Source organism: Piliocolobus tephrosceles, chromosome 15, assembly GCF_002776525.5.
Source record: "Piliocolobus tephrosceles isolate RC106 chromosome 15, ASM277652v3, whole genome shotgun sequence".
In the NCBI taxonomy this organism is placed as follows: Eukaryota; Metazoa; Chordata; class Mammalia; order Primates; family Cercopithecidae; genus Piliocolobus; species Piliocolobus tephrosceles.
The window spans coordinates 20,143,955-20,213,769 of record NC_045448.1 but is presented as its reverse complement, the minus strand read 5'-3'; the positions used below and the strand labels follow the sequence as shown (position 1 = coordinate 20,213,769).

At 53.7% G+C, this 69,815-nt stretch overlaps 1 protein-coding gene and 1 non-coding gene across 2 annotated transcripts; one reads left to right on the top strand and one right to left on the bottom strand.

Annotated features, from left to right (window-relative positions):
* Positions 1–15,284: 15,284 nt before the first annotated feature.
* SDC1 (syndecan 1) lies at positions 15,285–39,540 on the top strand. The gene is made up of 5 exons (XM_023230034.2): positions 15,285–15,651; positions 34,864–34,945; positions 36,006–36,484; positions 37,062–37,197; positions 37,349–39,540. The coding sequence occupies exons 1-5, from the start codon at positions 15,586–15,588 to the stop codon at positions 37,516–37,518; spliced, it is 933 nt and encodes a 310-aa protein (XP_023085802.1). The 5' UTR covers positions 15,285–15,585; the 3' UTR covers positions 37,519–39,540.
* A 26,136-nt stretch (positions 39,541–65,676) lies between these two features.
* On the bottom strand, positions 65,677–65,780 carry LOC111554520. Its single transcript, XR_002735266.1, has one exon. It is a non-coding gene; the product is annotated as a U6 spliceosomal RNA (small nuclear RNA).
* Positions 65,781–69,815: the final 4,035 nt, after the last annotated feature.

The following is a 69,815-nucleotide window of genomic DNA, read 5'->3' as shown; positions in this document are numbered from 1 at the left end:
CCAAGTAGCTAGGACCACAGGTGTGCCCCACCACACCCAGCTAATTTTTAGTATTTTTTTGTAGAGATGAGTTTTCACCACATTGCCTAGGGTGGTCTCAAATCTCTGAGCTCAAGCGATCCTCCTGCCTCTGCCTTTGAAAGTGCTGGGATTACAGATGTAAGCCTCTGCACCCAATCCAAAATAAATAATTTTCTAGGGAAATATATAGTTCCAAAATTGATTCAAGAAGACTGGAAAACTTGACTGGATCAATAACCATTAAAGAAATTAAGGAAGTAATAAACAAACAAACAAAACCAGAGGTATCATGTTTCCTGATTTCAAAACTTATTAGAAAACTACAGTATCCCAGCACTTTGGGAGGCCGAGACGGGCGGATCACGAGGTCAGGAGATCAAGACCATCCTGGCTAGCATGGTGAAACCCCGTCTCTACTAAAAAATACAAAAAACTAGCCGGGCGAGGTGGCGGGCGCCTGTAGTCCCAGAATGGCATGAACCCGGGAGGCGGAGCTTGCAGTGAGCTGAGATCCGGCCACTGCACTCCAGCCTGGGCGATAGAGCGAGACTCCATCTCAAAAAAAAAAAAGAAAACTACAGTAATCCAAACAGTGTGGTACTGGCATAAAGACAGACATACAAACCGAAGGAAGAGAATAGACAGCCCAGGGATAAACCCTCGCATATATGGTCAAGTGATCTTCCACAAGGGTGCCAAGACCGTCTGATGAGGAAACAACAGTCGTTGCAACAAATGATGCAAAAGTTGGTCCCTTACCTTATATCATATACCAAAGTAACTAAAAATGGATGAAGATCTAAATGTAAGACTGAAAACCATGAAACTCTATAAGAAAATGTAGGGGGAAAGCTACATGATGCTGGATTTGGCAGTGATTTTTGGCTACGACAGCAAAAACACATGCAAAAGCAAAACTAAATAAATGAGACTACATCAAACTTTAAAATGTCTGTGCACCAAAGGAAACAATCAACAAAGTGGAAAGGCAATCTATAGACTGGGAGAAAATATTTGCAAATATGTAAATAATAAAGGGTTAATATTCAGAATCCATAGACCCCAACAACTCAACAACAAAAAAATGGACAAAGGACCTAAATAGACATTTCTCCAAAGATGATATATAAATGGCCAAGAAGAATGTGAAAAGATGCTCAATGTCATCATTCATCATCACGGAAATGCAAATCAAAACCACAATGAGATATCATTTCACACCCATTGAGACAGCTACTAAAAGAAAAAAAAAAAAAAAAACAGAAAATAACAAATGTTGGTGAAGCCTCTGTGGAAGAAACAGTATGGTGCATCCTTGAAAAATTAAAAATAGAATTACCATGTGATTCAGCAATCCCACTTCTTGAAATACATCCAAAGGAATTGAAAGCAGGATCATATTAAAATAGTCAATAGCTAGTGGTGTGTGTTTACAGACAATGAAATTTTAATCAGCCTTGATAAGAAAGGGTACATGCCACAGCATGGAGGAAACTTGAGGACATTGCACTAAATGAAGTAAGCCAGCCACAAAAAGACAAATACTGTATTTCCCCAAATGAGTTGAAAACTATGTCCATAAAGAAATTGTGTAAGAATGTTTATATCAGCTTTATTCATAATTGTTAAACATTCAGAACAAACCAAGATATCCTTCACAAATAGATGAACTGGCACATCCATGCAACACAATATTGTTCAGCAAGAAAAAGGAATGTGCTATCAAGCCATGAAAAGACCTGGAGGAACCCTAACTCCACCTTACTAGGTGAAAGAAGGCTACATACTGTGTGTTTGCAGCTGTTTGACACTCTGGAAAAGGCAAAACTATAAAGACAGTAAAAAGATCAGTGGTTGCCAGGGGTTGAGGAGGGAGGAATGAGTAGGAGGAGCACAAGGAATGTTTTGGGCTGTGAAAAAGACTCTGTAGGCTACTGTAATGGTGGAGACATATCATTATGCATTTGTCAAAACCCACAGAGTGTACACCATCAAGAGTGAAGTCTGATGTGAACGAGGGACCTTAGTGAATGACAGTATGTCAGTACTGGTTTGTCAGTTGTAACAGATGTAGCACATCAATGCAACAGGTTAACCACAGGAGGAACCCTGTGTGGCGAGGTCAATGGGAACTCCCTGTACTTATGACTCAATTTTTCTGTAAAACTAAAATTGCTCTTTAAAAAAAGTCTGTGAATTTAGGAAAGAAGGAGGGAGGGAAGGAAAGAAGTAAGAAAGGAAGGGAGGAAGGGAGGGAGGGAGGAAAGAGAGAAAGAAGAAAGGAAGAAAGGAAGAGGGAGCCCCTCCTTACACAGGGCCTGGCTCCTGGTGGGCTCTTGCCAGGTGTGAATCCCCACCCAGCCTCCATCCCGGACACTGGTCCTTTCTCCCCTCCAGCCTATGGCTCACTTCCTCAGGTGTGTCATCAGGCCTCTCGCTTGCCTCGGGCAACATTCCCACTCCTTAGCTTGGCAGTTGAGGCCTTCACTGGCTGCCCCAGCTTCCGGTCAGCCCCACCCACTGCCACTCCCTTCAGCCCCTGCCCTGAGCATTTAGGGAACACCATTACTCAGCGGTGCACAGATGGCCCTGGCCCTTTCAGGGCCTCAGCTGGCCAAGTCCTCCTCTAGCTGGAGCAGCCCTTCCCACTTGCTCCTCTGACTGACAAACTGCTACTCAGCAGGCAGGTTTCTGCCTGGACATCAACTCCTCCAGGAAGCCTTCCCTGAACTCCTCCCTGCAACCCAGGACTGGGGCCCCTGGCTCCTAAACTATCTAGTCATGGGACTCAAAGATTGCAGTTGCCCCAGGGCAGGGCCCTGCCTTGGACACCATGCACTCCCAGGCCCTGGCTGCGGGTGGGCGCTCGCTGCAATTTAAGAGCATCCAAAGGACCACGGAAACACAGCGTTTGGGGAGAGCAGTGTAGCAGCAGTCTCAGAATCTCCTCCAAGGCAGCCAGGCCACTTCTGTCCTAAGAAAGGTTTGTCAGCTGTGGGACGGAGTCCACGTGAGGATGTTCAACAGTGTTGTTTGTGACAGCAAAGCCTTTAAAAGTGGCACCCATCAGAAGGGGAATGCTTAAATAAATCAAAGTATAGCCAAACCAGAGAATCCCAAGCAGCCACTAACAAGATTGAGTCTTATCTATAGATACTGACATTTCTTTTTTTTCCTTTTTTTTCTTTTCTTCTTCTTCTTTTTTTTTTTTTTTTGAGACGGAGTCTCGCTCTGTCACCCAGGCTGGAGTGCTGTGGCCGGATCTCAGCTCACTGCAAGCTCCGCCTCCTGGGTTTACGCCATTCTCCTGCCTCAGCCTCCCGGGTAGCTGGGACTACAGGCGCCGCCACCTCGCCCGGCTAGTTTTTTGTAGTTTTTAGCGGAGACGGGGTTTCACCGTGTTAGCCAGGATGGTCTCGATCTCCTGACCTCGTGATCTGCCCGTCTCGGCCTCCCAAAGTGCTGAGATTACAGTCTTGAGCCAACATGCCCAGCCTCTTTTTCTTCTTTTTTTGAGATAGAGTCTCGCTCCATTGCCTAGGCTGGAGTGCAATGGCATGATCTCAGCTCACTGCAACCTCCGCTTCCTAGGTTCAAGCAATTCTCCTGCCTCAGCCTTCTGAGTAGCTGGGATGACAGGCATGTGCCACCACATCTGGCTAATATTTTTTTGAGACAGGGTCTCTCTCTGTCACCCAGGATGGAGTGCGTGGTGCAATCTCAGCTCACGGCAATCTCCGCCTCCTGGTTCAAGTGATTCTCATGCCTCAGCCTCCCAAGTAGCTGGGATTTCAGGTGCCTGCCATGATGCCTGGCTATTTTTGTATTTTTAGTAGAGACAGGGTTTCACCATATTGGTCAGGCTGGTCTCGAACTCCTGACCTCAAGTGATCCACCCACCTTGGCCTCCCAAAGTGCTGGGATTACAGGCATGAGCCACTGTGTCCAGCCGATTTTTTATATTTTCAGTAGAGGCAGGGTCTCACCATTTGGGTCAGGCTGGTCTTGAACTCCTGACCTCAGGTGATCCACCAACCTCAGCCTCCCAAAGTGCTGGGATTATAGGCATGAGCCACCAGATACTGACATTTCTAAGATATATTGTTAGGTCAAAAGGCAAGTGGCAGAAAATTCTAAACAACACATACACACACTAGTGTACCTGTATAAGTATCATTTATTCATGCAAATGCATAGGAAAAGTTCTGAATACACCCACACCAAACTGTGGAGAGGAGTGGAGAGGAAAATAAGGAGAAGAGAAGTGGGAGGGGTTACTTTCTCCTCCATATGCCTCTGTATTGTTAAATTTTTATAGCCTGAATGTGTTCATGTATTTGTTGTATTTTTTTTAAATGAGATAAATCTGCATATGTTGATTTGGAAATATACCCAATATACATTGTTAACATAAATGTTAACACACATGCAATTGTGTATACATGGAAAACAATCTGGAAGAATCTGTAACAAAATTTTAACAGGGGTTACTCCTGAGGAGCAGGGAAGGGACAGGAACTTTCAAGATTTATGTTACATGCTTTGGTGCTGTTTGGATTTGTTATGACAAGCAAATACTAATTTTTTTTTTTTTTTTTTGAGATGGAGTCTCGCACTGTCACTGGGCTGGAGTGCAGTGGCGAGATCTTGGCTCACTGCAACCTCTGCCTGCTGGGTTCAAGCGATTCTCCTGCCTCAGCCTCCCCAGTAGCTGGGATTACAGGTGCCCGCCACCACACCCGGCTAATTTTTTGTATTTTTAGTAGAGATGGGGTTTCACTATGTTGGCCAGGCTCGTCTCAAACCCCTGACCTCAGGTGATCCACCCTCCTCGGCCTCCCAAAATGCTGGGATTACAGGCATGAGACACCATGCCTGGCCTAATTTTATTCTTAAAACAACAATAAAACCTATTTTTTAAGGAAAGTTTGAATGAATGAATAAATGGATAGCTGAATGGATGAATGAGATGAGGAAATTAGGAGACTCTCCGGCGGGCAGCTCAGGCTTTCACTCCTAGCTTGTCTCCTCAGCAAAGAGGGCTTGTGCAGAGGAAATGACAGTGGCCCAGGCCCTCCTGGCCAGAACAGGAAAAGCGCAGGAAAGGTGCCTTCTTATTAGAGAGGGCCCCCGTCACCCATGGGTGCAGGACCCCCACCCAGTGCTAGCGTTCCCAGCCTTCCAGGACCCTACTCATCCGACCTTCCCAACATAAGCCCCAAGACTGGTTCCCAGTAAAACATGGCACTTTCCAGCCTCTCCTGCCTTGTCCACGCTATGTGCCCTCTGCTGGGGGGCACCCTTCCATTTCTTCTACGTGGATAAGCCATGCTTGTCCTCAGAGGCATCTGCCTTCTCAGGTGCCCTCCCCTGAACTCACCTGGCTCCTCTAGCGCTCAGTCTCTTGAATGAGGGTCTGTCTTCCATCTCAGACAGGAAGTGGAATCCTTAGTGCAAAGGTCACCTTACCCAGCATTCCCGTTGAAAGAGCTTCCTTTTCAGCTCTACCAACACTTCACACTATGGGATTTCAGAAGAAAGATGGGAAATCCGGTACTCCATGGCAGCTCACAGGGCTCTGTGTCAACAAGTGTTTTTCCCAATGAGGGAACAGTGTGTGTGCCAGGGGACTGGTGGCCAGCATGCAGACACACAGGAACACTGAGGTCCCAGGAGAGAGCTCCAGGTACCACAGGGTGGTCTCCAGAGATGATCAGATGGCAAGGTGAGGTCTGGGGAAAACGAGCTGTGTCCATTAAAGAAGGTCCCTTCCAATCTCTGTAGAGGTTGGCTACGGTCTTGAAACTGGGGGCTGATTCCAGAAGCAGTAATAGCAGCAATAGCTGAAAATTTATGAAATACTGAGTGCCAGGCACTAATAAGCCCTTTACACGTTGTCACATTTCACCCCGTAACAACTGTGTGAGGAATGTACTGAGATTATACCTATTTTACAGGTAAAGAAACTGAGGCATGGCTGGGAGCGGTGGCTCACACCTGTAATCCCAGCACTTTGGGAAGCCGAGGCGAGCGGATCGCCTGAGGTCAGGAGGTCAAGACCAGCCTGACCAACATGGTGAAACCCCATCTCTACTAAAAGCACAAAAATTAGCCAGGCGTGGTGGCAGGTGCCTGTAATTCCAGCTACTCAGGAGGCTGAGGCAGGAGAATTGCTTGAACCTGGGAGGTAGAGGTTGCAGTGAGCTGAGCTCATGCCATTGCTCTCCAATGGAGAGAGGGAGAGAGAGAGAGGAAGGAACGAACTGAGGCTTCGAGAGGTTGTATGACTTGTCCAGAGTTCAAATCCAAATCCAGATGGTTTGATGTTAAAGTGGACACACTCAGCCGCTGTGCTAGGGCTCTGGAACTCAGATCCCTGCAGGGCCCAGCAAGCAGTGGACGAGCTAGAAACATACACACTGTGACCGTGGCTTCCGCTGGTCTTTGCTTTGACTGGATGTAGGTCCAGCATATACCAGCTCTTCTGATTCAGCTAGAAAAGTCAGAAATCTTTTTTTTTTTTTTTTTGAGATGGAGTTTCGCTCTTGTCGCCCACGCTGGCGTGCAATGGTGCAATCTCGGCTCACTGCAACCTCCGCCTCCTGGGTTCAGGTGGTTCTCCTGCCTCAGCCTCCCAGGTAGTTGGGATTACAATCTCCTGCCACTACGCCTGGCTAATTTTTGCATTTTTAGTAGAGACGGGGTTTCACCATGTTGGCTAGGCTGGTGTCAAACTTTTGACCTTAGGTGATCCATCTGCCTTGACCTCCCAAAGTGGTGGGATTACAGGCGTGAGCCAACGTGCCTGGCCGAAAAGTCAGAAATCTTTATTCTTACATGCAGTTCTCCAATGGAAATCTCCTTTTTAAAATAGTGTAGGCTGGGTGCCAGCACTTTAGGAGGCCAAGGCAGGCAGATCACGTGAGGTTAGGAGTTCAAGACTAGCCTGGCCAACATGATAAAACCCCATCTCTACAAAAATACAAAAATTACCCAGGTGTGATGGCGGGTACCTGTAATCCCAGCTACTCGGGAGGCTGAGGCGGGAGAATCACTTGAACCCAGGAGGCAGAGGTTGCAGTGAGCTGAGATTGTGCCACTGCACTCCAGTCTCGCTCTGACAGAGTGAGACTCAGTCTCAAAAAAAAAAAAAAAAAAAAATAGCATAAGGGGAAAACAAAAACAAAATAGTTTAAAGGCAAAACACTTCTACAGGCCAAATGTAGCTCAAGGGGCCATCCGTTTGCAACCTCTGTCCCATTCTTAGGGAATGCAAAGTCACCGTCTTACCTTCTGTTGAGGGAACTGAGTTACTCATCTGTTACGTGAATTTGCATATGCATCCTGGGGCTGGAGGTGAGGCACACCTGTGTGTGTGAAGGTGCGTGCACATGTGCTACACACAGGTATGAGCGCTGACATAACACTATGACTTATACATCCTGGCTGCAGTGAGCTCAGGAATCTCTTCGGAGCCCAGCCCAGATTCTCCCCTGGTGGCTTTAGAATCTCCAACCTCTCTATGATTTCTAGGGTCCTGCCTTGGGCCAGGTAAAGTGCTAAGTGTTTTATATGTATTATGTCAGAATGCTTAGGAACTTGCCTAAAATGAGTCTATCTGCCTCTCCCAGTGAATTCCACTGTGGGCATCCACAGCATCACTAGCATGCAGGGGGCACTTACACGTGTGTGCCGGGCCCTATGGAGGCCTTAGCCTATTCAATCCTTAGGACTCTGAGGTAGGTACTGGTATTTCTCCAGTTCATAGAGGAACAAATTAAAGAGCAAAGAGGTTACTGCTTGCCTGAAGTCACACAGCTAAAGTAGCTCAAAGAATGTGTAGAAGGACTGCCTGGGCAACATGACAAAACCCCATCTCTACAAAAGATACCAAAATTAGCCAGGCATGGTGGTGTGTGCCTATGGAGTCTGAGGGGGGAGGATCGCTTGAGCCCAGGAGGCAGAGGTTGCAATGAGCTGTGATTAGGTACGTCACTGCACTACTCCAGCATGGGTGACAGAGTGAGACCCTGTCTCAAAAAAATCCAAACAACAACAACAACCCCCCCGCCCCCGCCGCACCCTCCCGCTGCCCTCACTCCCAAACACAAACAGCATATTGCATACAGCAATTAGCAGGGGCTTTGTAGAGTCTGTCCCTGGGCGGCTGAGGCGGGTAGATCACCGGAGGTCAGGAGTTCAAGAGCAGCCTGGCCAACCAGCTGAAACCCCAACTCTACTAAAAATACAAAAATTAGCTGGGTGTGGTGGCGGGCGCCTGTAATCCCATCTACCCAGGAGGCTGAGGCAGGAGAATCGCTTGAACCTGGGTGGCGAAGGTTGCAGTGAGCCGAGATCATGCCACTGCACTCCAGTCTGGGTGACAGAGCAAGACTCCATCTCAAAAAAAAAAAAAAGAAAAAAAGTCTGTCCCTCACTGAGCAGGTGGGGTGGGACAGGCAGGACCTACGTCTCTGCTCCAGCCGGAAGAACACCAGCACGGGCTCCGCTTCCCCACGGGGGCTGAGTCACAGGGAACCTGGTGCTGCTCAGACTGCAGATCCTTGATGATGCCCTGCAGGGCAGGGGCTAGTGTGAGCCAGTGGCCAGTGGCCTCACCCCAGGAAACGGCTCAGGGTGACTTGGCCTAGCTGCACCTGGGAGGGTGTGGCTGGCGTTGGCACTCCTCCCTGCTGGAGAGCTTCCTGCCCAAGCCTCCAACAAAGGCAACAAAGTCTAGTCCTTGAGGCAATCTAGAACTGAGTCACGTGCCCCGGGGTGGCATCTACTTTAGGGCTTCAGCACCCAGGGCTGCCCCAGCCCAGGCAGCCACTTTACACACTGATTCAGCCCCTCTGATGCTAGCTGTTTACATAAATCAGGTGGAAATGTGCCCTCACCAAGGATTTTCCATATTGCACTGTTCCTCTCCTTTATCCATCTCCAAGCCTCATCGCATCCTGCCTCCTCCATATTATTCAATCCTGGCTCCCCACATTGTACCTTCGTGGCCCCTGCATATGGTGTCCCAGCCCACAGTCTCCCTCCCTGTAGCCTGCCCTTCGCACAGTGGCCAGAAGATCTTTCCAAAATGCAAACCTGATCCACTGGCTCCCCCAGCCTAGGCACAGCCTGTTACTGGCACAGGCTGCTCAGGCTCTCCCGGCCTGACCCAGCCCTTGCCAGAGGTCCTGTGCCCCAGCCAGTCCGGCCCACCTCAGACTCCTTCCAGTTCCTGAACATCCTGTCTTGCTTCTTTCCCTGCTCTTTGCTGGGTTTCCTGTTCGGAATGTCCTTTCCCTGCTCTATCTGCCTGTGGTAGGCTGAATAATTATCCTTAAAAGATAGCTACATCCCAGCCCCTGGAGCCTGTGAATGTTAACTTATAGAACAACAACCAATATGAGGTGGTGGTGGTGGATCTTCGCAGATGTGCAGATGTGATTAAATGAAGAATTTTGAGATGCGGGTGATTATTGGGAATTATTCCAGCGGGCCCTGCATGCAGTCCTGTATTCTTACAAGAGATAGGCAGAGGGAGATTTCACCATACACAGAGAAGGCGGCAATGTGAAGATGGAGAAGAGAGAGCTTTGAAGATGCCAGCTTTGATGACTGGAGTGACGGGACCACAAGTCAATGAATACCAGTAGCCACCAGACACTGAAAGGGGCAAGAGATGAATTCTCCCTAGAGCCTCGGGAGGGAGCACAAACCTGCCCGCACCTTGATTTCAGCCCAGTGAAACTGATTTTGGACTTCTGGCTTCCAGAACTGTAAAAGAATAAGTGAGTGAGTATTTATTTACTTAGAGACAGGGTCTTGCTCTGTTGCCCAGGCTGGGGTGCAGTAGCATGATCTTGGCTCACTGCAGCCTTAACCTCCCAGGCTCAAGCAATCCTTTCACCTTAGCCTCCCAAGTAGCTGGGACTACAGGCGCATGCCACCACACCCAGCTAATTTTTTTGTTTATTTTTTTGCAGAGATGATTTTATATTGCCCAGTATTGCTCATTATATTGCCCAGCCTGGTCTCAAACTCCTGAGCTCGAGAAATTCACCCACCTTGGCATCCCAAAGTGCTAGGATTACAGGTATGAGCCACCTCGCCCAGCCTAAGTGGGTGCTATTTTAAGCCACCAAATTTGTAGAAATTTATTACAGCAGCCACAGGAATCTAATACACTGCCCAAATCCTGTTTCTTGATCCAAGGACAGATTCTAATGGCTTCCCACCCACCCTCAACCTTCCCTCATCATTGAAACCTTTGGAAACTTTATCTCTGCATCCGGAATCCATCATTTCCTTACTGCTGCTGATGAACAGGTTAGTATTGCACACACTTCTTTGTTTTATAATGATTGTTTAGTTCAGTTTTTCCCCAAAGACTGTGAACTCTCAGAAAATGAAAACCTTATGTTTTCACTTTGGTATCTCCGGCACTCATCCCCGGGCCTGGCTCCCAGTAGGGTCTCTGTAGCATAGCACTGCTGCATTGCACGACAACTCCACGGGCACCATTCATGCCCGATGCTATGGACTGCGAATCCCTAGAGCACAATTCCATGGGACCCACCCTTCCTTCCTTCTCTCTCTCCCTCCCTCCCTTCCTTCCTTCTTTCCTTCCTTCCCTCTCTTTTTCTCTTTCTTCCTTCCCTTTTTCTTTCTTTCCCTTTTCTTTTCTTTTTCTCTTGTGCTTTCTTTTTCTTTTCTTTCCTTCTTTTTCTTTCTTTCTTTCCCTTCCTTCTTCCTTTCCTTTTCCTTTTCTTTCTCTTTCCTTCTCTTTCTCTTTCCCTCCCTCCCTCCCTCCCTTCCTTCTTTCTCTCGTTCTCTCTTTCCTTCCCTTCCTTCCTTTCTCTCTCTCTTTCTCTCTCTTTGTCTCTTTCTCTCTTTCCCTCGAGTGCAGTGGTGCAATCTCGGCTAACTACAACCTCTGTCTCCCAGGTTCAAGCGAGTCTTGTGGCTCACCCTCCCGAGTAGCTGGGATTATGGGTATGTGCCACCACGCCAGGCTAATTTTGTACTTTTAGTAGAGGCAGGGTTTCACCATGTTGGCCAGGCTGGTCTCGAACTCCTGGCCTCAAGTGATCCATCCACTTCGGCTTCCCAAAGTGCTGGGATTACAGGCATGAGCCACTGCACCTGGCCAGGATACCATTTTCATGGAAGACACTGAATCATGCTTCCTGGAACTGGGTGACGCTCCATCTCTAGACATATTTATCAAATAAATAAACTATACTCCACTCTCCTCCTCCAAAAAAAAAAAAAAAAAAAAAAAAAAGTTATTCCAATAGACAAAGGGTTCCTAGGCCTCCCTAGGATGATGGGCACCATGAGGTGATAAAGGTGGTCCCTTGAGGGGATCGCTTTGGGGAGGTAGATACTCTGATTTGGACGTGTAAATTTGAATGATATCTACAAAAGGTGTATTATTCTCTCTCTTTCCTGCTACCAAATATTAGAGGCAACTTAGAAGGCAAGGGAGATTATAAGTTAGAAAGGGAGAGTCAGCACAGGGGTGAGGCAGGTTTGAAGTTGAGAGCAGAGAAGCAGGACATAAAGTCCAATCCACTTGCTGCACATCAAATCCCCAGATGATTTGGAGCTACCCAAGCAAGAAAGTGCAGACACGCTTGGTTACATATTTCTCAATATCTAAGAATGAACATATGGCCAGGCACCGTGGCTCACGCCGGTAATCCCAGCACTTTTGGAAGCAGAGGAGGGTGGGTCACCTGAAGTCAGGAGTTCGAGACCAGCCTGGCCAACTCGGTGAAACCCGTCTCCACTGAAAATACAGAAGTTAGCCAGGCGTGGTGGCAGGTGCCTGTAATCCCAGCTACTTGGGAGGCTGAGGCAGGAGGTGGAGGTTACAGTGAGCTGAGATCGTGCCACTGCACTCCAACCTGGGGTACAGAGTGAGACTCCATCACACACATACAAAAATAATAATAATAATGAACACATTCGTTCCTTAGAAGAAACCAAAACTTTCCACTGCCTCTAGGTCTTCATGTCTCACAACAGACTCAAGGACAGCTCTGCAGTAGTGGTGGGTGAGGGGCTTCCTCTGGAGGCCCCCGATGGCACTCAGGGTCGTGCCTGTGCACTGGGACCCAAAGAGCCATCCCACGGTGCATCAGAGGAGACATACACTGGTGTGGCCTTCAGACAGTTCTCTGAAAACACCTCTCCAACACGGCTCCTTCTAGCCTACACCTCTTTTTGGGCAGGAATTGTCCCCAGACTTAACATACAGTGTGGGGCTAGGAAACCGGCTGGGGTGCCTCCCAGAGGCTCTTTGTAGCAGCATCTTCAAAGCTATTCCACTCACCCTCCTCCTCAGTCACCTCTTCCTCCCTTTTCCAGTTATCCTCCCCATACTCTCTTGGGATGATCCACTTAGTCCTATACAGAAGAATGAATTCAACAGTGTATTTTTAGGCTTAGAATTGCTGGCAAGTGAGAGAAAATTCAGAAAAACACTGTCCTAAACAAACAAAGACATTTTTCCATAATGTATAAGTCTGCGTGGGCAGTCCAGGGACGACGCTATACTGCATGGGGCAGGGACCCATGCTTCCTTTAACTCGTTCCTCTGCTGTGGATGGCTTCTGTTTCCATGTTCACTTCATGGTGCAAGAAGGCTGCTCCAGAGGCAGCCATCAGATCTGTATTCCAGCCAGGAGAAAACAGAAAAGGGAAGGAAAGCATGCCCCCTTCTCTTCACACCTTTCTGAAAGTGCACGTACCACTTCTGCTCATGTGCCACTGGCAAAACCCTAATCATGTGGCTACACACTGGCTGTAAGGGAGGCGGGGAAAGGTAATCTTTATTTTAAATAGCCATAAGCCCAAATGAAATTTAAGAAATCTCTTACTGAGAAAGAGGAAAACAGATGTGATAAGTAAACAGAAGTGTCTGCCCAGTCGGCAACTAAAGGCTTCAGCAAAACATTTCCTAATGGGAGGGATGTTCAAAATCAAACAGCAATAAGATATACTTTTACTTGCATCGCCTGGCAAAATATAAAAGGTCCAACAACACCAAGTCATAGGAGGATGTAGAAAAATGGAAATGCTCTTAACTGCTGTTGGGAGTGTAAATTACTATAAGCCCTTTAGAGAACAATTTGCTTAGAGCAATTGCTTACAACAATTCCTGAGAAAGTTGAAGACATTCATACCTATAATCCAGAGCTCTACTTCTAGAGAAAGCCTCACACATACACTCAAGAAGACAAGTATAAGGGCCAGGCGCGGTGGCTCACGCCTGTAATCCCAGCGCTTTGGGAGGCTGAGGCGGGTGGATCACCTGAGGTTGGGAGTTCAAGACCAGCCTGACCTATATGGTGAAACCTCGTCTCTACTAAAAATACAAAATAAATAAATAAATAGCCGGCCTGTGGTGGCGTGCGACTGTAATCCCAGCTACTTAGGAGGCTGAGGCGGGAGAATCGCTTGATTCCGAAAGGTCGAGGCGATTCTCCCTGCCTCAGCCTCCCGAGTAGCTGGGATTATAGGCACCCGCCACCATGTCCGGCTAATTTTTGTATTTTTAGTAGAGATGGGGTTTCAGCATGTTGGTCAGCTGGTTGCGAACTCCTGACCTCAGGTGATCTGCCCGCCTCGTCCCCCCAAAGTGCTGGAGTTACAGGCGTGAGCCATCGCGCCTGGCCATGAGTGTTTTAAAAAATGAAAAGACTCCATCAAATCCTCCCTGACCCCAGTTTTCTCTGTTTTGAGCAGTCGAGAAAGGTAAGATTCCAAAATTCCTATTTTTCCACCATACTGGGTTGAAGGGACCTGTGGAGCCACCCTCTGGTAGAGGCAGGCAGAGCCTTTGAAAAGGGCGTTTTTAATCCACGGGGACTCCTCGAGCTTGGCTGGACCTCCGTGGTGGCGTGCGGTGAGACCATCTATCACTCAGGCACTCAGAGAGCCCACATTGGCCCCCAAGAACCCTGATGAAGGTTTTCCTGCCCCATAGACAGACTTCGGGAGACGGAGACCCCAAAAGCGAGAGCTCCTTGAGGTCAAATAGGTGTTCAGGAGCAGGGACACAAGCAGGCCATCATCTTTTGGTGCTGTGAGGTGGAGTGGGGGGATGAGATGGGGACGCAGGAGGCTGCTCGGCTCCAGAGCCTGCTCCATGGTGGAAGGTGGAGGAGAGTCCAGGGTCCCATGGTCAGTCCCTGCATGGCCCAGGAAGGCTTAATTCTTTTAAAGAAAAACACTGGACACTACCCGATATTTTCTTGGTCCCCAGTTCTTGCCTTCCGCCGACCCAAGTTCTTGCCTTCCGCCTCGGGAAGACAGGTGAGGAGGACGCCATCTTTGGTCTCCGGGCCCAGGTGCGAAGGTCGTTTGGCACCATCTCTCCTGCCTGCCAGATGTGGGCAGGGGCCGTCCGGTTCTTCCCCTTTGCCCTCTCGGCCTTTTCCCCTCCACCCGCAGGCCTTCCATAGCTTTTTGGACTGAGGCCCAGGGCCTCGCAGGGAATCACGAAGGAGCAGAAACTGCACGGTGTCTTCAGATCCGCATGCCCGAGGTCACCAGGGAACAAAGAAGTTACTTATTTTTCCTTTTAGCTCAGCTGAAGAGAGAGGGCGTTGTCTTCCACAGAAAGACGCTGCGAACTCCGCCCCCGTCCCCCGTTTTCTTACAGCCCTTCCGAGCGGGTGCAGCTGTTTAAGGCCCCGAGTCTCCAGCACTTTGTGGAGTGCTGGAAGAACGTGAGCGTACGGGACAATCTGGGCTGAGGGGGCGCAGCGAGCCCCATCGCAACTGGAGGAGACCCGGGGTGTGTCTGTGTGTGTTTGCCCGTCGGTTGAAGGCCCCATCGCCCCCGGGCCGCCGTCCTGCCCCAGAAAGCGTTCCCCAAGAGAGCTGGGAGTCCTGCGCACCTGGAGCGCGCTCCGCGTCCACGCCCAGAGGGCGCTGCAAACTCGCGCTCGAGGACTGACTGCCGCCCCTTCAGTCCCTCTCCCGGGCAGCGCCTCCGCACCCAGGGCCCGGGCAGAAGGGGGTGCGCCTCGGCCCCACCACCCAGGGATCACCCGAGCTGAAAGGCCGGGAACCACGGCTTGCGGGAACCACAGCTCCCGAATGCGACGTTCGGCCACCGGAGGAGCAGGAGCCGGGCGGGCAAAGACCCTAGTGGGCGGGCCGGGGGCGGGGCTAGGGCCGGGGGTGGGTGGTTCCGAAGGGGCCGAGAGGGGTGGCTCAGGGGGCGGGGTCCTGGGGGGTGTGGACTGGGGCTGGCCGGGAGACCTGGCGGAGCTGGGGGTGGGGGGCTAGTTTTTGCAACGGCTAAGGAAGGGCCTGTGGGTTTATTATAAGGCGGAGCTCGGCGGGAGAGGTGCGGGCCGAATCCAAGCCGAGCAGAGAGGAATCCGGCAGTAGGGAGCGGACTCCAGCCGGCGGACCCTGCAGCCCTCGCCTGGGACAGTGGCGCGCTGAGCAGGCGCCCAAGAGAGCATCGAGCAGCGCAACCCGGGAAGCCGGCCCGTAGCCGCGACCCGCGCAGCCTGCCGCGCTCTCGCCGCCGGTCCGGGCAGCATGAGGCGCGCGGCGCTCTGGCTCTGGCTGTGCGCGCTGGCGCTGAGCCTGCAGCCGGCCATGCCGGTGAGTGCGGCCGGCGGCCAGGCAGGGAGGCGGCGGGAAGCCGGGACCGGTCACCCGCTGATGCCGGCGGGTGCACGTGGAGGGGGAGGGGGAGCGGGGACTTCCCTTCTTCCCGCGCTAGCCCAGCGGGTCCCGGGACGGTGAGCCTCGAGACGAGGGCTCCAGCCCTAATTTCCTCCGCTGTCGGTGGGCGCCTCACCGGTCCCGCGCTGGGGAGGGTGGGGGGCCGGGGCCCCGCGCTCAATTTTGTAAAACGTCTCCACATGCGTCGGAGCCCGCCAGCCCACAGCGGCGCCCGGGGTCGACCGCTCCCAGCCCCCTCACCCCGGCCACCGCGGCGGGTGGGTCCCCGTCGGTGGCCTGGGGAGATGCAGTGACCGCGGCCACAACGCCCCTCCCGCAGGCCCTAATTCAAGCCAGACCCGCGGGCTTGCGCCCCAGCACCGCCGAGCCCGGGCGCCCGGCCCCTTGCGCCGGGGCAAGTTTGGGCGCAGCGCAGCCGGCGCGGGAGCGGGCGGGCGGGCGGGCGGCCGCGTTGACCCGGGGAGCCGGGCCAGGGCTGCGTGGGGGGCGCGGGCGAGCGTCTGCAGGGCCCTCAGGCTTGTGTTGGGCGGCTCGAGGTGAGTCGAGCCGGCCCGGCAGCGGGAGGTTCCGGGAAGTTGGCCTCGGAACGCTGGAGACCTGGAGGAGCCCAACTTCTGGGCTGCTGAAGTTGAGCTGGCCCGGGAGGGCGCGTTCCCGTGCCGGGCACGGCCGAGGCGCGGGCGCCTTCCACGCGAGGGGACCCGGGAATGGCCTCCCGCTTCCCGGCTCGGCTTTGTGCTGAAGTCGCGCGGAGGCAAGGCGGGTCCCTTGGCCCGCCCAGTGCAGCTGGCGGAAAAGAGGGGCAGATGTGGATCTCGAGGCTGGAAGAGGCCTTTGGGTGGGATGCAGCATCCACCTTTAGTGGGGCTGAGGCTCCACCAAAGAGGGACGTGACCGACAAAGAGCAGCCTGAGGGTCCCCAGAAAGTGGCTCTCCCGTCCTGGCCGCCGGCCGCTAGCCCGCCTTCCCCAATGGGGTCGCTTTGTTCTCGGCCCCTGTAACCCTTTCCTGGGAACCGCCCCGTAACGCCGGCCTTGACGGGGGCTGGGACCTGGGCCGCAGCCAGGTGTCAGCGCGGGCCGCCCGGTGCCCGAGTCCGCCACCCAAGTCCGCCTCCCCAGTCCCCGCGCCCGGTGCTGGCGTCCCGGGGTCCCTCCTGCGGGCCGGCTCGGCCATCCCCCGGGATGCAGAGGGGAGGTGCGGAGCCAGGGGCACTTCCCCTTCCGGAAGTGGCGGTCCACCACATCTGGACAGCTCGACTTCCCCAGCTCTGGCAAAGGGAGGCACGTGGGCAGGCAAGGGGCGGGGGCGGGGTGGGCACTCGGGTCCTCCCCTGCTAATGTGACATCTGGATAAGTCTCAGCAGCGCTGACCCTCTGTAAGCGTTTCCTCTTGTAATAGCTGCCAGTTATTGAGCGCTTTGGTTTTTTTTTTTTTTTTTTTTTTTAGAGTCTGTCTCATGGGAGATGAGGTGGGACAGTCGTTTTTGAGGCTGATGTGTAAAGCGCCTTCCCTGCTTCCCAGGTGACTCGTGCTTCCAAACATTTTCCGGTCCAGGAGAGGTCCCTGTGCCTATTGAACTGTGAATGGGCTGGACTGTAAGGGGTATTTGGGAGCAAGAGGAGAGCCGTGATTTCCGAGCTGGGTCTCATGTACTCCTGGCTTTCAGGTCCAAGAAGCTGCTCTCTAGGGTGGTGGTTTCTGTGGAACTGAGACTGTGCTTGGAGTCTTTGCTCCGACTTTGGAGAAGAGAATGGAGCTGCGTAGCTCACCTCCCTGGACCGCCGGGCATCACCTCACTGCCCCATTCTCGCACATGATGGGGCCTCAGCAGGGGCGGCTGAAGTTGGGTCCTCCACCTATTTCCGGCTGGATTTAGGAGGGCTGTTGGTTTCCTTGCCTGCCTGGTGTAAAGCAGACATTCCAGAACCCTGGGATCCCACCGCACCCGTTAACGCTGGGGAGGCAGGTGGTGTTTGGGATTCCCTGTGGACTACCTTTCCTGGAGTTTTCTGTGGGCTGGGGCAGATGCTGCAGTGTGAGGCATTATTTCTTGCCCAGAAACTTGGACATCGGGCCTAGTAGGCAGGAGAGCCTCAAAAGGGGAAGGGAGGGAGACTCCCTGGAGCTACAGGGAAGGAGGGCTTCCTGGAGGAGGAGCTCCGGCTGAGCCTGAAAGCCCCACCCAAGCTTTGGGGTCAGACTCTGGCTTGAAGCTTAGGTATTCTTTTTGCTTTTTCTGATCTTACAAAGTTTAGTTTGTTTTCTCTTTCCCAGTTCTGCCTTCTCCCTCTTACAGTGAGTGTCCATGTTAGGTTAAAGGTGGGGACATGCAGTGCCTTCCCAGAGCTCTGATACCCCTTTGCTAAAATAAATCAGGCAGCTGGGATTTGCTTAAGATGGGAGAAGATATCCGCAAGTGGCAGAGATCTGACCCTCTCTGAAAGTTAACTGTGGCCCCAGTGGGAAGCAGGTCAGAAACCCCCTGGGGACCAGGAAGGCAGGGAGTGACGGAATGGGTGAGGGGAGGCTGCTAGGAGAGGAGGTTGCTCAAAACCACTCCCAAGAGACTAAAACAGGTTTGTCTAAAAAGAGTTCTCTCTCTCTCTTCCTCGCGCGCTCTCTCTGTCTCTCTCTCTGTGCCTCTGTGTGTGTGTGTGTTTCCTATGGTCTTTTGTTTCTGCCGTGTAAGAAAGTGGCTTGTTCTGGAATAGTTATTTGCTGTTTTTCTTTCTTTCTGTCTTCTCTTTCTTGAAAGGCATAAAATTCCTTTTGCCCTAATTACGGGGCCTAGCAGAGGCATTTTCCCATAGCCTGGCAGAGAGGGTATGGGGGGAGGCACGAGCTGCCTCCGCTCAGGCTCAGAGCTTTCTAGAAGTGATGTCACCCCTGGCTTCAGCTCCACAGGGAGGGTGGAGCCTGTTTAAGTCTCTACCTGTGGCTCCTGATGGGTTCCAGTAAAACCTCATTAACACACATTGGTAGGGAGACAGTAAGAAAGGAGAGAGCCTGGAAAGAATTAATGAAAAGCTTGACTTCTACAGTTTTTTAGAGGAATCTTTTCTGTTGCAGCAAAATTTTGGATTCCTGAAATCCCTTGGGAATGAGGTGTCCTGTGTATTCGTGTTTTTTCATCAAGCTAAGAATCCCTGTTACCCTCAAGTATTCTTACTCTGGGCAGGACTCTCTGAAATATTTATTTCCCTTCCTTTATCAACCAAAAAATGCTAGGCATGATTTAATCTCTGCATGCCAGGGTCGTCGTCCTCATCATTGTGCTGGGTTAGGACATTGTCTCCTGGATTTACTGTGCTCTGAAGAGCACTTTGCCCCTCTGCCTGGTGCCCCAGGTTGCTCTGTTTTGAATTCTGGTCTTTCTTCTTTTTCCAGAGAACAGCCAGCAGTGACATTTATGTGCCTGAGTGTTGCCAGCAGCCTTTCTGATCGGTTCTAATTTGTTACTTTTCTCCAGTGGCACTAAGAAACTAATCAGATGGGTTAGGCTTATTTCCAAGCTGAGAGTTTCAGGCTCTGGGTAAGGGCCTTGTCTGTGAGTGAGACTGATGATCTATGATACGTGGATTTTGTGCCATTTATGAACTTCAGCTGGGACCTGTTGCAGTCTCCCTTCTACCTCCTTGCACCCCACCTAGAGTAACAAAGAGGTGCTGCCCAGGTGAGGCCTTTAGCGGCTTCTCTCAGTGGAGAAAAGTGAGTCATCTCTTGGGGGGAAGTGCTTGCTGACCGCCATGTTTCAAGTTCCTCGACCTGGTTTTACATGTAAGTGACTTGCTGGTCACAGGTAGCTGGACTGACCAGCTGAGGGCCATTATTGTTTAGCCTTGACTGCTACTCTCAGCCTTGGTCATGGCCCCATCTCTTTACCACATTTGATTTGGATTTTGGTTCCTGTTTCTATATAATCTGCATCCATACTGTGTGACAGGCCAGAAGTGGCTTTGAATTAAGTAGAGCCCCAGGACTAAGTCTCAGCTCTGCCACTAATTTACTCCGTAATCTGGGGTGAGTCACTTTCCTTCCAAGTCTTGTTGTCCTCATCTGTAAAGCGGACATCACGATACCTGTTCTCCCTGTCCTCATTCTGTCATTTGCGTATTCATTTCATAATGGATATGTGAAAGTACTCTGTGATGAAACTGCCTGAAGAAAGTAAGCTGTCGATACAATTAAGATTACCTTTTTTTTGAGCACCTGCTGTTCAGTGCTCAGTACTTTTCCTCCATTCTTATTTGAACTTTACCCCAAACCTTTACAATACATATCATTGCCCCATTTTGTGGATGAGGAAGCTGAGGCCTAGGGTGGCGGGCCTCTCCAATGGCTGAGCCAGGATTTGTGTGTGTGTGTGTGTGTGTGCAGTGTGTGTGTATGGATATGGTGTGAATACATCGCAAGGCTGTCAAGTCTCCCCTGAGAAGCCTGGCATTTGGGGGCTGGCTGAACCCTGCAAGGCTCTGCTGGGCATTTGCTGGTCCGTCCTGAAGAATCATGGGTGTGAGCGTTTTGGGCGGAGGGGCCCAGGCCGGGCTGAGCTGGCCTGAACAGTGCCATCAGGCAAACTGAGCACCGGGTAACATTCAGGAGTTGTGTTGGGTTCAACTGATAGCCGCTCAGGGACAGGCGAGAGCTCCTCGCAGGAAGTAAACGGGGACCTGAGAGAGCAGGGTGGGAACCGTGTGGACTGGGTGTGGAGGGGCCTGTTTGGATGATGCCCTCAGGCCGGACCCCAGGTGATGCCCAGCTTGCACCATCTTTTTACCTTGGGCTCTGGGGAAACATTCGTGGAATTAGCAGATTCTTTTGTAAGCCTGGGAGGTGGGCAGCATGACGCAGGTGGTGGCCAGAACCCAGGACTCGTAGCTCTGGTGCCACAGTCAGTCACCTCCTGGTCCCCTTCAGCAGCAGGTCCCGCTGGGGGCAGGGACAGCCGGTGAGGAAATGGTCATTAAGTGACTGCTATGCTTCGACTCTTGCCCGATTGCCTTCTTTTCACCAACCAGTTTTGGAGTCTTGGGTTGAAAGGGGCCCTGCGGCCCTGCCTAAGTGTGTCTAGAGAAGAATGGGATTCAGGGAGTTTGTGGAAAGAGGGCTTTTGGTGCCGGGATCCTGTACCCTGTCACTTCTCTCTCAGCTGTTCCAGCAGAGGTTGGGTTTTGGATGGGAGCATGCATTCTGGAACCTTCCACTGAGTGGGACATGAGTACCCTGACAGGCTCCACGGGAGGGCTGATAGGTGTGTGCCCCTCACCACAAAGAGGTATGTTTGGGGTGCAGGTTGTAGAGGTGAGACCGCAGAGGCGAGACCCTGGGTTTGGGGCGACTTCAGCACCTGTCATGTCCAGCTGCGGGTTGGTGTTACTGCTTCTGCCCGCCCTCGGGAAGCTTTCATTTGGATGGAAAGACTGTATGAGAAGGTCCGTGGCATTCCTGAGACAGGTGCACTGGGTCAGCTTGCCTGTGGTCAGAACTGTGGGGATCTCTGGGAGGGGTGGTCTGAGCCTCCCCTGGAAAGTGTCCTGCTTTTTGGCAGGGCCTGTAAGGGTGGGGGCAAGCTTATGGGGCAAGGGGGGCGTGCCATGGGAAATCTTGGGTCTTGGGGCCATTGAGTCAGGAGAGCAGAACAGGCGGTTGGCTGGACTTGCCCAGCGACCTCTCCTGCTGCGCTTGAGGCTTCCCGAGGCTGCCACCGGTTCCGCTCCCCACTGGGAGCCCCTCAAGGGTCTCTGACCTCCTGGCTTTTATAGCTTCGTGGCTGCCTAAGTCTATGTAGAGGATGTGCCTCCTCTGGCCATCAGCCCTGGGAAAAACTCTCTGCGTAGTGATTGAACTGAGGGTTGCAGCCCTGTGAGATGCCGTGTGTGTATGTGTGTCTGCGTGTCTCCATGTGTACATGTGTGTGTCCATGTGTCTGTGTGTGTGTCTCTGTCCACGTCCATGTGTCTGCATATGTCCCTCTGTGTGTGTGTGTGTGTGTGTGCGTCGTGTGTTTGTGTCTGTCCGTGTGTGTGTCCGTGTGTATGGGTGTCTCTGTGTGTGTCTGTGTCCGGGTATATGTGTGTCTGTGTGTGTGTGTTTGTGTGTGTGTGTGTGTCCGTGTGTGTGGGGGGGTACCTACTGCACAGCTTGCCACTGCATTTGGGCCTTGCCTGGGCACTCTTCACTTGCCTTCCCTGTCAGGCTGCAATCTCAGTTTTGGGGGCCCTGTCACTACCTGGCTGCAGCTTCCTTTTCAGACACCAGCTTCCTTTCTGCCTCCCACCTCTGCTGGTGGCCTTTTTTCTTTTTCACTGTGGCTCTGACATTCATCATGGCCTTGGCCTTGGAAGTCTGTGGAAGTTATTCCTACAGAGACAGGCAGTCAGGTCACCTGGCCTTCCTGGTTCAGCTGAGCCCCGACTGTGTGGCTGTGGCAGGCCGTTGCCCCTCTGGGCCTCAGTTTCCTCCTCTGCCAAAGGGTCCTTTTTCCCGTCCTCAGTTCTGAGAGCCACGTGGTTACAGAGACACCTTATCCTGGGAAGGGCGGAGGTGACACTGAAGGACTTGTTGGGGGCTCACCTTCCTCTGCCAGTATTCCTTCTGGGGACTCGAAGGAGAGTTGGTTGCCCAAGGGTTCAATGGTGGGATGGGCTGGGCCAGTGGAGGGCAGGGCAGGGCAGGCTGCTTGAGGGGTGGATTCGAGCTCCTTGTGGGAGCTGGAGTGGACAGAGGCGCCTGGGTGAGGTTGGGCCAGGGCTGGGGCTGCATGATGTTCTCTGCACACACACCCAAGAGTCCTGGCATCTGCCGAGGTCCGCTCAGCAGCAGGAATGAAAGCCATGGCGGGCAGGTTGGGGCAGTGGGGAAGGCGGGCATGTTGATCAGTCCACTCATCAGCTGAGTCATGGTGCCAGGCCCACGGGTCCTCCCCTGAGACTCACCCAACCAACCTTGATCCACTGCAAGCCCTCTGGGGGCCGGGACGAGGCGGGGAGTACAGCAAGACACAGGCTGGAGCTCAGGGGCCTGGCTTTCTGTCCTGGCCCTGCCTCCTTACTCTCGAGTGGCTGTGTCCAGAGGCCTCTCTTGGCCTCAGTGAACCCATCTGTGACATGGGGGGAAGGGGCTGAGAAGCAGAGGTGAGGCAATGCTTTTGGGTGTGCGTGGCCTCTTGTGACTGTCGTGTGACTGGTGGGTATCTGGGGGCCTGCCTGTGCTCTGCTGCCTCAAGTTCTGAGGGCTTCATGAGCCCTATCTGGCTTGACCAGATCTAAAGCCCAGAGTCTGGGCACCTGCTGTGTGCGTAGTCCGGTGCAGTGGTGAGAGTTCCATATCTGGTCCAGGGGATTCCTGTAAGACAGGGTGGCTGCTACTGGAACCAGATGAGAGAGGTGGTCTCTGCAGTGACAATGAACGGGGTTCGCAATTCAGCACCTGTCACGTCTGCCCACAGGAAGGGTTTTGTCCCAGAGTCCCATGATACAGTAGTATCGAACTAGGAGTCTGGGCGGTAAGGCAGGATATTTTATGGAGCTCCAAACCTGCGGGGCTGCCTTCTGGCCATGGGAAGTGTCAGGGCAGGGGGTCTCCCTGAGGGACCTGCAGAGTCTGTCAGTCCTGCTCCAGGACCACTCATGTGCACCATGGATCTCCAAAGGTATTTAGGGAACTTCCCCACAGTGGCGTGAACTTGAGTTCATAGTCATTTCCACGTGGGGCTGCCTGGCTCTCTCTCTGGATCTCCTGTGCTACTCAGCAGGCTGGGAGACAGAACTCTGGCTCCTGGCCTGGGATGCGTATGGTGAGGATTGCATGTCTGCCAGGGTGGGATGTGGGGAAGTTAGAGGAACTTCTGGAGGGCCAAGGAGCTCATGGCCACCTATGGCATTTGTCACAAGCTGGGTCCCAGAAAGCCCTTTAGGACTTGGGCCCTGACCCTGCTCTTCCCATGCTACCAATACCAGTGGTGGCCACTGATGCTCCAGGGGCCTTACCTGGCTGAGGACTTGATTGTGTCAGAGTGGCATTGACTCTGCCTCCAGTAGCTTCCTGTCATCCCTGCTGCCCAGGAAACTGTCCGAGGCCTTGGAGGGCCCATGTCTCTGGAGTGTTCCAGACGAATATGGTGGTCAGGTTTGGGCTTGCAGGGCCCGAGGCTGTAGGACGTTTCAGGAGCCTCTGAGACCTTCCTAGAGGCTGACGTCACTCTAGCTTCTCCCAGAGAAAACCACAGGGTACAGTGCTGCTGTGGTGGTGCCCATATCTCTTCCAGGATGGGGTGTGGGGGAGGGTCTGGGCAGCAAGACCTCAAGGCTGGCCAGGGCCTGCGGGACTGAGGGCCAGGCTAGAAGCATGTGCCCCGCTTGGGCTGCATGAGATCTTCAGGCCCTGCCCCCCACCTCCCTCCCTGAAAGGGACCTGGGGCCTGGGGAAAGAGCACAGCAGGAGTTTCCCTGGGGTCAGGCCTGGAAAGTCCAGGAAGCTCACCCCTGAGTCTCCTTGGGTGAATGTGCAGCAGTGACTGGTTGTCTTGGGCTCAGGGAATTGTAGGAAGGACATAGAGCCCCCTGCCTTCCAGGAGGAAGGTGAATGAGGTTCATTCTTACAGATCTTGCGGAGGCTGGGCGTGCAGTGGCCACTCTGGCCTGCCTGTCTTCCCTGTGTAAGGCAGTCACCTGAGCCTGAAGGCCTGGGCCTTCCTACCTTTGGGGGGCCCAATATTGAGTCCTGAGACCTTGGGGCTTGACAGGCGAGGTGGGACCGAGAACTAGCTGGCTTGGTTAGTCCCGGCTCGGGCTGGAGCAGAGAGGTGTTGTGGAGGCCAGGAGGAGCGCAGGACACAAGTCTAGCCCACCTGGATCACATCCGGACTTCATCGCTTTCTCCCTGTGTCATCGTGAGCACGATTCGTCACCTACCCCCACCTCAGTTTCCTCGTCTGTAAAATGGAGTTTCTCATATCCTGCCCCAGAGGGCTTTTGCAGAGATTCCATGAAATACCATATGTGATATGATTGGGGCCCCTTCCTTGCCTGGAGCACAGAGAAGCAAGTCTAGGGGAGCACTGAGGCTGACCTGTGGGAAGGGGTGCAGTCTGACCCAGCCTAAGCCTGGAGTCACTCTGTGTGAATGGCCTGCTGGTCTGACCCCAGTGCTGCTGACGTTAACAGGGCCTGCAAACACGGCTTTTGCCCTTCTCAGAAACACGAGCCTTCACTAGCAGGCCAGACTTTGCTCTCTTCCACCGGAGCCTCTGCCAGGGGCTGCCTCCTGACCTGAGAAGGTACGGGCTGAGCTGGCAGGTGGGAGAGGAGGCCAGGCAAAGCCAGACATTGGGGCACCCTCGTAGGGGCTCAGGCCTGCTGGGCAGGGCCCCCAGCAGTGGGGCACAGTGGCCTGTCCCCAGAACTTCAGACTGGTGGCTGTCCTGGAGAGGGAGCTGGGTTCTCTACGGAGGCCGACAATGCTGGGCCAGATTGCAGGGTGCTGCCGGTGGAGACGATGGCTGTTGTCTTCCTGAGAGTGAGAGAGTGGGCGTCACTGTGATGGCTGCTTCATGGCACGCCTGCCAGAGCAAGACTGCTGGCTTCAGTGGCTGTGTGCCTCGGGACAGATGACATAGCTCCTTTGCCTCAGTTTTCTCATCTGTAAAATGTGCATGGTACTAGAACCTAAGGTGATTGTGAAGATCAGGTTAATTAATTCAGATTTAAAAAACTGATTGCCAGCTCCTCTGGCTCAGAGGACTCAATAAACATCAGCTGTGATCACTTTTTCCCCCCAGAGCCTAATTCAGTTGTTCCTATTCTTCAAGTAATCTCCAGCCCAGGTCACAGGCTTAGCCTCTTTTTCTACCACACGCCCTACCCCCGACCCCCCTGGTGGTCCCTGAGCTCTGGGCAAGGCATATGGCTACTTCCCTTTCCCAGGGTCACGCTGAGCTTTTCAGACTGGAGCTGTATTCACAGCCTCCCTTTCAGCCATCTAAGCACTCGCCGTGTGCAGAAGCTGCGAGGGCTAGGAGCTCTGTGCTGGGGGTTCAAGCCTTTGCAGATCTGCCGCCCATCAGAGGGAGGGCAAGCCACTTGACCTGGGGACTCACCAGTAATCTGGAGGATCTACCTAGCCTCTTCAGAGAGAGCCTCACAGAAAACTCTGTCTTCATCACCCAAACCAGAAGGTACCAGCCCCACCCTCTCCCGGGACTCCTTCAAGGACACTGTGCCTTCCCGTGTCTCTGGGCTTCCCAGCAGCCTCAGTGCCTACTCAGTCTGAATTGTTCTTTATCTGAGAGGCAGGTTCCCAGGCTAGCCCATTGTTCTGTACACGGGAGGAGAAACCGTGTACATCTGTGACTCCAGGAAGAGCAAAGAGAATTTCTTCCTCCTTTCCTGGGTATGGCGTTGCTGGCATGCACATTTTGACAAAGGTTAAAAAATTTGCCCTTGACATCTTCCAGCCGCTCTTTTGTAATCCTGTTCTGTCTCCCAGAGCTCCAATCTACCCTCAGTGCCCTAGTTCCAGAGTTAGCCCCCCCCCAACCTGGAAGTGATTTATGCTGTAGTGTGAGTGCTGGCACCCTTTAGCCCTCCCAGAGGACTTGTTTTCAAGGGGATATTGTGCAATGACAGGGACACTGATAAGAGATTTTGGTAATACCTTGGAGCTTGTTCCCCTCCCCCACCTTCACACACAGCTGGAGCCCTGGCTGGCTGCAGCTGTGTCAAAAGCACAGTTTCTGCCTCTGTGAAACTTGAGGATACTTTATTTAGCAAGTACAAGGGGAGGATGTTCCTAGAAGTCCATATGGCAGAGGTGCCCTGGTCCCCAGGTCTGGTGGATACCCGTTCCAGGGGACCCCGTTGGGACTGACAGGGCTGGGCTTCTCAGTAGGGGCCGACTGGGGAAATCTTGGCTGAGATTCTGGCCTTAGTGGGCTCTTTAGGGCAGCCAGGGCTGGGGGAGGGACAGCGCTTTGGAGGCTTGGCTGCCCCCTCTGTCCCCGTAGGGTGGCAGTTGCCCCACAGTCACCTTGAGTTAGGATATCTCTGGCATCCTGCCTAAGCCATGACTCCCCTTGGGAAGCTGAGGGTGATGATCTCAAGTCAGTGTGATCAAGTGTCCTTGTGGGTCCCTAAGTGGGGGGTGCTTGGCGAGTCTTGGGAGACATCCCTTGTCTGGCTCCCGGAGCAGTACCAGGCACTGAGGCTGCAGGGCCTGGGCTGGGCTGCTTTGCTCCACGCCTGCCTGGGTGAAACCTTGCCCTGCCTGGCCTGGCCTGGGTTTTGCCAGGTGGGGAAAAGCAGAGGAACTGGTCTTCCAGCTCCGAGGCTCCACACCCACCCCTCAGCTGAGCCTGTTCTGAGACCAGTCCTGGCATGTGAGCTGCCGAGGCAGGCGCCAGCTCTGTGAAAGGGTAGGTATGGGGGTGCTGGGGGCAGCACTGGCTTGGCTTGGGCATCGGAGCTGGGATGAGGTTGCCAAGATCCCTCCTCTTTCAATAAACGCCCCCGGTGTACTGTGAGCAGGCAATGCGGTGCAGGGCAAAGGGCCCAGGGCTGGGAGGCTCGGCTCTGTGACCTTGACCTCAGGCTTCCCATCTGTAAAGCCGTGACCTCACACTAAATGGAAAATATTACCCAAAAGTGGTCTTGAAGGCCAAGTGTGAATGCCGTCCCTCCACCCTGGCCCTGCCCTGAAGCCCCCAGGACAGTGAGGGGTCCGTCTCGAGTGGCAGGGTGGGGCTGTGTGTGGGGGTGCTGTCCAGAGTGTCCCCGAAATGCGCCCCTCCCCTCGGAAGTGCTGCTGGGGACAGCCTCCTCTCCCTGCCCATTTCTGTCTCCCTCCTGCCCTGGACCGGGCCCGTCACTCCCCGCCTGTCATACCCTCAGCAGGCCCCGGCTTGCCTTGTTCTTAGTAGAGAGCCAGTGAGCTGATAAATGGCTGTGCCTGTCACCGGAAATGCCCGTGCTCCCTTGAGGCACCGGTGAGGCCCCGCCTCCTGGGAATGGCTTCAGTAGGGGAGGTTTCGGGTCTGGAGGCCCAGACCCCATCTGCGGCCTCAGCCTGCCTCCCGGGCGGGCTGTGTTTTCCCGGCTCCTGAGTTTGGAAAGCAGCCTTAGGAGAGGAGTGATGTGTCGAGCACTTCCTCCACGACCCTGAGGCTGGGGGAGCCCAGTGTCTCCTGGCCTGTGGCCCTGCCCTGCTGCCTACTCCCACGAGTCCCGCCGTTTTGGCCAAACCCCCATTGTACAGACGGGCAACCTGAGGCAAGGTATTTCTAGCACCACCCAGTAATTTAGGGACAGAGGCCAGACTATCACCAGACTGTCCCCATGTTGGACCTGGTCATTTTCCCTGGGCCACCCTCTGGTGGTCAGTGCTGTGGGTCCCTGAGGAGGGGGCCTTTGGAGAGTCTTAGGAGACAGAACCCCTGTCTCGTTCCCAGAGCAGCACCAGGCGCTAAAGCCGGCAGGGCCAGCCTGTCAGCCATAAGGCACTTTAGCATTATCCACCAAGCCCCTTCTGGCGTCTAGGTGGGGAACAGGTCTAGAGAGAGGCTGAAAGCTGCCTAGGTCCCCAGCATGGGAGCCGCGTGGTGGATTCCAACCCTTTCCCAGAGACCCTTGCTCCTGGGTGCTCGGGTCTGACCTGCCTGCTCAGTGCTTAGGCCATTTCAGTCCAGGCTGAAGGAGAGGGTCACAGGGCTCCCCACAGAGGGAAGGCAGCTGCACATCCACTCTGCAGGCCACTGAGGCATTCGGAAGGCGGTGGGACTGGGAGAGGGTGTTGCAGGTTTTTCTCCCCCGCCCTCCCAGTGGTACTCCTGGAAGAGCAGGACCAGGCCCTGCAGCCTGTGCTGCCCTCCAGGCCCAGCCTTCGTCCCTGGGGCCCACCTGCCTCTCAGCTCCAGCAGCTGTCTTCTGCTCATCCCTGCTGGGTCCAGCCAAGCTGGCTGGTAGGAAGCCAGTGGGCTCAGCCCTAGGCACAGAGGAGCCTCAGCCCAGCTTCAAGTAGACACTTTCCCAGTCATGTAGGTGCTTCCGGATGTTCAGAGGGTCTTCAGCCCCTGGGGGAGGGAGGCTGGGCCGCCACCATGGTGTGCTATCTGTGCGAGTGGACGTATCGGAAAGGTATAGGACATTGCTGAGCTTTCCCTGGTCCCTTTGCCACTAGAACTTGTTCACAGGGCTCTGTTGCTACTCAGTGCCTTGACTTTGAACACCGGACTCAAGTGAAGCGAGCTCTTGCCTCCTCCAGGCTGGGCCACTCTGGGGGATGCCTTTTCCTCTCCTCATTGTTTTCAAAGTGCAGTCTGAAGACCCCCTACAGGACCTGGGGCTTGTGAATGACAGAGTCAGCCTCTGGACGGGGAGCTCGGAAGACTTCATTTGTAGTGGTCTCCTGGTGATTCTTGGGGACCCTGAGGCTGAGAGTCCCCAGTCTGGATGCAGGTGATGGTTTGGATATCACTCTCAGCCAGTATGGTGTCTTGATGCAGAGGTGGGGGTAAAGGCTGGGGCTCTGCAGCTCAGAGACCTCAGCCCTCAAGAGTCCTGAAGTCTAGGGAAGGCGAGGGTCAGCCTATTTTTACACCTTGTAAACAGCCTGTTTTTTACTCCTTGTAAAAAAGATTTCCAAGACAACTATGACCCAATTTCAAGCCTCCCGAGGACATATGCCGTTGCGTGGAATCCCGGGATGGGGAGGGTGGGTGTCCAGCCTGCCATGACCATGGACCCTCCTGCCTCTTGACCTTGCAACCTGGACTCCTAGAACAGGTCTGGGTCTCTCCTGTCCACTGGCCCCAGAACCAGCACCATGGCCCCTGGTCCAGGCTGCTTGAGAAAGGCAATGACCTAGCTCCTTTGATAAGGGGCAGTTCTTTATCCCTGGTTTGTTGGGGCTTGTTGATTCAGTGACTCGGCTCCCACAGAAGCCGGGGATTTCGTGGCCACACGGGGCAGGTACAGCTGACAGATCAGCTTCCCTTTCCTGCTCCACCACGGATGACTGCGAATCAGAGGCCCCCTGCGCTGCCCAAGTTAGTGCCTGGGGTGAGCATTGTCTTATCCTCTCCTGGGTTGGGTTGGGGGCTTCAAGGCCTGGCCCTAGTAGTCCCCTTAGGGCAGCCCTCTGTACTCCAGCCTCTGAAGCTCCCCCTTTTTAAGTCCCCCTGGAGCCGGACACCTGGCCATACGTTCTGGGGGGCTGGGAGCTCTGCCGGGCCAGGACCAGACTATTTCTTCCCTCTTCTTCCAAAGCTCCTGGCGTGATTTTGGCTCACTGCAACCTCCACCTCCTGGGTTCAAGTGATTCTCCTGCCTCAGCCTCCCAAGTAGCTGGGAGTATAGGCGCACACCACCATGCCAGCTAATTTTATATTTTTAGTAGAGACGGGGTTTCACCATGTTGGTCAGGCTGGTTTTGAATTCCTGACCTCAGGTGATCCGCCTACCTCGGCCTCCCGAAGCGCTGGGATTACAGGCCTGAGCCACTGCGCCCGGCTGTCAGTGATGATTTTTAAGGGGTTTGTGTTTTACCCATCACTCACTTCAAGCAGCAGGTGACCAATGTCAGTGATTCAGGGTGCGGGCTGGAAACCAAAGGCCTTCTGACCTGATGTCCTCAGGCTGATGGGGTAGGGTTAGATGGGCAACCTCTCAGGTTAGCGACTGGGCCCGCCGCCCTCCCTCAAACCTGAGATGCCCACTGGACATCCTGGCTTCTGAGGCAGCCAAGGCACTTTTGAGCTGTCTTGTAGAGGAGCTGCAGCACAGCTGCCCCTTAGCCCCAGGGCTGGCCAGGGCCCGGGCTCTGCTGAGACAGAGGTTGCCAAGGAGAGTGGCCCTCTTTACCTCTGGTATGGGAACAAAAGCTGGCAGTTGGCTTGAGGCTGCCTTCTGGAAGCTTCTCTGCCAGCTCTCTGCCCACAGACTTCAGATGTGCTCTGTAGTGGCTGGCAGCAGGTGATGATGACTCCCCATCCCTCATGGCATAGGTCCCCTTCCGGTCCACGCCATTTCCTCTCCACCTCTCAAATGTGGGCTGGTCCCTGGGTAGCTTCACTGCTGGGGCAAGCTCAGCAATTCCAACTCAGTGAGACTCTGTCCCATTGAGGAGCCTTAGACAGGTTTTCCTTAAAACTGATGGGCTCAGCTGGTGGGGCTGGGGAGAGAGAAGGGGATGGCAGGTGAGGAGAGCAGTGCTGCTGCACAGGAAGTTGTAGTGTCTGGGCGGCCTTGGGCAAGTCCCTTGCCTTTTAGAGGCTCTAGTCCTTATCTGCTCGAGAGAGGGGTCCTTCTCAGCCCTGCTGCCTCATCTGCAGGGGAGTTGTAGGGGTGAAAGAGGAATGGGTGGAAAGTGTTTGCAGCCTTAGAGAAGGCCACACTCCTTCACACCCTCTTTCTTGCTGGGTCAGAGCCCTGACCCCAGGATTCTCTCCAGGGTCCCCAGGGTATGGCCAGGAGACCAGCATGGCTGAGACGGAGATGGGCTGACCTGACCATTACTCCGTAATTCCCTGTCCCCAGACTCCTGGCAGCTGCCTCTTGATCCCCCAGGCCCCAGGCGAGCCAAACCATGGGCTTTCTCTTCAGTGAGCTTCTGGGGTCTGCACTGTGGGTGGGGAAGGGGCAAGGCATCCCTTGCTTTGAACAAACAGAATGAGTGGAAGCCTAGATCTTACCTAGCACAAAGTTGTTGATTCGTTCTATGAATAGTTGGTTTCCTGGGACTTACAGAGGTTAAAGACTGGTTGGCCTGTTGCCTTCCTGGGCAGGGCATGAGGTGGGCTCCAAGCTGAGGCGACCTGTTCCTCAGCAGCCTTGAACAGTGGCCAAGCAGCCTCGGAAGCACCCAGGTTGGAGATGATGCTGAGGAGAGCTGCCCAGGAGGCCTGGAGGGAGTGTGCTGCAGGCCGTCAGCACAGCAGGCCTGCTAAAGGAAATCGGAAGTCTCACCGGAAACTCCTTTCCGGGAGTCGGCTGGCACCTTGGTAATCCAGGTTCAAACTCAGCAGTTTCTGCTAATTTCCTCCCCAGAGGGCTGAAATCTCACCACCTCCTCATTTGAGGGGCTGTCACAGAAGGTTGAAGCTGGAGGAGATTTGGGAGGTCTCTCTAGCCCATCCCCTTAGGCCCAGGGAGGGGAGAGGCCCCCGGAGGGCAGGGAGCTGGTTTCAGTGGAGAAAACATTTGCTTAAGAGCTTGTTGTGTAAACAAGATTGCAGAGGGATAAACCAGCAGAGCTGAGGGAACAAATTGTTTTAGGGACCGGGCAGACTGAAATGCCTATCTAGTCAGGAGGAAAGCCCTGCTCTTGGGAAACTACTAACCTGCTGGGGCCTCCCTGGCATTCCTGGGTCTCACTGGGCGGTGCCTCCCAGGCTGTACATGGGCCCCAGTGTGTGTCTTTCCTGTGGGCTTTGGTTGCCTCCTCTGTGGAGTGGAGCATGGATCTAATGGCTCTGGCTTCTGCTGAAAGATTCGGTACTCTACAATGCAGTGGGGTCGAAGTGTCAATGCCTTGCTCTGTCCTTGCCCCATCTCGAGCTTTCTCTTGAGGGAGGCAGTGCAGCAGGAGAGGGCAGGGCAGAGTCCTTGGGTGAGAATGAAGCCATGATTTCAGGGAGTATGGGTGGGGGTGCGCACTCCGTGCCCCCCGGTGGGCAGTATTCTTTGTTGGTGAAGGGGACAGGCTTGAGGGAGGCCAGGGCAGCTTGAGGGAGGCCAGGGCAGCTTCAGAGCGCTGTGGAGGCAGCACAGGTGTTTGAAGCACCACATAGAGATGTGTAGATCAGATGTGGCCTTGTTGGAGGCAGGGGGAGCATGAACTATGACTGTTGGTTTTTATTGATTGATTGCTTGAGACGGAGTCTTGCTGTGTCACCCAGGCTCCCTGGAGTGCAGTGGTGCAATCTTGGCTCACTGCAACGTCTGCCTCCCGGATTCCAGGGATTCTCCTGCCTCAGCCTCCCAAGTAGCTGGGACTATAGGCGTGTGCAGCCATACCTGGCTAATTTTTGTGTTTTTAGTAGAGATGGGGGTTTCACCATGTTGGCCAGGCTGGTCTCGAACTCCTGAGCTCAAGTGATCCTCCCACAGTGCTGGGATTACAGGCGTGAGCCACTGCGCCAGCCAATGGCTGTTGATTTTTGTAGATGGGCCATGGTGGACAGTGACCGTTCACTGTAGGTGAGCCTTGGTGGAATGTGACTGTTTACTGTAGATGGGCTGTGAATGGCCCTTTTAGGGTCAAAACCTTTCTCTTGGGGGAAGGAAGGTACAGTTCTGCTTTTGTACTTTCAAAGGAAGTTCAGTGTTATTTCTGACCTTGTGGTTTCTACACGTGTCTGATGCTTTCCTCTAACCCAGGCCCCTGGATGTAGAGCCTCCACCTGGTCCGGCTCTGCCCCAGGGCTGCCTCAGGAGACGGGAGGTGTTGTCTGTCCCTCTCTGCTTTGCACTACCCAGGAGTGAGGCCCATGGGCCTATAGCCAGGGCCTGACAAGGCCTCTTGGGCTGAGGAGGCCCTTTCCCTTTGGAGCCCAGCCTCAGGTGGGTGACAAGTCAGTGCAGAGGCTTCTGGTGAACTGACTTCTTCCTGTCCCCCTCTTCTCATGAAACTTTATCTGCCTCCCTTTTACCCTCTTTCTAGACAGGCCTGCTGGCATTTGAGGCTCCCCTAGTTAGACAATGGCCACTGTTTGTGGGTGCCCACTGCATGCCAGGCTGTGTTAGGCATAGCTTCATTGAATTTTGGTAACAGTCCTGGAATGTAGATGTTATTATTTCCCCATTTTACAGATGGAGAGACTGAAGCCATAAGCGGTTTAATGATATCCCAGGACCGCACATCTAGTGAGGGGCAGGGTCTGGAGTTCCTAAAGCTAGTGCACTGGACTGTGCTGTTCTGCATACTTTCTCATTCTTTGTTCTGGCCCCAGACATTGGGGCCCTCTCAAGATACACTGTGTAGTGAGTGGGGTCCTTGGGTCTAAGCCTCGAAGCTGAATAGGGCTCTCAAAGCCACACTTCTTGCCACCTGGCTGCTGGGTTCTTCCTTCTTTACCTGAGGTCCTGGGGCCAGTGTGAAGGGCAACGGCAGTCCTGACTTTCTGCCCTCCCTGCCGACCAGGGTTCTGCACAGTCCTGCTCACTGTGTGTGGTGTGAGCCTGCCTCCCCGCCCCCGCCCCCGGTCCTGCCGGTCCGCCCCGGCCTCAGGAACTGGAGAGATGTGTATACGTTTGCCCTCTGGCCCCTTTGCCTTTTGGAGCTGGGCAGGCGGGCAGCATTCCTGGGGCTGCTGTTTGCCAGCAGGGCCCGTCCCAGGTCCACAGCCCACTTCCTGGAGCCTTCTCAGTGCAGGGCCCCTTCCAGATTAGCCTTATATGTCCCCAGCCCGATGGGCACCCTGTCCTTCCTTCCCCAAGGAGGACGATACTCTGACCAGAGGGCCTGAACCCAGTCTTCACTGTAGATGGGAACTGGGCCGAGTGTGGGAAGGTGTGTCGGGGCCAGGCCTGGGGTTGCCCTGCGTGGGCAGACCTGCCTCAGAACAGACAGTTCCCTGTGCCCAGCGCTGCCCCTGCCCCTTGTGCCGCCCTTGGTGTCCACACCTGGGGGCCAGCATGCCTGGAAGCTGCCTCTGCATCCCAGTTGTCCTGAGATTGCTCTTGGGGGTTTTCGAAAGCCCCTCAGTGGGGCTGGGTCGGCAATCTTTGGCCCCAAAGCTCCCTGGCTGATGGCCCCCAAGAGTAGGGTAGGGTGGGCTGATGGGGTCCCATGGGGGCCACAGCCTATGTTCCCAATAGCAACTCCCTGTCTGCCCTTCTAAGAGGTCTGGAGCTCCCTCACCAGACTGAGCTTCTCAGGGTGAGGGTCCTGCCCACTCTCTTATGCCCCTGTGCCCTGTGCCCGGCACCAGGCTGTGTTGTAGCATCAGGGGTTGGGGCATGGGAACCAAAGTGCTGCCCAGAGCTGAGGGGCCTGGAGCCACACGAGAGGCGTCTCCCTGTGTACCTGTGCAGCACAGGGTAGGGCGAGTCCACTCAGCTGTCTAGGAGAGGACCAGGAGCAGCAGAGCCCCAGCCAAGCCTCTACTCATACCATATTCTGATCCTTTTCCAGCAAATTGTGGCTACTAATTTGCCCCCTGAAGATCAAGATGGCTCTGGGGATGACTCTGACAACTTCTCCGGCTCAGGTGCAGGTGAGGTTGTCATGGGGGGCCCCCCACCCAAGACGGCAACAGGTCATGCGTGGGGGCAGTGGTGAGACAGTCTCCTGTGTTTATTGAGCATGTACTGAGTGCACCCTGCCCGCCCCATCTCCACCCAGCTGGCTCCAAAGGGCAATGCTGAGCAGAGGAATGGGGTCCGTGAGCTGCCTGGTTAAGGAGAGCTCATGCTCGGAGGTGAGGTGAAGGCTGTGAGCTCCAGAAGCTGGGCTGCCTGCTGCACCTAGGCTCCTACTCACTAGGAATACCTTTACTCACTAGGAAACCTCTGGAACCCCCTTCAGAAAGTTATTTGACCCCTGAGCCTCTATTTTCTCATGTGTAAAATGGGAATAATACCTTGACCTGATAAGCTTGTGGAGCTGTAAGGCAGCACAGAGCCTGCTGGGGTGTAGCTCTTCCATCCAAGCTCCCTTCCCTACTTCCCCTTTCCCTGGGGGAGAGAAGTCCCTGAGCTGGAGGTGGTCAGGGAGGCTTCTCAGAGGAGGTGGCTCTTGAGTGGACCTCAGAAGAGGGGTGAGAGCTAAGGAAGGAGGCTGAGGTCATCCCTGAGGAAGTGACCTAGCAGGGGCCTGAGAGCTGCAAGGTAGGATATCTGTAGTTGGAAGTATCTGCTGTTGGAAGCGGGGGCCTTCAGGGAGGGTGGGGCCAGAGAGGTGTGTACCCTGGGATAGGTAGGGTAACTGAAGTAGTTATGGCCCTAAGGGATGCCCACCCCACCCCTGTGGTCACAGGAAAGCTTTCCCAGGTGGCCTAGGCACCTGTCTCATGGCTCCAGAGACCAGGCTGCCCCTGGACACACACACTGAGAAGGGACAGCTCTCCTTGTCCATTTTCCAAGGAGCTTAGCCTCAGCTGCCTTGCCCAGGCACTAGCCTCCCTCACAGCCTGAGCTTGGCCAGCCCAGGTGCTCTGGGGCCTCCCCCGACCCACCCAGCACACTGCTTCAGGTCCTCCCCCGTCAACCCAGCACACTCTGCTTCTGATGCTCCCTCCCCACCCTCCCCAACACACTCTGCTTCTGGTCCTGTAGGTGCTTTGCAAGATATCACCTTGTCACAGCAGACCCCCTCCACTTGGAAGGACACGTGGCTCCTGACGGCTACTCCCACGTCTCCGGAACCCACTGGCCTGGAGGCTACAGCTGCCTCCACCTCCACCCTGCCGGCTGGAGAGGGGCCCAAGGAGGGAGAGGCTGTAGTCCTGTTAGAAGTGAAGCCTGGCCTCACCGCCCGGGAGCAGGAGGCCACCCCCCAACCCACGGAGACCACACAGCTCCCAACCACTCATCAGGCCCCAACCGCCAGAGCCACCACGGCCCAGGAGCCCGCCACGTCCCACCCCCACAGGGACATGCAGCCTGGCCACCATGAGACCTCAGCCCCTGCAGGACCCGGCCAAGTTGACCTTCACACTCCCCGCACAGGGGATGGAGGTCCTTCTGCCACCGAGAGGGCTGCTGAGGATGGAGCCTCCAGTCAGCTCCCAGCAGCAGAGGGCTCTGGGGAGCAGGTGAGTGGCCTCTGCATTCCGTGGGACATTGGGTGGGTTAACCCTAATGCCTGGCACCCGGCACGCCCTACGCCTGTGCCCTGCGGATGTCTCGTATTCCTCACCAGGAAGACAGGGCCAGGGGCCCACCTTCCCCTACCCCCAGGGCCTCGCCCAGAGCAGGACCGACTAATTATGAGATCAGAGCAAAAGCGCCCTTAAAGATCACCCAAGAGAGGGCTCCCCAAACTTACAATCCAAACTTGCAGCCCCTGCTGCAAGAGTGAACGTTATACCAAGTCCTATTTTTTATCTTGCAGCTTCGTGGGAATTTTACGCTTTACACTAAAATAAGCCTGCTCATTTCCATACAGAAATGTATGCTTTGTATCACTTTTTGTGATATCCATGCCATGGTCCAGCCAGGGTCCAGAGTTGATGTGGCAAGAAGGCCTGGCTTTCGGGCCCCGTGTGATCCTGGTTTGGGTGCATCTGAGTGGGTGGTGGCAAAGATCAGGGAGGCAGGAGCTGCTTCTGGAGCTGGCTGCTGCTGCTGGCAGTGACCTAGCCAACCCAATCTGCCCCTGCCCTCCCATAGGACTTCACCTTTGAAACCTCTGGGGAGAACACAGCTATAGTGGCTGTGGAGCCCGACCACCGGAACCAGTCCCCAGTGGATCCGGGGGCCACAGGGGCCTCGCAGGGTCTCCTGGACAGGAAGGAGGTGCTGGGAGGTGAGTTTTCTCTCAGGGGGGTAGTTCGGGGTGAATTGCTGCTGTGGGGTCGGGGTGGGGCTGGCCACAGCCAAGGCCACCACTTTGGGGAGGGTCTGCAGTGGAGCCCAGGGGGCCGCTGAACTGAGCTGGCCCCGTCTACCTGCCCTAGGGATCATTGCTGGAGGCCTCGTGGGACTCATCTTTGCTGTGTGCCTGGTGGGTTTCATGCTGTACCGCATGAAGAAGAAGGACGAAGGCAGCTACTCCTTGGAGGAACCGAAACAAGCCAATGGGGGGGCCTACCAGAAGCCCACCAAACAGGAGGAATTCTATGCCTGACGCGGGAGCCATGCGCCCCCTCCGCCCTGCCACTCACTAGGCCCCCACTTGCCTCTTCCTTGAAGAACTGCAGGCCCTGGCCTCCCCTGCCACCAGGCCACCTCCCCAGTACTCCAGCCCCTCTGGCCGCTCCTGCCCACGGAGTCCTGGGGCGTGCCGGGAGCTCCACTCTGCTTCTCTGACTTCTTCCTAGAGACTTGGGGCACCAGGGTTTTCTCACATAGGACCTTTCCACCACAGTCAGCACCTGGCGTCGCACCATTCTGACTCAGTTTCTCCAAATTGAAGCAGCCTCTCCCCAGGCCCAGCTCTGGAGGGGAGGGGGGATCTGACTGCTTTGGACCTAAGTGGCCTCATGTGACTGGAAGATTCTGCGGGTGGGGCTTGGGGCTCACACATCTATAGCACTTACTGGTAGGACCAAGCATCTTGGGGGCGTGGCCGCTGCGTGGCAGGGGACAGGGGTCCACTTTGTTTCGTGGGGAGGTCTGATCTAGATATCGACTTGTTTTTGCACATGTTTCCTCTAGTTCTTTGTTCATAGCCCAGTAGACCTTGTTACTTCTGAGGTAAGTTAAGTAAGTTGATTCGGTATTCCCCATCTTGCTTCCCTAATCTATGGTCAGGAGACAGCATCAGGGTTAAGACTTTTTTTTTTTTTTTTTTTTAAACTAGGAGAACCAAATCTGGAAGCCAAAATGTAGGCTTAGTTTGTGTGTTGTCTCTGAGTTTGTCGCTCATGTGTGCAACAGGGTATGGACGATCTGTCTGGTAGGCCCCGTTTCTGGTGGTCTGTTGGCGGGCTGGCCAGTCCCGGCTGCCGTGGGGCCACCGCCTCTTTCAAGCAGTTGTGCCTGTGTCCATGAGCTCAGGGCTTTGCTGAGGCCTGGGCCACTGCCACATTGGAGAAGCCCATGTGAGAAGTGAATGCTGGCGGCTCAGCCTTCAGACTGAGAGAGGACTGTAGGGAGGGCAGCAGGGGCCTGGAGATCCTCCTGCAGACCACGCCTGTCCTGCCTGTGGGGCCCTCTCCGGGGGCTGCTTCCTCCTGGAAATTGACAAGGGGCGTCTTCCTCCTGGAAACTGACAAGGGGCGTCTTCCTCCTGGAAATTGACAAGGGGCGTCTTGGGCAGAGCTGGCTCTGAGCGCCTCCATCCAAGGCCAGGTTCTCCGTTAGCTCCTGCGGCCCCGCCCTGGGCCCTGGGCTGGAATCAGGAATATTTTCCAAAGAGTGATAGTCTTTTGCTTTTGGCAAAACTGTACTTAATCCAATGGGTTTTTCCCTGTACAGTAGATTTTCCAAATGTAATAAACTTTAATATAAAGTAGTCCTGTGAATGCCACTGCCTTCGCTTTTTGCCTCTGTGCTGTGTGTGACGTGACCGGACTTTTCTGCAAATACCAACATGTTGGGAAACTTGGCTCAAATCTCTGTGCCTTTGTCTTTCCCATGGGGAGGGATTCTGGTTCCAGGGTCCCTCTGTGTGTTTGCTTTTTTGTTTTGGCTGAAATTCTTCTGGAGGTCGACAGGTTCAGCCAAAGTTTTATAAGGCTGATGTCAATTTCTGTGTTGCCAAGTTCCAAGCCCCATCTTCTAAATGGCAAAGGAAGGTGGATGGCCCCAGCACAGCTTGACCTGAGGCTGTGGTCCCAGCGGACGTGTGGAGCCGAGGCCTGCCCCACAGACACCTAGAACATCCTCCTCCCACCTGGTTGCAGAGGCCAGAGGCCTCCAGCCCAGGGGTCCTGCACTTGCTTATTTGACAACGTTTCAGTGGCTCTGTTGGCCACTCTGAAAGGTGGGCCAGTCTGTGAATCAGAGACGCACCGCCAAGCCAAGGGAACCTGTGCCCGGTATTCGATACTGACTTTCTGCCTGGAGTGTATGACTGCACGTGACTCGGGGGTGGGGAAAGGGGCCAGCTGATCATGTTTGTCTGCTGGTCCGTGGGACAGTGCCCAAGCCAGAGGCTGGGTCCATTTGTGTAACAGCAATAAACGGTACTTCTCATTTCGGGCAACAGCTGCTGTGGTGGTGGTTGAGTCTCTTCTTGGCCTGGCGATGTCCTGCCGTGTCACCTACTAGGGGTGGGAGCCTGGTTCTGGGCAATGCTCTGGCTTGGTACAGAACAGCAGAATTGATGCTGGTCCCTCCTGTTGCGGAAGACAGAGTCCATCTCTGCCCTCCTTCCCCAAACCCCTGTGCAGGCATTCAGTATCTCGCCTGCCTTCTCCTGGGGCTCTCGGTCCTCCTCCTGCCCAGCACTCCTTGTTCCTTAAGGCTCCAACTGGATCATTTCCTTCCTCAAGGACATGATGGGCTCCCTACTGAGTCTCAAAGCTTGCTATTTATCGTTTGCTCACTGTGATTTCTGTACACTTACTAGCAACAGTCTTAAGTGCCAGAGGTCTAAACAAATCATGTGCAGAGTAGGGAAAAACGACAGTGAAAAACCTGGAGGTTGAGGCAGCACACTGCACTGCAGGGGTCCTCAGTGTCCTAGAGCATCTATTACAGCTGGCTTCCCAGTCTTGTCCAGGCTGCTGGTCCACTCTGTCCCTGGTGCAGGTCAACCCCTGACCCTGGACTCCAGGCAGGGCCTGGGCTATGCAGAGCAGGAGGGACCCTTTCTTCCCCACCCCTGCGCCTGCTGATGGAGCAGAGACTGCCAGCTCCAGGTGGCTTTGCAGGATGGAGAATTCTATTCTTCCTTGACATATTGTGTTCCAAAGAGTTTGGAGGCTGAGATGAAGTTCTCTAGGTCATTTATTCATTCAACAAACACTGAAAACACCAGTGCCTGTTTCCTGCCAGTTCCTGGACTGGACAAGGAGGGTCGAGTTGCAGAACTGGCCATCAGATAGTAATACTTTTATTAACAATGTATTAATAACCCTCCACACGGGACCTGCAAGTTTCCAAGACCCCAGCTCCCTGGGCTGCCTGTCCCCATATATCCAAATCAATTCAACTGCACCCCATCCCACCTCTTGGCCCTGCTCGTTCTTAATGCCCTCTCTCAATTCTGCGCTTCCATTCTGAGTCCCCCACCCCAGGGCACCCCCAGGACAGGGATGTGCCATCAAACAGACTTTGCCGCATATTTGAGACTAACAGTAAAAAAGGTGGAGGTGTTTAAATGTCATCCTTGGGCACCCCTTCCTCAAGCAATGACTGCCCACCTCCCCTTGGGCCTCAGCCTGCTGTCCTGTGTCGCAAAGCCTAATACCCATCTCTTCACTTTCCCACTTGCCCTGCCTGGGAGGGGAGCAGTGGGCACCGTTTCCTTTTTCCGTCCCCTTTACATCCTGCCCACGGTCTGGCCTGGGTGTGGGGAGAGTGCGCGTGTACACTGCATGCGTAACTCACTGCATCTCCTACTAAGACCTCTCCCAAGTTATTTTCTAAACGTATGCGCCATCTTCTCTCAGATTGTGCCGCACTCTCAATGTGCAGCCAGCTTCTGTTTTAAATAGCATTTTTTGCCTCGCTTGCCTCGGGGTTGTGCTTGGGATATGTTTTCATAGTCAGAATAAAGACCCTGCCTTCTATTCTGCTCTCAGGGAGGTTGTGGCCAGAGGGAGCAGACAAATGACAGAGTGGTATCAATGACAGAGAACTGTGTGGGCTGTGCGGCAACAGGGCACCTAACCTGCGCAGCGTCTGGGTCATGGAGGTGCCAGAGGGTGGTCAAACTGGGTCTGGAAGGACAAATTCAAGTCAGTCTCTCACGCGGGGAAGGGATGTCAGTAGAGGATGTGAAGTGCCAGCAGGTGCAGGAGGGAGGGGCTGGAATGCGGAGCGGCAGGGCTGCCCACAAGGGAGAGGGTGCCTCTGAGGGGCTGCAGAAAAGACGAAGATGCAGAGGGCTGGGGGCCTGAGGCCTGACCATGGAGCAGAGGTGAGGGTTGATGACTGTGTAGGATGGGTGGGGAGGAGGGGCTGGTAAGAGGCAGAACTGGCAGCACCTGGGCGGCATGCCCCTGCCTCACCTCACTCTCCTACAGGGGAGACGGGAATGAGGCTGTACTCTGAGTGGGCCATCTACGGCGGAAGGGACAGTAGTCCCAGAGCTGGGCCTTGAGGTGGGCCATTCTCAGGCTCCCTCTCAGGTCAGGCACTGCTGGTGCACGGGCGCCCCACAGCATCTGGGAGAAAGGGTTTTTTAAATGGGTCTGCAGGTACCGACCGCGCAGAGAAGCCCTGGGACCAGGACCATGCTCCCTCTGCTGAGGCGCCCTCTCCCTCACCCCCATCACCCTCGTCCTCTGCCCCTTCTCTCCAGCCTGGCAGAAGAGAAAGGAGGCTGGGCTGCCTCGGGAGGTGGTGAGCCCCTGGCACCTGGAGCTGAATGAGTGAGGAGCCTAGAGGGGCTTAGAAACTGCTTTGGGTCCACAGACCCTAAAGCTGTTGGAGCTGGAGGCTCCCATTCTGCAGACTCTGCCTGGCCATGGGACCAGCCCTCACCTGGCTTTCTCCCTTCCTCCCACCCCAAACACCACTGCGCCTCCCCAGTACATTAGTCACGCCCACTCGTGGCGTGCACATGTGCAAGGATGGATTTGCCCCAGTGCAGGTCCTCAGCAGGTCCGCCCCACACCTGCTCTCCTTCAAGGCTGGGGGAGGCACTTGAGTCCGTTGTGTTCTCATAACTTCAGGTCATGCCTCTCGGGCACCTCCTGCCACATGACAGCAGGTATCTGTCTGGCTTCCTGCCACCCTGGGTGCTCCTGGAGGGCAGATGTTTCCTTGTGCAGCCTGGCAGGAGGCATGGCATTTAGGGGCTCACTGCAAGTAGGGAGACTCTGCTTTTGGGGTGCTCATTGAGGCTGGCTAGTACTGCTACCCTGCTCTGGAAGTCAAGCAACATTTAGAAGATTTTTAACAGTGCAAGTCACCACCACACACACCTCCCACCACCAGAACGGCTGCATTTAGGGATGGGCAACGTCGTGTTGTGGGGAGATGTCCCTAGGCTGTTGGAGGGAGTGAGAATTGATAGGAGCTGTTTGGAAACTTACTTGGAAATACCTACTAACACTAAACATATACCTACCTTATGATCCAAGGAGAATGAGAGCATATATCTGCTGAATGGTGTGTATAAGAATGCATGTAAGAGCTTTATTCATCAGAGCTCAAACACAGAAACTACCCGAATGTCCTTCGCCGTGAGAATAGGTAAGTGAACTGTGGTGTGGTATATTCACACAGTGAAACACTACTCAGCAACAAAACAGGATGAGCTATGGACACAGGTACAGCAGAGATGAACATCACGGGCATATATATTAAGCACAAGAAGCCAGACACAACAAAGCCAACATTGCATGATTCCAGTTGTAGGAAGTTCAGGAACAGGCAAAACTAATTGATGATAATAGAAAGCCAGTGGGTTCCTCGGGCTGAGGGTGTGATATTGACGAGGCATGGACACAAAAAACCTGGGATGCGGAAATGTTCTCTGGATTGATGTGGGTGGTGATTAGAAGGGTGAACATATATGTAAATAAATCATCAAGCTATACACTTAGATGAGTGCACACTGTGTATGTTATTCCCCAATAAGAAAGTTAAAGGGAAGAAAAATGCTTATAAAAGGGCTTCTGAGTTTCTAATTAGTTCCTTCAAATCTCACTGCAGCTTTTTCAGCAAAAATGAGGGAGGCCCACATGGCGTACGTTTTCTTCAGAATCCCAGAGGATTCTGATTTATGGGCAGAGAGGCCCAGGGCAAAAGCCTCTCACAGCTGTGTGCTGAGCAGAGCAAGTAAGTGGTGGCTTCCCTGAGCCTGATGGGGAAGGCGGAGCAGGCCCTCTCTTCAGACAGCGGGAGGGTGGGCACTGCCTAGAGGGCAGCCCTCAGGACCCCCTCCCCCAGCTCCAGCCAGGCCCCAGCTTCCTCTGGTTCCTGGAACCTGCACTACCCAGCCGGTGTTTCCAGCACTTAGGGCTGGGAGCTAAGCTGTTCTTCCACTCCAGGAAAATATTTGTTCAGGGACTTGGCACCCGAATAAGAGGAAATAAAAGCCACCTTGGAGTCGAGCGGGCAGCTCTGCTGCCGGCGGCTGTGTCTGCCCCTCCAGGTTGCCTCTGCAGGTGCCCAGGCCCGGCGTCTGGGGCCTGGCCAGGAGCCCCACCCCACAAACAGGCCTGCTTAGGGATAAGCCTGGGGTGCCACTATTTATTCATTCATTCAGTCAGTCAGTCATCTGTCAGTGCCGTCAACAAATGTTTATGAAACGTATTATGTGCCAGGCACAGTGCTGGGCCCTGGACATTGTCAGTGACCCAGGCCCCATCCTTACCTTCAAGGCTGTTACAAGGTAGTGAGGGAGGCTGGCAGCATAGCAGGAGCATTGAGGGTATGGAGGTGAGGCCAGGGGGAGCCACCAGGCAGGCCGATACCACCAAGCACTTGGCAGGCACCCAGCGTCAAGCCAAAGGAAACGTAAGGTCACATGAAGGCATGACCTAGAGGGGAAGGAGCATTCCAGGCAGATGGAACAGCATAGGCAAAGGCCCAGAGGTAAAACAGCACAGAGCTTTGTGGTGTAGAGAGTTGAAGGGGTTGGCTGGGGTTGGGGCCAGGAGTTCAGCACGAGGAGGTTGGAGGTTATGCCGGAAGAACCTCCCTCCTGGGTATAATGCTCAGGACTGTGGACTTTATCCCCAGAGCAGTGGAGGTTTTTATTTGTTTTGAAACATTTAAACACATTGATTTTGATTCTTTTTTAAATAGAAACGTACAAAAAGAAAATTAAGTTGACCTCAAATCTCACCACCTAGATATTTCCCGATGACCTTTAAAAAATTAAAATATGCATGTGCACATGATTAGAAATCCAAGCAGAACAGAAAAGTCCAAAATGAAAAGTGAAATCCTCCTTCTCCCCACCTGTCTCTTGCCAAAGGCAATTTCATTTAATAGGTTTTGGGTTGCTGTTTCCAGAAACTTTTTCCGTGCACATACCTGTGAGGATAAGTCTATGCTTTTAAAAAGTTACACCAAAGGGATGGGCCTATCCACGGGGACTGACAGCTCTTTTTTCTGACCCAGTTTCATTTCGGCACGTGCAGACAGTTCTACCCCATTCGTGTAATGACTGCGGAGCATTCAGTTGTGCGGACCAGCTGTAACTGACCCAGTTCTTCCCTGTTGGCGAGCACCTTATTTCCAGGCTTCCGCTATTGTACACAGTGCAGAACTGAAGGTCTTGGGCGGGTATTTTAGTAAACCATTATCAGCAAACACCTCAGAGGCTTTTCTAGCAGTGGGCTCTGGATGGAAAGGGGTGCTCTTTACAATTGACCTCCAAAAACGTCCCCCATTGGCCACACCTGTCACGGTGCCCAAACTTCGGGTGGGAGTCCCAGAGGCCACCCCTTCAAATGGTTCAATTTTCCTTCTTTCCACTGGAGCGGGGGATAGAGATGATATCACACGGTTGTTTTGATTTTCTTTTATTTAATTGCAAATAAGATTAGGAATCATTTCATATTTTTTTATTTTGTTTTGTTTGCTTTGAGACAGAGTCTTGCTCTGTTGCCCAGGCTGGAGTGCAGTGGCACGATCTTGGCTCACTGCAACCTCTGCCTCATGGGTTCAAGCAATACTTGTGCTCAGTCTCCCAAGTGGCTGGGACCACAGGAGCACACCACCATTCCCGGCTAGTTTTTGTAGTTTTAGTAGAGGTGGGGTTTTGCCATGTTGGCCAATCTGGTCTCGAACTCCTGACCTCAGGTGATCCGCCTGCCTCGGCCTCCCAAAGTGTTAGGATGACAGGCATGAGCCACCGCACCGCCCCATTTCATATGTTTTTGCCATTTGTATTGCTTTTTTCTTAGAGGAATTGCATTGTCCTGTTTTCTGGCCCTTCTTCCTAAGGGGTTTTTGTTCTTTTTCTTGCTCATGGATGTGGGTTCCTCATGTACTCATGACTTTGAGGGAGGAGCATGGCAGGCTTTGGTCTCCAAATGATCTCGCTGGCTGCTGTGGGAGGAGCTTGGGGGCCAGTCAGCTGGGAGGCCTGTGCAGGGGTCCCTGTGAGAGGGGCTGTAGTCTGGAACAAGAGGTGGCTGTAGGAAGGGAGCTGTGACTTGATTCTGAAGATACTCAGGAAAGAAGACTGAAAGGAACAACCAGTGGGTTGATTTTATGCACAATAGTCCACAGCACTTTGGTTCAATGAAAAAAAAATAAAGCGAAACATTGCCAACGGCCCTCCTGCAGCAGTGGCATATCAGCTAAGATATCTTGACACAGGATTCTCAATAAGTCACACAGTGGGCCACAGTCCCCGCTGGACCATGGCCTGACAGCTTGCACTGCTTCTCTCCTGCTTCTCCTCTTCCCTGTTGGAGAAGTGGTGGGGTGACAAGGAGGAGGCTGGTTCCCAGGTTCCCACTTCAAATATTATGGTCCCACAAGCCATGGAGACATCTCAGAAATTCCAGTATTTTAGCACACAGTAACTGGCTGAGCCACGTGGGTCACCATTAGGCAAGAAGCCATACAGATGCCCCGGGAAGGGAAACAGGGGCATACAGGGCCTGAGTGCACAGGGTCAGGAGGCGTGAGGAGGGCCTTCTGGGTCCAGCTCCCTGCTCCGTGCAGAGCACAGAGATTTACAGGGAGTGCTTCACAGATATCCACTAGGTGAAATGCTTTTCTTTTCTTTTCTTTTCTTTTTTTTTTTTTTCTTTTTTTTTTTTTTTGTGAGACGGAGTTTCGCTCTTTTTGCCCAGGCTGGAGTGCAATGGCACGATCTCGGCTCACTGCAACCTTTGCCTCCTGGGTTCAAGCAATTCTCCTGCCTCAGCCTCCCAAGTAGCTAGAATTACAAGCATGTGCCACCACCCCCAGCTAATTTTTTTGTATTTTCAGTAGAGATGGGGTTTCACCATGTTGGCTAGGCTGGTTTCAAACTCCTGATCTCAGATGATCTGCCTGCCTTGGCCTCCCAACATACTGGGATTACAGGTGTGAGCCACTGTGCCTGGTCTGAAATTTTTTAATAATTCAAATTTATGTTATGATCAAAATGAGTGGAAAAAAGGGGGCATGTAATGTTAAAAAGGAAATGTAATTTTTTCCTTTCTTAAAAAAAAAAAAACTAAGTTATATTTTACACACAGTAAAATTCGCCCTTATTGTTATATAGTCTTTTTTCAAATGCATGCAATTGTATAACCACCACTACAGTTAGGATCTAGAACAGTTTAATCATCCCCAAAACTTCCCTGGCCCTTTGTAGTCAACCCCTTCCCTACCCCTGGCTCCTGGCAGCCACTCATCTGTTTTCTGTCTCTGTAAGTGTTGCCTTTTCCAGATGTCCTATGAGTGGAATCATACAGTAGAAAGCCTTTTGAGTCCGGCTGCTTTCATTTAGGAGACTGCATCTGAGCTCCACCCAAGCTGTATGCATCAGGAGTGTGGTCCTTTTCATGGCTGAATAGTGTTCCATGGTGTGGAAATGATGACTTTGTAACCACTCAAAACTAGAAAAATGCAAGTGCTCTTCAACTATGAGCATTTCCTTATTTCTAGATTCATATATCGAAACACTTCCTTTGTCCACCTACGAATCTTGATTTAGAATCCAGAAAGCATGGTCTGTTTGCCTGAGGCTGAGAAGTAACCTTGGAGAAACCGCAGAGGTGAACAGGCCCAGGGCCAGAGGGCAGGAGGACACTTGCTCCAGGGACCTTGGGCTGACTGTCTGACCTTTTTTTTGGGCAGGCCTAGCCCCAGTCCACATGGTGACTCTGTGCATCTGCATTCGGATGGGGTGCAGCTCAGTTAGCAGATGGTGCCTCTGACCAGTAAGAGAAAGTCACTCTGTCCTCCAGGCCCGTGAGCCTTGCACCTGGACAGCAGGATTTCAGTCCCCCACTTGCTCCTTGACCTCGGCAAAGCCTGCGCTGTCACGTGGACAGTCTAAGTTTGGACTAGATTTAAGGTTGAAAAGTCCTGAGACCTGCAGACCCAGGAGGCAGCAGATGGGCTGGCTGCCCTCAGAGCCTCAGGGGAAGCCTGCTGGGGTTCCCCTGGGCTGCCTCAGATTCCCCTGTGGGCAATCTGGACCTCAGAAAGACCTTTCCAGGGCAGCATCTTTCTTTTTTAAATAAGAGACGGGGTCTATGTTGCCCAGGCTGGCCTCAAACTCCTGGCCTCAAGCAATTGTCCTGACTTAGCCTCCCAAATAGCCTCCCAAATAGGGATTATAGGTGAAAGCCACCAAGCCCAGCCCAGGGCAGCATCTTCAATCCCAAATCTGCAGAGCCCTTTCTAGGACAGAGCCCAGGCAATCGGCTGGGATACCTGCTCTAAGGGCGAACGGCTTCCCTCTGTGGGGGTTTTAACTCCCGTGTTAGCCCTTAAAGTGAAGGTGGCTGCTGGGGAGCAGGAGACATGGTCACCCCTGCAGAACTCACGGAGGAGGCAGGAAGGCATGGTGGTTCAGAGAAAGACTTTGTAGCCAGATGCCTGGGCTCAAAATCCTGGTCCTGCCATTTTCCAGCCTCGTGACGAGTGCACAGGGTGTCTGTTGCAAGCCTGGGAGAAGTATGACGTGGCTGCACGTGGGCTACTGCAGCCTCTCAGCACCTGATAGATGTTGTTGTTGGACCAGTGACAGGGCCACAGACTGAGACAGTGTGGAGCCCCAGGGTGACATCCCTTAACCAGGGCTGCCTCCTTCTGATCCTCGTCTTCCCCTCACCCATCAAATGTGGCCCCAGGTGAGATGACTTCTCGTACTTCCCAGGATTCTGCCAGGCCAGGGTGACCAGGTCTAGTGAGAACCAGGCTGGGGGGCCTCGAGGATGCAGACCCCAGCCCCATCCTCCTGAGAGGTGCTCCCTGCAGCCTGACGACCAGGGACGAGGGTCCACACTGGGCCCCTGGGTGCCCAATGCAGGAGCACCCTGGCCTCCCCTCTGGGTCCAGCCCGGCTACTCCTGAGGGTGGAAAAGATCCCATGACACGAGGGCTGGGCTGAGTTCCAGCTCATGGCTGCCCAGAGTCCACAGAAGAAGAAAGACTTTTACCAACTCCTTTTCTCTATGTCTTGCTCCAGGGACCTTGGGCTGACTGTCTGGCCTTATTCTCAAGGCTATAAAACATTTTTATTTATTTTTCCCTTTTAAAATGAGGCTGTTTTGCCCTATCAGATGTGCTACCACTTGAACCCATTAGAAAAGACTGGTCGCTTGGTGTGAAAGGTAAGGCCTTTCAGGCCTAAGAATCCAGATACACAGCAGGGCTTCTCGCAGAGGGAACTTAGGCATGCTTTGTGCATGAAATGGGGCACAGTCCCTGCTCCCCAGGGTGAGCTTAGCTGGCCCTGAGATGTGCCTCTCCAGTACAGTGCCACACAGGCTGACCAGCCAGGGCCGGCCCCTCCCCAGAGAGCGCTCACACCCACAGTGCTCGGGGTCATCACATCCTTCCCTCATCGTATTCTCATACACTCTGGAGCTGTGTGGTGGTGCGGGCGTTACCACCACTCCTGTTTTGCAGGCGAGGAAACAGGTCTGGAGAGGATCAGGGTTTGCTCAACGTGGCAGGCCTGGATCTTCGGGACCTGCTGGACTTGATTTTGTGGACCCTGGTGGTGGAGACTGAAGTGGAGACTGCTTGAGGAGGCTGGTCTTGCTACTCAGACACTCTGCGTCCGAACCTGACACACAGCCCTTCTTCCCAGCCCTGTCTGTTCAACTCCCTCCTTGCCTGCACCCCAGACAAAGGAAGTTTCTCCCAGGAGCCAGAGACCAGGCTGGGAGCCCAGAGCTGGCGCTCAGCAGGCTCTGCCCACCCTGGCTGAGGGACTGCGTGAAGTTGTTGCATCTCCTTACCCCTCCGTTTCCTTATAGGGAAAGCAGGAGGGCCGGTGCCCACCTTCAGACGCAGATGAGACTTAGAAAGAGATTTAAGAAAACGCAGCCTGCCACTAAATGTCAGGCACCAAGATTCTGGTTAATTATGAATAAGGACTACCATTTCCAACGTGTTTAGAATGTGCCAGGCTCTATCCATGCCTACCCTCCGATATCAGGGACACAGAGTAATATAGTGGCAGGAGCAGGGGCTTTGGGGTTAGACCCCACTTTACGGGCTGTGTGACCATAAACTCCTTAGAACCTCAGCTCTCTCATCTGTGAAATGAACCCGTCTCCTACGGGCATTAAATACAGTAATGGGAGTAAACTCTTTAGCATTTTGGTGTGGGCACTTTGCAAGCATTGCATGAATAGTGGCTATGACTCTGATGGTCACAAAATCCCTGACAGGCAGGAATCACCACCTTCTTTTAGTAAATGAGGAAACTAAGATCCAAACTGATTCTTCATGCAGCTCCTTAGTGGCCAAGCGGATGCGCAGTCCCAGGTCTGTGCTGCTCCTGTGCCGCGGCTGCTTCCTGTTCATCTGTTCTGTCCCAGAGGACACCTGGACAGGCACGGGAGAGGCTCTTCCAGGCTGGAGCTGCCCCAGCAAGCCCCAGAGCGGTTCCCAGGCATGGGAAAGGGTGGCCTCCCTGACACGCCTGGGTGCTGGCACCACAGTTAATAATGATGTGCCCTGCAGGAGCCATGGTCATGAGTACACAAACAACTAGGGGGCAGATGGCAGCTCATTTCTGCCCAGCCCCAGAGGCAGCTCCGTGTCCCTATGAACCAGTGGGCAGGTGGTGGGATGTCACTTGGAATATGTCAGATCCAGAAATTGGGGAGCAACTCCCTTCTCCCATCGTGGGAGGAGCATGGGCAGTGCCCCTCTGTCTCCCAGGAAGCTGGCTACATAGGTGGCGCTGGCCTCTGCTGGGGAAGCCTAAGGGAATAGCTCCAGTCCCCCAAAGTGGCTCTTCCCTTGGAGCCCTGTGCCCTGAGCACGTCCCTACGTGTGTCTCACTCCTTCAACACAGTCACTGAGGCCTCCTCCGGGTCAGGGCCTGGGGACCCAGAGATATCAGGAGCCCTGCCCTGGCCTTTGAAGAGCCTATGGTTTTGTGGCAAGGATACACACGCTTTATTAAACAATACAGATGTCCAAGGGCAGTGCTGTAGAAACAGATGAAGGACACCCCATCCAGCTTGAGGAGTTAGAGAAGACTGCCTGGAAGAGGAGGCATCTGAATGGGGTCTTGTCAAAGGGGCTGGCCCGGCAAAAGAGGAGGAAAGAGGTATTCTTGGAAAGTGCTCAGTGCACCCAAGGACCCACAGGATCGCCCCAGTATGCAGTATCTGTATTGGGGGTGGAAAAGCAGTGAGAAGTGAGGCTGGAGGGACAACTGGAGCCAGTAAAGGAGGGATGGTTTTCTAGGTCAAGGGCACAGGGGTGTGGCTGATGGTGAGGGAGCCGGCTCTACTGGCTTTTGAGAGCTGACTGTGCTCATGAGTTCAGTGACCTCACAAGGTAGTTTGAAACTGGCCATGATGGAAATATTTATACCATGGACATTGGTAAGTGCCACAAATCAGAGCCAGTTGTTAAAAAAAAAAGGGGGGGGGACAACCTGGGTGGATTCTAAAGTAAGGGCATGGGATAATTAGCTTTGTTCCTTAGAAGGGTGTCCTGACTGTTGCAGTATAAAGAACAGGTGGAGGGGAATGGGCTTGGAGACTGGAGCTGGGCCCTGGGTGACCTCCTGGAGACGGCCAGAGGCTGCCCAAGAAGAGTCTGGGTAGTGGGAGAGGATAGGCCCCTGCCTCCCGCTGTGTAACCTGACTCCCACTGTGTCGGCTCAGCCTGGGGGTGGGGCAGGGGATTAGGTGACTCTTTCAGCCTTCCTCAGCTAGAGCCTGAGAATCCCAGTAAAACCCTTAATGAAAAACACCTGGGGCTCTGCCCCCGAGCCAGGCCTAGAGATGGGGATGGGAAGGGGATTAGGGGATCGGAAGTGAGGGTGGAGAGGGACCCCGCTCCATCCATTCATTTGTTCATTCATGAACTCTTATTTCACCCAGCTCCCTGTGCCTGGCCCTGGGAGAAGGCGGAGCGGAAGAAAGAGGGGCGAAGGAAGCCATGGAAGCACTGCACAGGGGCCAGAGGGATCTCTGAGCCACGGCGCCTGCCTCATGTACTGATGTTTACTCTGTGGACGCTTCCAGGCCAGATCACCGTGCATCAGAGTCACGACTGGGCTAGGTCCTGGGTCTCCCATGTCTTCCCCGCAGAATCCTCTCTCTCTCTCTCTCCCCCTCTCCCCCCCCCCCCCCGTGTGTGTGTGTGTGTGTGTGTGTGTGTGCAAGTACATACACAGGATTGTAGTGAGGGGGGTGTTGATTAGTGAGAATACAGGAAGGGTGGAGGCTGAGGTCCACCCGCTGGAGTGGTGGAACTCAGCCTTCATCCTTCCTGCCCAAGACATATTGCAGATGGAGCATGTGAGATCCCAAAAAAGAGACTTGGCGGATCCACAGCCCACCGGGGCTTGGCCTGGTCCAGGCTGGCCTCTGGGTCAGAAATGACCTGTGGGTCTTTGATGCCTGGAGAGTTGGGGTGGCTGTGGGAGGGGGCTGGGCTCCAGGACCTCTGCCCCACCCTTCCCTGGAAGGAGGCACTGAAGAGGCAGGACCTGCCTCAGCCAGGCGGCATTGCTCTCTGGCTTCTCAAGATGGCTCAGGGCTGGCCTGGAGGCAGTCACGGGGCTCCTGGGCACTGTGCTGGCTGGCATCACACTCAGGCTCCTGGCTGGAAGTGCTAGCGGTCATCAAACAATTGGGCTGGGATTTAGAAAAAGAATGTTCTGTCCTGGGGAGATTCTCGTTTGTGAACTCAGTTCCCACCTGTTGTGCACCTTCCGAGCCCTCCTCCCCACCTAAATTCTGCCCAGGCACAGTCAACGGGCAGGCAGGGGCACAGGGAGCACCTCTGTGCATGTTAGAAACAGCACTCCCTTGGGGAAGATCCCCTCTGGGCAGGCACGTGGCTTGGTGAGTGGGCACGGCCTTTACTGAAATTAGAAAAGAGGACGTAGCTTCAAGCAGACAAAGCACAGGTGCAATGACCAAGCTGCACAGACGCACCTGTACCCTCGAGCTCATCCTCCAGTGACAGGCGGGGAGGGCTCCATTTGTACAAACACAACTGTTGCTTCTACACCCTATCTGCCCTTCCTCCACCCACGGGCCACTCCATTCCCCATCCTTCAGGTAATGGACATTTCTTAAAGGGACGTGAGGGACTGGGGCCTGGGGTGGGTGTGCTGTGAAAGCAGAAATGTTCACACTTCAAGGACTATGGGAGGCGTGACCCCTGCTGACAGCTGCTCTCAGCAGGGGAAGCCCGCACAGGCCTTCTGGGCACCATGTGGGGAGCGAGGCCGGGTATCTGCAGAGGAAAGGCACAGGACCTGCTGCAGCCCCAGGAGGCAACCCAGGAGGCAGCCCAACCAACCTTCCCAGGGCTTCCCTCCAGAGCAAGGTGGTCCCGGCCTGTCTGCTCCCCTCACTGTTTCTGTGGTGTATCTACAGATGCTTCAGGGTAGAGGAACCGGCCTTGCCAGCCAGACTGTGAGACACAACCACTTTCATTTCAGCCCTTGAAAGTGGAACAGCCTTCCCAGCACCCTGGCCCTTCTTCTGATCACTGGCCCTCTAGGGCAAGCCTCTGTAGAAGCAGTGCAGAGCTGCAGACCAGCAGGCCCAGGGTCCCACCTGGTATCTTGGGTGCTTTCCTTCCCTCCTGGGGCCTCAGATATCCTCATCTGGAAATCAAGTTCAGAAAGGTGCAAAATGTACTGGTAAGAGGCAGAGCTGGTCCTTGAACCCAGGGCTGCCTGACTTCAAAGCTTCGTCACAGCAACACAAGTTCCTCTAGGAGCCAGAGCAGACAGAGGCTAACGAGGACTCATCCCTCATGGGATCCTTCGGATGTGGCTGAGCCCGCAGTTGCTTCACGTACTTGGACTTCAAGAGGTCACAAAGCTGTGAGCATTCTTTGGGTTTCTGAGGGCCACCCCCTCGAAGTTGAGGTTCAGAGAAGGGGAGTCACTTGCCAGTCATGGGGAGCCCAGACTCCCTTGCTCCCAGCCAGGGCTCTTTCTGCTGTGCGGAGTGGCTTTCTCGAGCCCATCTAGGTTAGATGTCACAAATGTGTAGTGAGTGGGGGCCTTCCCCATGGGAGGACAATGTTCTCTTGGGGAAGCAGAAACAGGGGCGCCTCTGGCTCCATGGCTGCAGCAATCACATGATATCTGCACTGATCACCTGATATCTGCAATGAGTCTGTCACCCCTCCCTCTGCCCCTAGTCACTGACTCACAGAACAGTCGTTAGTTCCTCAGAGGGACAGGAGCAGCAGCCTGGCAGACACAAGTTACTGGGAGTTACTGGGAGCCCTCTGGTGGGTCAGTCACTAAGACCGGGCCCCAGGTTTGTGCTGGGCTAGAAAGAGCTCAGCAACAGCGACCTACACAAAGGTGGTCTGTGAAACCTAGGGCAGGGGTGAGCCCTCGGGCAGGAATTCAGGGGCCTCTGGCCTGCTCAGCTCCCTGAAGCCAGGGGCGATGGAGAGCGGGAGCCAGGGCGGAGGAACCACGGGCTGTCCTGAGGAAACAGTCTTGCCTGGAGACCCCGCTGAGCGCCAACATTGTACAGCCCCAGCTCCCTCCGGGGACCTCGCCCTTAGAGATCCCAGCATCCTGCCGGGAAGACACATATCAGACCTCGGGGGCTTGGCTACCTGTGAGCCAGCAGGGAACGCTTGGTCAGGCGTCAGGGAGAGGCTTTCTGGCTGGCCTGGAAGGGTGGGTGGGATTTTCCCATGGGAAAAGTCTGGAGAACAGAAAAAATAGGAAAACCAGGTCAGGCAGGGAAGTGAGTTGGTGGGAGGGTGGGAGCTGAGGCCTGGAGCCTGCCTCTGTGGGAGAAGGGAGGCTGCGGGCAGGTGCTGGTTCCCTGTTTCCCTATTCCCCTGCAGCACCCACAGAGATGGCTAGAGCAGGCCACCCTCAAAGGGCACAGTGGGCTCTCATAAGTCAGGGGCCAGGCTGGGGAGCACCCTCTGAGCCTATTTCCCAGGTGGCCTTCCCACCATTCCCTCCCAGCTTGAAGCCACTTCCTGCAAGAGTTAGTCAGCTCTGCTCACATGCCCGGCTGGGGGTGCTCAGACAGCACAGTGAGACAGCTGTCTTGGGCCCCCTGGACGCTTCCTTTGTGCTGTCCAGGAGAGAGCCTGCCCCCTCACCTGCCACCCCACCCCACGGCTCCAAGCCTGCGGGGCAGCCTCCTGGGAAAGGAAGTCCTCAGGTCACTCACCTGCTCAGCCAGCCACCTGGAGGAGCCCCGGAGATGAACTGTGGGCTTCTCCTCACCGTCTCTTCCTCCTCTTCCTCCTCCTCCTCCTCCATCCTGCAGTTCTGGCCTTTGCTTTTCCCAGTTACTTCCTCAGCAGCTGCGCTTTGATTCCAAGACCGTCAGCACCCACAGGAAGGGCTCCCAGAAAGAGGCAGGTCCGGAGCTGCTTCCTAAAGTGCCAGGAGGACCTGTCTAGGACTCCAGAAGCTTCCAGGAGTCAGGAAACCTGGCGCAGAGACAGTCCTGAAGGCTGTCAATGGGGCAGCTTGGCCTCTCCTTCCCCGCCCTCCATTCTGACCCTCAGATTCTCTCCAGGCACAGCTGGAAGTGGGGTGAGGACAACAGCAGGGAGAAGAAGGCAGGACTAGGTCGAGGGATTCTGTCTGTGGGACAAAGAAGTTTATCTACCTGATGGGGTCTCCAGGTGCAGCGAGCTACCTCTGAACATGCTAGGGTGGGGATAACACGGACAGACAGGGGACAGAGGGAAGAACGGGCCACTCTTTCCTCATTGCCTCCACCATCCTGAACACACGGGCATTCCTGGCTCTCATACCAGCCAGGCGCCCCCTCTCGGCTTTTCCCTGGAGCCGCTGGTGATTTGAGGATGTCTTCTCCCCAGGCTGGGCTGCTGTGGGGGATGGGGGGGGAGGCAGCCCTGGGGGCCCAGTGCATACAGCTGGGGGTTGAGCCAAATGCACTGAACAGAGGGACACTGCAGACGGGACTCATGACAGTTGCACAGCCAGTCCCTCCCCCGCCCTGCCAGTGAGACTGATGACTTCCTGAAAAGGGGTTACATGGAGGGTTTGCAACATGGAATATTTGATGTGACCTGTGAACTTCCTGTTCAAATGGCCCCTGGAGCTCTTGACCTACTCCCGAAAGTGTCACGTGCACAGTTGGAATGAGTCCTAGGAAGCGGGACTTCTCCGAGCAGAGCTGCTTGCAGGCGGTGCCCACCGTGAGCACCAGGATCCAGGCTCTCCTACTCCAGAGGGCTCTTCCGAGTTGCTGCCGCAGAACATGCCTGTGGCCTGTGGCTCACGACGTCAAAGGAGGAGCCAATGGGAAGCAGATCTTCCCAGCAAGAGGGCCTTCTGATGCCCCCCACCCTCCTCCAAGCACTAGGGAAATTGGATCTTAAAAAGGGCCTTGGGAACCCAGTGCTGAGCCCTCAGGCCCTGAACCTCTCGTGTGTAAATCTGCCCTGGGCCCCTACTCAGGGTTTATTGGGGGCCTTGGAAGATTCCCTGAGAATGACTGAGCAAGGCCCTTCTCTAGTAAGGACCATGGCTGTCATTGACCTTACTTACATTGAAGGATGGACAGTGGGCTCAGCCCACCCTCTACTCCCACCCCGTTCATACCAGGGGCCTTTGCAAAACCAGGTTGGCCAATTCTTGCCCTGAGCACTCTTGTTCAACACCATCTTCTCCGAGCTGGGCCGTCCATGCCTTGCTTTAAGAAAGTCTCTACCTGCTGGTGTCTATGGAGACTGTGCAGCCTCCAATGCTGTGATAGCCTGGCCGTTCCAATACAAGATGCGGGCCCCTAGCTCTCATCTGAGCTCTGAGGGTGCAGTCTGAGGGGATCATTGACCCTCCCAGTGTTTATGGGGAATTCTGTGATGGGGAGACCTGTTTCCTGCGTGGAATCTGAGAAGAAAATGCTTTGGAAGAAGCACAGTTACCCTAATTTCTTGTGTAGCGACATTAAATTCCACCTTTCATCCTGATTCACACAACTGAAACCCTTGAATTATGTTTTAATTTCTTCATGCCCAGCATGGTGTGGGTTCCACGGTTGAACCCCTGATGATCCTCTGGGAGGCCCTAGTCCTCGGCGGCTTCCAGTGTGCCCAAGAAGAAAGATCCAGATCGCCACGCTCAGCCACTCCTACACTAGATGCTCTGTGCACAGGGAACAGGAGGGATTGCAGGGACACTAAGGAGGAGCCCCGGGCCTGTGCCGGGGCCCAGAAGCTCCCTGGGAAAAAAGCCTTCTTGAGTTTTTCAAGGTCTCAGCATGACCTGGCAAGGTGGGGCAGGTCAGGGCGCTGTTCCATGGGCCCTGACACTGTCTCAGCCCGCCAAGGTTAACGTCCACTCAGCCGCCCCTGTTACCTGCATGACATCTCATGTGACCAACCAGCTGCTCAGACCTGGGCTGCCCACAGCGTTAGCTGTCTGCCTGCTGGGCTGCCTGTGAAGCAATGTGGCCAGATCAGGCCTCGACAGACGCTAATGAATACGAGGCCCGCGGACTGGGGATAGAGGTGGTGGGAGTGGGGGGCTCAAAGGCAAATCGGCCTCTCAGGAGAGAGAGTCATGGTAAGTCACCATGGGTAGATGGACTGACGCATTGTGCAAACTACCACCCCCTCAGAGGCGTGAGTATAAGATAAGCCTTTAAGGCCGCACCTGGCCCTTGCCCTCTGGGGACTGACCACAGGGTATTCTGTGGGTGAGAAAGGGAAGGGATGGCTGAGAGGCCATCTGAAGAGAGACTAATGCATGACTGTGGTCAGGATGATGAGGTGAAGCCTGAGAGTGTTTGCTTTCCTGGGAGAAGGCAAACTGAACAGTGACTCAATTGAGAAATATGCCATCAAGTGCTTGTTTCTGAAAGAACAATGTAATCAGAAGGCAGTCCAATTAGGAACGACCAGTGAGGCCCGAGGAGTTAAGCCACCACCCTCTGCCACCTGTGGTCCCGCTTCAGCACCAGGGCCCACCTCCGAGGAAAGCCTAGATCTGACCTCCTGCACCCTGAAAGCTCCAAGGAATGGATGGCTAAAGGAAGATCTAAGCCCAATGCCTCCCAGATGGAAGCACTGCAGCCTGTTCAGCTTTCCTGGCTGATGGGCAAAGGTGTTTTTTGGCTGGCAGCTCTGGCTTTGTTTAACTACTGGCACCTCTGGGGATGGAGTCCTCCCAGACCTCTCCCGTGGGCACAGCAGCAGACCCAGGAACTCTAGGTTGAGTTCATGCATCTGAGAGCCTTCTTCCTGCATCCGAAGGGGAAGGACGAGGCCAGCAGCCATTTATTCATTGACCCCTCTCCATGGCTCCCAGGCCATTCCTGACATGGCTTGTCTGGGAGAACTGGATGGGTCCTGGCTAAACATGGTAGAAAATCAGGGATTCAGGAAGGCTGGGTATACATGTGCGTTTATCCACCTGGACGTTTGCAGGCACTGCCTCAAAGTTATCATTTCCATCCCAAACACCAGCCTCTCCCCCGGGTATCCTCTCTCAGCATCTCCATCCCCTTCGTTGCCTGAGCCAGACGTGCAACTGCTCCTGGAGATTCTTCCCTCTCTGAAATGCTCCTGGTTCTACCTGTTGAATGTCTACATATGTCTTGGTTCCAGCTCTTCCTTCACCCTCGTCACCACTGTCCTGGTTTACTGCTTCATTTTCCTTCATCAAGATGATAGTAATAGTCTCCTAGCTGGTACCTTTCCCCAGTCTCATGCCCTCTATCAATCAGGCAGGTCGAATTCAAATTTGGATAATTCGAAAAGAGTGTACAAAGATGTGGGCAAGGGGCAGGAAGACCCATTGAATCTCTGAGGTGAGCTGGGAGAGTGCTGTGCCTTTTCTGAAAAGATGCAGCCAGCTTGCACACAGCCTGCAGGAGGGAGTCAGGGAGAATCCTGCTCTCCTCCCTCCCCGCATCTCCTGCTGGGGCTCCCCAGTAGCTGAGTTGTCTGTCCACGGGAGGGTGAGGGAGCCCGTGGATGCTGTCTGCTCAGGTTGGTCTTCCTAGTACAGGGCAGCAGAGAGAATGTTCTGGAAGGTGAAGGAAGGGTGTTCATACAGATGCAGACCTATTCGCCACATAGTACCAGGGAGATGTTTCTAAAACATGTACCTGGACATGAGCCTCCTTAACATCCTGAGAATAACCAAAACAATTGTGTGAATGAACAGCAAACACCATCGTCACCCCCGTGGGTCTCTGGTGCGGGCTAGGCACCAGCCTCGGCCGCTTTCACAAGATCTAACCCTCTCTTTCTGTGTGCATCATGACCTTCAAGGTCGATGGCAGTGTCCTATTTTACAGCTGAAGCAACTGAAGCTCGGAGAAGCAGACGCATGTGTCTCACATCCAGGACCTGGTAACACTGGAGTTTGAGCGTGGGGCTGAGTCAGCTGTGACAACATCTCTTCCTGGGGCCTTCGAGGCCCTATGGGTTTGTCCTCAGCCCTCTCCACTTTTGGCCCAGCCCTGCTGCTCCTCGCTCCTGGGGCTCCTGGGCTGCAGCCAACCTGAGTGACTGGTTCTCAGGAGCCTCCCTGCTCTCTCGCCTATCTGAGCCTTTTGAGGCAGGGGTGTATAAACAATGGCCCAGGGGCCACAGTACTGCCTCCATGCCTGCTTTTGTATGGCCTGTGAAGGAAAAATGCTTTTTACATTTTCAACAATTGAAAACTTCAAAAGAAGACTATTTTGTGACATGTGAAAATGTGGCATTTCAATGTCCATAAATAAAGTTTTATTAGAACACAGCCCCACCCGTTTGTGTGCCTCTTGTCTGTGGCCGCTTTTGTGCTGCCGTGGCAGAGTTGAGTAGTTGAAAATATTTCCAAATAGTTACTCTCTGACCCTTTACAGGAAAGGTTTGCCAACTCCTGCTGAGTTGTATGGCTTTATGACACACAACTCAGTCTTCGCTGTATTTTTGTGTGTGTTTAAATTTCACCTGTAACTAACGAATATATGCACATTATGGAAGATTCAAACAAGGCAAGAATATGGGGGAAAGTACCAGAGTTCCCTGCCCCCACTTCCTTCCTCAGGTGATTGCCATTAACACCTCTGAGCCTTGCAGATACTGCTTCTGCTTCCTCTGTCTGGGTTGCCCTGTGCTGCTTCTGTTTCACAAAATCCCATCACACCTCAGGACCAAGTGCTGCCGCCATCTGGTCTACACCCTCTGAAAGCGGCCTCTGGCCCTGCCTTCCTGGCACATGTTGTTCCAAAGGTAGCATCTTGTAGAGACTGAGAGCATGGGTTCCAGACCGGCTGCCTGGGTCTGAACCGGGCTGTGCCACCTACTAGCTGTACATCCCTGCGCAAGTTGCTCACTGTCTCTATGCCTTAGCCTTTCCCTCATCCTTAAAATGGTGGTCATGGAATGATCTATGTGCTTCGCAGGCTTGTGAAGCTCATGTAATAAATAATTAAACACATGTTGGCCAGGCACAGTGGCTCACGCCTGTAATACCAGCAGACAGATCACCTGAGATCAGGAGTTTGAGACCAGCCTGGCCAACATGGCGAAACCCTGTCGCTACAAAAATACAAAAAAGTAGTCTGGCGTGGTGGCGTGCACCTGTAATCCCAGCTACTGAGGCATGAGAATCGCTTGAACCTGGGAGATGGAGGTTGCAGTGAGCCGAGATTGGGCCATTGCACTCCAGCCTGGGCAACAAGAGCAAGACTCTGTCTCAAAATAAATAAATAAACAAACACATGTGACCTGCTAAGAACAAGGTGTGGTATACAGACGGTGCTGCTAGGGGGCCATCATGGTAGCTGGTGCCCATGCAGCCTGCATCTATGCCTGGCTCCCCCACCAGGGTGCAGGCCCCTGAGGCAGCGAGTGCGTCCTCTCTACTCAGCCCAGAGAGGCGTTCGGGAAACAAACAACGATGCTGCAAGAAAGGCGTGACAGGCCTCAGGGCCAGGGCCTCAGGTATCCTGAGAGAACGAGGGCACCATGGGAGCCAGAACACCCAGCTCTTCTCAGACTGGGCTGTGAGGCTGTCCCAAGCACATGACCCAGAACTTGGGGTCCTTGAGGCTGGGCAGGTGAATCTAGGACAAAAAAGGACACAACTTCTCAATAAGCAGGAGCCCACCCTTTTTTGATTGTTGAGGGGCCTTCAGAGATTCTGAGGATCACAGTGTCTCTTGGCTGTGAGGAGGGGCCAGGGAGCTCTGGCAGGCCCAGGCCTGGGCACCCAGACTCCTGGGTTCTTTTAGAGGGGCACCCAGCAAGGCTGACTGAGCCCTCAGATCAACTGGGAGCCTCATCAGTCTAGCAGGGTTCAGACTTTTCAGAACGCTGAGGAGTGGGGTGGGGGTGGGGTAAAGGCACCTCCACCCCTCCCACCTTCACATAATATTATCTTTCCCCCTCCCCACCCCCACACACAGTGCTGCCCCCGAGCCCCAGATGCACATCCCAACCTTCTTCAGTCTTCCTAGCTTTTGAGGCAGTGAAGCTGGACCAGAAATGGACGCACAGTTTATTTAGGATAAAGGACTTCAGTGCTCCACTCAACAAGCAAATAAAAGGCTGAAGCCTCGGCGAGGCTGGGGTGGACAGGTATGGCAACGTCGGCAAATCTGGAGGCAGATTTGGCTCCGAATGAGCTGTGAGTTCTCCACCACCACCACCATGCAGGCTCTGGCGCTTGAGACCCCGGACGCTCCCAGAGAGGGCCCCGGGGGCTGGTGTGGGTGTGGGCACATGCCTGTGCTTCCCCGAGCAGCCAGGGCCAGAGACCCAGCTCCACAAGGCTCAGAGGGTTCATAGAGAAAGGGGAGGAGGGGCCTGAGGCGTGTCTCCCTGTCTGCCATGGGCCTGGAGTGGGCGGGTCCTCCTGCATCCTCCAGTCCCGTCTGGAGTCTGATGCTCTGTGGCTGGAGCAGCGTGGGACAGGCTTAGGTGACACTGTTTGAGGAACATCCCCCTCGAGGCTGGTCTCATCCCAGCAATGGATGGCTGGCAAGAGGGGCTGGAGTATGCATGGGCTGGAGTGGGGGGCTGGCATCAAATGTGATTGTAGTCACATCTACACATCTGGCCAAGCTGTCCCTTATTTCCCTCCAGCTTCATGTCCCTTCTTCTGGGAGCCCGCCTGGCCCTGCCCTACTGGGCCGGCCCCTGAGCCGGGTGGTGGGTGCGGGCGGCGGGTGCGGCCACCATTGTGCAAGGGGTGAGCTCACCCGCCGTGCCCGGCCTGGCCTGCACTGACCTGCCCGCTGCTGGTTAATCATTGTTCAAACACCCTGGCAGGCAAGTGGGCTGTGGAGGGAGACGTGACAGGGCAGGGCCGCCTCTGCCAGGTCTCAGCAAAGCTCTGCCAGCAGGCCCAGGGCCGGAGCTTCTCCCCTGGACCCCACAGAGAGCAGCCTGCAGTGGGGCTGAGACCACCTCTCCTAATTCCTTAGGAGGAACTCAGTAAATATTTTTGATAGACTCAAAGAACACCCCTTTGTAGGTTTCTTGTCTTGGGGTAAACTCCCAGCAGTTTAGTAACATAGCTATGTGGGCAGGCCCCAGAGTCCAAATGCTTTGGGTCAAACCATAGCCCTGTCACTTACAGGCTGTGTGAACTTGGCAGAATTTCATAATCTCTCTGTGCCTCAGTTTCCTCGGCTGTACAAAGGTATTGATGATGACGATAGTGCCCTCCTCATAGGACTGTTGGGAGGATTAGGATATACATAAAGTACTTACTAGGCCCATGACAAAGAAATCCCAGTGCCCGAACCAAGACTGAAACACTCATCACGGCTCCCAGCTCATTCCCAAAAGGAAGATGAGTGGCCAGCAGATGATGGGCTGGGCTGTTTGTACACTCACATGTTCTCCTGTGAATTAGGTACGACTTTCCCCACTTGCCAGATGAGAACACTTGGGCTCAGGAGAGGGGTGGGGAGGGATGTTATGTGTGAAGCAGCTGCTGAAGGTCACAAGATAGAAATGACGAAGCTGGGTTTCAAGCCCACGTCCATCTGCACCCAAATGCCATGTTCTCCCTGTCACCCAGCCCTGCCAGGTTTGCAGATCAAAGATGCAAATCTGAACTTGCCAGGCAATTAAATTCTGCCCATGCTCATTGACATTCTCTGAGCGCGGTGGGTAGAGGGGTGGTGAGGCGGCTCTGGACTGAGTTTGCTATGAGAAAGACAGAGATCAACAATGCCCAGCCCAGTCCCTGGCCCAGAGAACCCTCGATGGATGAGGAGATAGCGTGAGCTGTGCACTGCCCGGCAGGAGCCCAGCACCACCATGGCTGAGACCCAGGTGGCTCCAGGACCCCCAGACAGGCAGGGTCAAGGAGGAAGCTGGTGGGAAAAGGGCCTTGCAGAGGCACACTGGGTTTGATTTGTGTGATTGTTTTCGGTGTGTGTATATTTGGCATGGTTTAGTTAGGGGTGAGCTGCAGAGATCAGAGGCCTAGAATCCCCTTCTCCTCCCCGAGGCTCCTTGACAATGCTGTTACTAACTGGGACTGAGTAGAGACAGCCATAGAAACAGGTGCCAGACTCCTGTTACGGTCCCTGACAGAGGAGCACTCGTCTCCTGGGAAGAGTCTCAGCCCTCAGCGAGGGCTCTGTGGTCTGCTTCAGAGCTGCACCTTGAGGGAGAGTTCTGGGAATCCGGCAGCTTGCCCCGGGGTCTGTGGGGCATTTGTGGGCGCCATGAGAGCCTGCACACCATGGGATAGGCAGCTAGGAAAAATCCATGTCAGACGCGCAATCTGAGACCCTGGGAAAGAAAGGACCTTGAGGCCAAGGAGTGCGGCTCAGGGACCTGTATATGTGTATGTGTGTGTATATGTGTGTGCGTGTGCGTGCGTGTGTGTGTGTGTCTCTCTGTATCTGTGTGTGCATGAATGTGCACTGACGGCCAGCTAGGGCAGCAATGTTCCTCCTCAGAACAGTGAAATTGGCAACGGCCATCTCATGACAGCCCCAGGAACCTCCCCCTGCCTCACAGGCACACCACCCTTCCTTCTGGGGGCGCCCACTCACACCTGCCCTCAGTCTAATGCCCAGTGCCCCCTGCCTTCTCAGCCTCTCCTCATCCAAACAGGCTCTCAGAATATCCTCTGAGAAAGTCACTTCTCCTGAGCTGTTGGTGGCTGAAAATGAGGGCTCCTGTGTGGCCCTCCCAGCCATTCTCACCTTCCAAGGACAGTCCTCCTGTCCCTACATGCACGGCAGCAGCTATGACCAGGGAGGACCTGGCTTTCTAGGACACAGAGGCAGCCTGCTCCTGCCTGGCTCCTGCTGGAGATGGAAGACATGCCCGGCTGTGGAGTAAAGGCAGCTGAAACCAGTCATGGCCACCATGACACATTCCAGCCCCTGAGGCCAGACTGAGCCATGAGACTCTCCTACCTACTTACTGACACACCTGAGAGGCCTCGGGCACAAGGAGACACTTCCTGGCCATGGCTGAAGCCACAGATATAGGCGTTGGGGGACATAGATGAGACGCTGGTAGGGCAGAAAAAGTGTGTGTGATACATGGTGTTGGTGCCAGATGGGTGTATGGGAGATCTTAGAAAGCTCCTAAAGGAGGTGAAAAAGTTGTAATCTCCTCTCCAATCTATCCTCCACACAGACCTCCAGTATTATCTTCTCTATCTCAGCCAGTCCAGCTGTTCAGTGATACATGGTGGTGGTGTTAGGGAGGTACGTGGTGTTCCTGGAAGACATGAGAAAGATACACAGATCATGGAGGAAGCTAAGGTTCTAATCTTGTCTTCAGTTTGTTCTCTGCACAAACACTGCTATTATCATCTTCCTCATCTCAGCCAACTTGGCTGTTCAATGATGATCAGGTTCTTAGGATAAAAATTAGTGTCTCCTAATACCCAAAGGTAAGATGGAAAAGGGTCTTCAGGCCCATACCCTTGCCACAAGGAGATATGTTACAATGAAAGCAAATTTCAGACCATATTCTGCCACAATGACATGCTTTTATTAGCAAATAGTCACAAAAATAGTCATTTGTCCGCCTCCACTAAACTTGGGCCATCCCCTTTGTCTATCACTAGGCATGCTGAAGAGCACTCGCATGGGAAGTCCAGTAGCTCAAAGATGTGGCGATGTTTCGTCAGCGAGACCAGCCGAGCTTCTGGTTTGACCAGCAGACAGAGTTGTCAAGGCCAAGAGGTGACTCAGAATAAAATGGGAATAGACCCAGAGCACCAGTCCCTGGTTGTCAGGCACCCAGGTTTGGTGGATTCTTCTGTCTTGTTCAAGCAAAGACATAGGTACCTAAACCATCTTTCCAGCTGAATATAGTTCTCGAACATCACTTACCTCACCAACAACAAATTACCTGGATATTGTTTATGCTAGTTAATTAATTTGGGGGAAAAGATTTAAATAAGTAAATTTGAAGCTCTTGCTAGCCACTTCTAGGGCGTGAGTTACTTGAAGTGTTAACTCATCACCCCTAGAGCATACATGACAATCAGCTCACACACAGAGACACTATCTCTTCTGTTCCTACAGTGGAGCTTTAAAGTAAGTCATAGACATTACACTAACCTGGGGTGTAACCCTTGGCACTATTGACATTTTGAGCCAGAGAATTCTTTGTTGGGGTTGGCGGCAATCTGAGCATTGCAGCCTTTAGCAATAAAAACCAATACTTGGCCTTTATCCAATAGATAATAGTAGCATACCCCCCTCCGCCTCCAAGATGTGATGACCAAAAGGCCACCGTACCTTGCCAACTGTTTCCTGGAGGCAAAATCTCTCCAGGTTGAGAACCATGGAACTAGAGCGACCATATTTATTGTCCACTCTGGGACACTTTCTTCTTAAACTTACATATCAGAAAATGTTAACTAAATACAAAAATAGAGAGACTAGTATCATCAACATACCACCACCCCATGTATCCTGGTTTGAAGCAAGTTCTAGACAATATTCATCTCTAAATATCTAAGTGTGTATCTTTATTTTTTAGATTTTTTAGTTGACACATAATAATTGTACATATTTATGGGGTATATAGTGATGTTAGAGGCATATAATGTGTACTGATCAAATCAGGGTGATTGACATATTCCTCTCTCAAACATTTATCATAGAATATGGAATGCTTCACAAATTTGCATGTGATCCTTTGTGCCGGGCCGTGCTAATCTCTGTATCTTTCCAATGTTAGTGTATGTGCTGCCAGGGTGAGCACTAGATCCATTGAACTATCTATCTATCAATCTATCCATCTTTAAAAGATAAGAACCCTTTTGTTTTAGCTGAAGTCTCACTATGTTGCCTGGGCTGGAGTGCAGTGGCTCCACTCAACGGAGTGAAGCCGGAATCCCACTGCACTCCAGCCCGGGCAACACAGTAAGAGTAGTCGATCCAGCCTGGGCAAGGTACCCAGAGCAGGTGCAATGCCACTACTGATCAGCACGGGAGTTCTGACTTGCTCCGTTTCCAGCCTGGGCTGGTTCCCCCTCCCTAGGCAACCTGGTGGTCCCCTGCTCTCAAGAAGTCACCATATTGATGCCAAACTTAGTGTGTACACTCAATTGGCATAATGCACTACAGCCCAGAATTCCTGGGGTCAAGTGATCCTCCTGCCTCAGCCTCCAGAGTAGCTGGGACTACAGGCATGCACTATCATGGACTGTTTTTTGTTTGTTTGTTTTTTGAGACAGTCTTGCTCTGTCCCCCAGGCTGCAGTGCAGTAGCATGATTTAGGCTCACTGCAACCTCTGCCTCCTGGATTCAAGCAATTCTTGTGCCTCAGCCTCCCGAGTAGCTGGGATTACAGGCATGTGCCACCTTGCCTGGCTAAATTTTGTATTTTTTTAGTAGAGACAGGGTTTTGCCACGTTGGCCAGGCTGGTCTTGTACTCCTGGCCTCATGTGATCCACCCGCCTTGGCCTCCCAATGTGCTGGGGTTACAGGCATAAACCATCATGCCTGGCCCATAATTCTTTCTTTCTTTTTTAATGTAATTATAATATTATTATACTTTAAAAATTAAAAATAATTCTTTAATATCATAAAATATCCAGTGGGTAAAACCAGGATACTCTTGAGAGTGTAATGGGCAATCAGTTTACTAGGAAAAGCAGGCACAAGTTGGAACTGTCCAGGCAAACCAGGACTGAGCCAGGCACATGGAGCATTTGTTTTCCCTAAATATAACCCTTTCTAATGCACGTGTCCGAAAAGTCATTCCCCTGCTCAAAGCCTCTAAAGGCTCCCAGCAGCTAAATACAAATTCTTGACTCAGCCCAAGTCTCAAGGCCGTCTGTGGTGCCCCCCACTTGTTCCTGCCGTCTCCTCCAATATCCTCCTGCTGCTGATGTGGCTCCAGCTGGTGACTGCATCACCCAAGGAATCCGGTGACTGCCATCACTCCCTGCTGCTCGGAGATATTGCTGCACGGGGCATGGCACTGTGCATGCTGGAGGCACTGGTGGGCAACCTGGACATGGATTTTTTGTTCATTTGGATTTTAAGTGTCCCTCTAAGTTACCTGAATTTGAATGTTGGCAGAAGTAGGATATTAGGGTTTGCTGTGAAAAGAGTTCTGGGCTAGAAGTGGCTCAACCTGGCCTGTTTTTTTTTTTTTTTTTTTTTTTTTTTTTTTTTTGCAGGGGAAGGGGGTCTCTTCCTTCTTACCTTTCTTTTTTAAAACATGTATCTGGGGCATACTTTGCTCCTAATTGGCTAAAACTACTAACTCCCAAATGCAGAGGGCACCTGTCCTTTCTCAGCCATGCCCAGGGCAGGGCACAGAGCTGGGGCTCCACCACGGTGTGCAGACACCATCATTCCCGCACAGACAGATGGCAGACACACAGAGCTCAGCCTGTTAGATGAGCGTCAGCTCCACTGCTTCCCCAGGGGCTTCTCAGAGCCCAGGGCTCCCGCTAAGGATCAATTGCCTTCTGTGCCTGGAAGAGGCAGAATTTCTTTCCTCTTTACAATCCGAACTCCACAGTCAGGTTTGCTGGGTGACTCCCGTCTCTAAGTCCCTACAAAGCTCCTAAAGGTTGAATTTGAGGACTTCTGGCCGAGTACAACTCTGAAGAATGAAAGAAAGCCATTCTGCTTGACATGAAGCTAACAAATAACTGGAAAACTTTTCCAGGCCCTGCAAGGATATAATCCTTGGAGCTGTCTCAGCCTGCATGCCCGGGGCTAGCTGCAGACTGGCCGTGCAGTTCCTGGTCATCAGCCACCAGGATGCCTGCCAGACGGACCTCACCCTCGTGCTGTCAGAACCCCTTTTCTCCTCACATTAGCCAGGCCGCCATCCATCCATTTGCGGAGAGGTCTCGTTTGTCTGGGTCCCCACCCAGCCCACAGCAATGCCCAGTAGCTGCTGCAGACTTGTGGTGGCCTGCTGCATGCCCTGTCCTCTGGTGCGTGCTTGTTAGGGCCCTGGGGGTCCTTTCCCGCTAGTGCACCTTCCCTCATTTACTCATCGAGGATCTGCCACGTGTGCCTGGCTCAGGAGTAGGTGCTGGGACACATTAACACCAATTCCTGCTGCATCACGGGGCTTCCGTCCCAGCGGGTCGCGCACCCGGGGCCACCATGATTAATTTTCACACAGGGGTTGGCTTCTCCTCTCTTCCCAGAAGCCCTGGGATCCTTTTGCAAATCATTCGCCTCTTCCCAAGGGACCTGGTTTGCAGACTAAGGGGCCTTAACAGAGGCCCGACAGGTCAGGCCACAAAAGGTTGCATTGCAATCTCATCCTGGGCAATGTCACCAGTCCCTCCATCTACAAAATGGATCTGTCAAGTGGCCATTCTCTGAGGAAAGGAGATGGGGTTCAAGGTGATTTGCTGTTTCCACTGGAGTGCAGTGTATGTTATGTGTGTGTGTTGTGTGTACGGCAGTGGGGATTTAGACTTCTATGAGCAATCTGGTGAATTCTATGAGGATTTTTATATGGCATCTAAGAGGATTCTATGAAGCTTCTATATGGATCCCATTAAGATTGCATAAGGACTTTACGTTCATCCACAAGAAGTAGGCATGGGTTCTATAAAGATTCTAAGAGGTGTTAGTGTGTGAGCAGCTGAAGCCTTGAAGTGTGGGTGCATGAGCCAGTGCTTTGCTTTCAGTTGCACCCGCCCAGCAAGAAGGGAGCTCCCACCCCACTTCTCTTCCCCTATAACCTGAGTCGCATTTCTTGTCTGCTGGGCTCTTCTTTTGCCCTGTACAGAACCAATTTAATGAAATGAATTATAAAAGGAATAAAAGGAAAAAAGCAAACAGCACATGGGGCCCTTGGCAGAGGACAGCCTCCAACATGAAAGGTTCTGAGGCGCATCAAAGATGCCGAGAGACAAACACACAGCACCCGCCCCTGCCGGCACCATCACTGTGACTTTCCAACCCCCAGCAGCTCCCCAGAGCCCTCCTTTTCTGAGTCTTAGGGATGCGGGCAAGTGGGCTGCGGCCCTGGCAGCCTGAGGAGGTTCAGCTGCTCCCACGTCTGCTGGCTCCTGGGCAACTCTCTGCAGGTCCCCACAGGCCCCATTCTCCACCCAGGGTGGTGGAGGACAGCCGCACACAAGCAGCCGGAAAGAAACCAGAGCGTGCTCAGGCCTGGGGCTGGGCTTGGAGGGGAGAAGAGGGAGGGCCCAGACCTGGGGGTGGGCAGGGCTCCTGTGAGTTGGAACCTCAAGACCTTCCTCCTCCAAGAACCACTCCTCGGCAACTGGCTCCATTCCGGCGGGCAAAATTGTTGTTTTTCATTTTATCTGACTTTCCTCTAGGGCCAGTACTGTCCGGCAGATTTTTCTGCATTGATGAAAATGTTCTTTATCTGCACTATCTGACACAATAGCCTTTAACCAAAGGTGGCTGCTGAGCGCTTGAAATGTGGCTATTGTGACTAAGGAACTGAATTTTACATTGCACTTAATTTTAATGAATTTAAATATAAATTGTCAAATGCGGCTAGCAGCAACTGTGTCAGACAGTGTGGCTTGTGAGCAGGGCTCTTGTTTGATTCATTGGTGCCCTCCTCTCTAAAACTACAGCACCCCCAAGAGGGTCTGGCCTAGGCTGGGCTACAGCAGGCGTCAGCCTTTCTGTCTTGCGGGACTTCCTCCCAGCTCACACCTGTCTGCAGTAATGGTTTTGGTTTGTTGGTCTCCACTGGGCACAGATCACCAGGGCTGAGGGTATGCCTTGGCCTAGGGATGACTGAGGAGACCCAGGTTCTAGTCTGAGCATAGCCCC

Coding starts and splice junctions, on each gene's coding strand:
- SDC1 (XM_023230034.2), top strand. CDS start 15,586: ATGAGGCGCGCGGCGCTCTGGCTCTGGCTGTGCGCGCTGGCGCTGAGC. Junction 36,485..37,061: donor CAGAGGGCTCTGGGGAGCAG/GTGAGTGGCCTC, acceptor GCCCTCCCATAG/GACTTCACCTTTGAAACCTC. Junction 37,198..37,348: donor CAGGAAGGAGGTGCTGGGAG/GTGAGTTTTCTC, acceptor TACCTGCCCTAG/GGATCATTGCTGGAGGCCTC.